The following is a 56,606-nucleotide window of genomic DNA, read 5'->3' on the forward strand; positions in this document are numbered from 1 at the left end:
CAGTTTATCCGGACATTCCACTGTTAAACGAGATTTTGTAATGAAAGACGTGCGGACTCATCGGCAGACAGCCGCTCATGGCCCGGCGCCACAGAGAAACACCTCCATTGGAAGCGTTACCAGACAAGTTGGAACATGCCCAGCTGTTAAACAATTTCTCGGATACTCACTCGACTGAAAACCATCGAAAGCCGCCTGAATTTTACGAATGGTTATCAACACGGAGGTGTTTCTTTGTGGCGCCGGGCCATGAGCGGCTGCCTGCCGACGTGCAAATCCGTCCGCACGTCTTTCATTGCAAAATCTCTTTTAACAGTGGAATGTCCGGATAAACTGCTGATCCCGACCTCTTCTGAAACTTCTCTGTTCTCTCACGATGTCCTGGGTCAACAGAGGCTTAAATTTGGAAGTTTTCAGCTCGAAACAGGCTGACGGCTCGGGGCGCAGCGCGCCCTCCGGCTCCGTAGGCAGTCCTTAAAGCGACAGTAACACTCCATAATCTCTCATCAGCCCTTAAAATTTTCACCGAAAACCAGCTGAATTTCTCGAATGGTGTCCACTCGGATGTGCCTTACAGTTTCTGAAAAAATTTTGATCAAGCAAAGCGGCAGTCTCTGAGCCATTCAATCAATCAATCAATCAATCAATCAATCAATCAATCAATCAATCAATCAATCAGTTTTTTTATATAGCGCCAAATCACAACAAACAGTTGCCCCAAGGCGCTTTATATTGTAAGGCAAGGCCATACAATAATTATGTAAAACCCCAACGGTCAAAACGACCCCCTGTGAGCAAGCACTTGGCTACAGTGGGAAGGAAAAACTCCCTTTTAACAGGAAGAAACCTCCAGCAGAACCAGGCTCAGGGAGGGGCAGTCTTCTGCTGGGACTGGTTGGGGCTGAGGGAGAGAACCAGGAAAAAGACATGCTGTGGAGGGGAGCAGAGATCGATCACTAATGATTAAATGCAGAGTGGTGCATACAGAGCAAAAAGAGAAAGAAACAGTGCATCATGGGAACCCCCCAGCAGTCTACGTCTATAGCAGCATAACTAAGGGATGGTTCAGGGTCACCTGATCCAGCCCTAACTATAATCTTTAGCAAAAAGGAAAGTTTTAAGCCTAATCTTAAAAGTAGAGAGGGTGTCTGTCTCCCTGATCTGAATTGGGAGCTGGTTCCACAGGAGAGGAGCCTGAAAGCTGAAGGCTCTGCCTCCCATTCTACTCTTACAAACCCTAGGAACTACAAGTAAGCCTGCAGTCTGAGAGCGAAGCGCTCTATTGGGGTGATATGGTACTACGAGGTCCCTAAGATAAGATGGGACCTGATTATTCAAAACCTTATAAGTAAGAAGAAGAATTTTAAATTCTATTCTAGAATTAACAGGAAGCCAATGAAGAGAGGCCAATATGGGTGAGATATGCTCTCTCCTTCTAGTCCCCGTCAGTACTCTAGCTGCAGCATTTTGAATTAACTGAAGGCTTTTTAGGGAACTTTTAGGACAACCTGATAATAATGAATTACAATAGTCCAGCCTAGAGGAAATAAATGCATGAATTAGTTTTTCAGCATCACTCTGAGACAAGACCTTTCTGATTTTAGAGATATTGCGTAAATGCAAAAAAGCAGTCCTACATATTTGTTTAATATGCGCTTTGAATGACATATCCTGATCAAAAATGACTCCAAGATTTCTCACAGTATTACTAGAGGTCAGGGTAATGCCATCCAGAGTAAGGATCTGGTTAGACACCATGTTTCTAAGATTTGTGGGGCCAAGTACAATAACTTCAGTTTTATCTGAGTTTAAAAGCAGGAAATTAGAGGTCATCCATGTCTTTATGTCTGTAAGACAATCCTGCAGTTTAGCTAATTGGTGTGTGTCCTCTGGCTTCATGGATAGATAAAGCTGGGTATCATCTGCGTAACAATGAACATTTAAGCAATACCGTCTAATAATACTGCCTAAGGGAAGCATGTATAAAGTGAATAAAATTGGTCCTAGCACAGAACCTTGTGGAACTCCATAATTAACTTTAGTCTGTGAAGAAGATTCCCCATTTACATGAACAAATTGTAATCTATTAGACAAATATGATTCAAACCACCGCAGCGCAGTGCCTTTAATACCTATGGCATGCGCTAATCTCTGTAATAAAATTTTATGGTCAACAGTATCAAAAGCAGCACCTAAACAATAAAAAAATAGACGGGAGGGGTGGACCACTCCTCACTCAAAGCCTGCCCACAGGTGAATGACGCAACCGACAGGCGTAAAAAAATCTCACGCATGCCCACGAGGGTTCAAGCTTGTCTGATGTAATTGCACGTGATTCAAATCTATATAGTTTTTGAAAAAAATAAAAGGTCGGTTTCTTTGCTAATAGACCTTGTATATATGTATATGTGTGTGTGTGTGTGTGTGTGTTTGCTGTCACCTTGTGCCTTCCCTAAAGTTTTGTTCACCTTCTTTACATTGCTGCTATTCTAGCAATATAAAAAGAAATACATTTTCTTCCTACGCTACCTACCAGAGCTGCATGTCAAACAAAGATACTTTATAAGAGGAGAAAAGGCCAATATTTCAATGAAATGGTGCCATTCATTCTGCCATGAACAAAGAAGGATTTTTTTCCCCGTTTTTCCCAACTTGTCCCATGACACGCCGAAACGGAGGTGTTCTTTGTCTCGCTCAAACAGCGAATCAGTCATTACGCACGAAGCCTCCGCACGGCTTTCCATAACAAAATCTCTTGTTAAAAGTGAAATCTGCCGGAAAATGGCTGATGTCCAGCTCTTGGGATAACCAGAGAAAGTGCACACGACGGTCTCGTATCCACAGAGCCATCAGCTTAGAAATGATCTGGCGTTTTCTGCCTCGTCGTCGCAGCTCGGAGCGTGGCGCGCCGAGCGTCCTTAAAGCCATCCTTAAAGCTGTAGTAACAGTCCTTATTCTCTGTGAAGCCCGTAAAATTTTCACCGAAAGCCAGATAAATTTTTCGAATGGTTTCCCGGTGCCAGTCTCTAACAGCTTATGAAAAAATTCTGATGGAAAAAAACCCCAAATCATTCCGCCATTTCCAGACAATGAAAATCCGACGACGGGGCGGGACCACTCCTTCCACAAGGCGTGCTCACAGGCGAATGACGTCACCGATAGGCGTGGAAAAACTCATGCATGCGCACAAGGGTTCAAGCTTGTCTGACGTGAAAACATATGAATCAAATCCATATAGTTAAAAAAAAATAAAAAGGTACGATACTTTATTGACAGACCTCGTATTTGAACACCTACCAACCAGCAAGAATTCTGGCTCACACAGACCTCTTAGTTTTTCTTTAAGAAGCCCTCTTATTCTGCACTCTTTACCTGTATTAATTGCACCTGTTTGAACTTGTTACCTGTATAAAAGACACCTGTTCACACACTCAATCAATCACACTCCAACCTGTCTACCATAGCCAAGACCAAAGAGCTGTCTAAGGACACCAGGGACAAAACTGTAGACCTGCACAAGGCTGGGATAGACTACAGGACAACAGTCAAGCAGCTTGGTAGAAGACAACAACTGTTATGATTATTTATTAGAAAGTGGAAGAAACACAAGATGACTGTCAATCTCCCTCGGTCTGGGATTCCATGCAAGATCTCACTTTGTGGGTTAAGGATGATTCTGAGAAAACTCAGAACTACACAGGAGGACCTGGTCAATGACCTGAAGAGAGCTGGGACCACAGTCACAAAGATTACATTAGTAACACATAATGCTGTCATGGTTTAAAATCCTGCAGGGCAGCAAGGTCCCCCTGCTCAAGCCAGCACATGTCCAGGCCTGTTTGAAGTTCACCAGTGACCATCTGGATGATCCAGAGGAGGCATGGGAGAAGGTCATGTGGTCAGATGAGACCAGCATAGAGCTTTTTGGAATCAACTCCACTTACCATGTTTAGAGGATGAGAACAACCCCAAGCAAACCATCCCAATCATGAAGCATGGGGGTGGAAACATCATACTCTGGGGGTGCTCTTCTGCAAAGGGGACAGGACAACTGCACCGTATTGAAGGGAGGATGGATGGGTTCATGTATTGCGAGATTTTGGCAAACAACCTCCTTCCCTCAGTAAGAGCATTGAAAATGCATTGAAAATGGGTCATGTCTGAGTCTTCCAGCATGACAATGACCCCAAACACACAGCCAGGGCAAGTAAGGAGGGGCTCCGTAAGAAGCATTTCAAGGTCCTGGAGTGACCTGCCCAGTCTCCAGACCTGAAGTCAATAGAAAATCTTTGGAGGGAGCTGAAACTCCAAACGTGAAAGATCTAGAGAAGATCTGTATGGAGGAGTGGACCAAAATCCCTGCTGCAGTGTGTGCAAACCTGGAGAAAAAATACAGGAAACGTTTGACCTCTGTAATTGCAAACAAAGGCTACTGTACCAAACATTAACATTGATTTTCACAGGTGTTCAAATACTTATGTGTAGCAGTAACATACAAATAAATTATTAATTTATTTGTATTTATTGTTGGGGAAAGTGTAGTGACACGGACCCACAACAGGGGGCGCAAATGAACGGTCAATAGATGAGCCAAAAGGTAACAATTTAATGTTGTGAATGTGCACAACGATTATACAGACAATCACAGAATCTGATAGCAGTCAATACACAACGGTAACGTGTGGGCAGGCTCGAGGATAGAAGACGTCTGTCCTGAGAAGAGCCGGAACCACACGATTTCCACCGCCACCGAACCTGGTGAATACTGGAGCCGCCAAGTCCCGAATTCCCAGGTGGTCACCGTCCCCGACTGTCGGATCTGGTACTGCTGGCGAGGAGCACAAACAGTCAATCAATCAATCAATCAATTTTTTTATATAGCGCCAAATCACAACAAACAGTTGCCCCAAGGCGCTTTATATTGTAAGGCAAGGCCATACAATAATTATGTAAAACCCCAACGGTCAAACGACCCCCTGTGAGCAAGCACTTGGCTACAGTGGGAAGGAAAAACTCCCTTTTAACAGGAAGAAACCTCCAGCAGAACCAGGCTCAGGGAGGGGCAGTCTTCTGCTGGGACTGGTTGGGGCTGAGGGAGAGAACCAAGAAAAAGACATGCTGTGGAGGGGAGCAGAGATCGATCACTAATGATTAAATGCAGAGTGGTGCATACAGAGCAAAAAGAGAAAGAAACAGTGCATCATGGGAACCCCCCAGCAGTCTACGTCTATAGCAGCATAACTAAGGGATGGTTCAGGGTCACCTGATCCAGCCCTAACTATAAGCTTTAGCAAAAAGGAAAGTTTTAAGCCTAATCTTAAAAGTAGAGAGGGTGTCTGTCTCCCTGATCTGAATTGGGAGCTGGTTCCACAGGAGAGGAGCCTGAAAGCTGAAGGCTCTGCCTCCCATTCTACTCTTACAAACCCCAGGAACCACAAGTAAGCCTGCAGTCTGAGAGCGAAGCGCTCTATTGGGGTGATATGGTACTATGAGGTCCCTAAGATAAGATGGGACCTGATTATTCAAAACCTTATAAGTAAGAAGAAGAATTTTAAATTCTATTCTAGAATTAACAGGAAGCCAATGAAGAGAGGCCAATATGGGTGAGATATGCTCTCTCCTTCTAGTCCCCGTCAGTACTCTAGCTGCAGCATTTTGAATTAACTGAAGGCTTTTTAGGGAACTTTTAGGACAACCTGATAATAATGAATTACAATAGTCCAGCCTAGAGGAAATAAATGCATGAATTAGTTTTTCAGCATCACTCTGAGACAAGACCTTTCTGATTTTAGAGATATTGCGTAAATGCAAAAAAGCAGTCCTACATATTTGTTTAATATGCGCTTTGAATGACATATCCTGATCAAAAATGACTCCAAGATTTCTCACAGTATTACTAGAGGTCAGGGTAATGCCATCCAGAGTAAGGATCTGGTTAGACACCATGTTTCTAAGATTTGTGGGGCCAAGTACAATAACTTCAGTTTTATCTGAGTTTAAAAGCAGGAAATTAGAGGTCATCCATGTCTTTATGTCTGTAAGACAATCCTGCAGTTTAGCTAATTGGTGTGTGTCCTCTGGCTTCATGGATAGATAAAGCTGGGTATCATCTGCGTAACAATGAAAATTTAAGCAATACCGTCTAATAATACTGCCTAAGGGAAGCATGTATAAAGTAAATAAAATTGGTCCTAGCACAGAACCTTGTGGAACTCCATAATTAACTTTAGTCTGTGAAGAAGATTCCCCATTTACATGAACAAATTGTAATCTATTAGACAAATATGATTCAAACCACCGCAGCGCAGTGCCTTTAATACCTATGGCATGCTCTAATCTCTGTAATAAAATTTTATGGTCAACAGTATCAAAAGCAGCACTGAGGTCTAACAGAACAAGCACAGAGATGAGTCCACTGTCCGAGGCCATAAGAAGATCATTTGTAACCTTCACTAATGCTGTTTCTGTACTATGATGAATTCTAAAACCTGACTGAAACTCTTCAAATAGACCATTCCTCTGCAGATGATCAGTTAGCTGTTTTACAACTACCCTTTCAAGAATTTTTGAGAGAAAAGGAAGGTTGGAGATTGGCCTATAATTAGCTAAGATAGCTGGGTCAAGTGATGGCTTTTTAAGTAATGGTTTAATTACTGCCACCTTAAAAGCCTGTGGTACATAGCCAACTAACAAAGATAGATTGATCATATTTAAGATCGAAGCATTAAATAATGGTAGGGCTTCCTTGAGCAGCCTGGTAGGAATGGGGTCTAATAAACATGTTGATGGTTTGGATGAAGTAACTAATGAGAATAACTCAGACAGAACAATCGGAGAGAAAGAGTCTAACCAAATACCGGCATCACTGAAAGCAGCCAAAGATAACGATACGTCTTTGGGATGGTTATGAGTAATTTTTTCTCTAATAGTTAAAATTTTGTTAGCAAAGAAAGTCATGAAGTCATTACTAGTTAAAGTTAATGGAATACTCAGCTCAATAGAGCTCTGACTCTTTGTCAGCCTGGCTACAGTGCTGAAAAGAAACCTGGGGTTGTTCTTATTTTCTTCAATTAGTGATGAGTAGAAAGATGTCCTAGCTTTATGGAGGGCTTTTTTATAGAGCAACAGACTCTTTTTCCAGGCTAAGTGAAGATCTTCTAAATTAGTGAGACGCCATTTCCTATCCAACTTACGGGTTATCTGCTTTAAGCTACGAGTTTGTGAGTTATACCACGGAGTCAGACACTTCTGATTTAAAGCTCTCTTTTTCAGAGGAGCTACAGCATCCAAAGTTGTCTTCAATGAGGATGTAAAACTATTGACGAGATACTCTATCTCCCTTACAGAGTTTAGGTAGCTACTCTGCACTGTGTTGGTATATGGCATTAGAGAACATAAAGAAGGAATCATATCCTTAAACCTAGTTACAGCGCTTTCTGAAAGACTTCTAGTGTAATGAAACTTATTCCCCACTGCTGGGTAGTCCATCAGAGTAAATGTAAATGTTATTAAGAAATGATCAGACAGAAGGGAGTTTTCAGGGAATACTGTTAAGTCTTCTATTTCCATACCATAAGTCAGAACAAGATCTAAGATATGATTAAAGTGGTGGGTGGACTCATTTACTTTTTGAGCAAAGCCAATAGAGTCTAATAATAGATTAAATGCAGTGTTGAGGCTGTCATTCTCAGCATCTGTGTGGATGTTAAAATCGCCCACTATAATTATCTTATCTGAGCTAAGCACTAAGTCAGACAAAAGGTCTGAAAATTCACAGAGAAACTCACAGTAACGACCAGGTGGACGATAGATAATAACAAATAAAACTGGTTTTTGGGACTTCCAATTTGGATGGACAAGACTAAGAGACAAGCTTTCAAATGAATTAAAGCTCTGTCTGGGTTTTGGATTAATTAATAAGCTGGAATGGAAGATTGCTGCTAATCCTCCACCCCGGCCCGTGCTACGAGCATTCTGACAGTTAGTGTGACTCGGGGGTGTTGACTCATTTAAACTAACATATTCATCCTGCTGTAACCAGGTTTCTGTTAGGCAGAATAAATCAATATGTTGATCAATTATTATATCATTTACCAACAGGGACTTAGAAGAGAGAGACCTAATGTTTAATAGACCACATTTAACTGTTTTAATCTGTGGTGCAGTTGAAGGTGCTATATTATTTTTTCTTTTTGAATTTTTATGCTTAAATAGATTTTGCTGGTTATTGGTAGTCTGGGAGCAGGCACCGTCTCTACGGGGATGGGGTAATGAGGGGATGGCAGGGGGAGAGAAGCTGCAGAGAGGTGTGTAAGACTACAACTCTGCTTCCTGGTCCCAACCCTGGATAGTCACGGTTTGGAGGATTTAAGAAAATTGGCCAGATTTCTAGAAATGAGAGCTGCTCCATCCAAAGTGGGATGGATGCCGTCTCTCCTAACAAGACCAGGTTTTCCCCAGAAGCTTTGCCAATTATCTATGAAGCCCACCTCATTTTTTGGACACCACTCAGACAGCCAGCAATTCAAGGAGAACATGCGGCTAAACATGTCACTCCCGGTCTGATTGGGGAGGGGCCCAGAGAAAACTACAGAGTCCGACATTGTTTTTGCAAAGTTACACACCGATTTAATGTTAATTTTAGTGACCTCCGATTGGCGTAACCGGGTGTCATTACTGCCGACGTGAATTACAATCTTACCAAATTTACGCTTAGCCTTAGCCAGCAGTTTCAAATTTCCTTCAATGTCGCCTGCTCTGGCCCCCGGAAGACAATTGACTATGGTTGCTGGTGTCGCTAACTTCACATTTCTCAAAACAGAGTCGCCAATAACCAGAGTTTGATCCTCGGCGGGTGTGTCGTCGAGTGGGAAAAAACGGTTAGAGATGTGAACGGGTTGGCGGTGTACACGGGGCTTCTGTTTAGGGCTACGCTTCCTCCTCACAGTCACCCAGTCGGCCTGCTTTCCCGGCTGCTCGGGATTTGCCAGGGGGTAACTAACGGCGGCTAAGCTACCTTGGTCCGCACCGACTACAGGGGCCTTGCTAGCTGTAGAATTTTCCACGGTGCGGAGCCGAGTCTCCAATTCGCCCAGCCTGGCCTCCAAAGCTACGAATAAGCTACACTTATTACAAGTACCAGTGAGATGTGGGTGTGTGCACACCCAGTAACAAAAACAGTCAGAAGGTGGAAAGTCACCTCCACCTCTAATCACACACTCGTGCAGCTCCTGTTAAATCTCTTATCTGGCTGGAGTGTGAAGCGAAGCCGTCGCTGATCACACTTTACGCCAATCCCACAGATAAGGAAACGCCACAGGAATACGGCTGCAAAGAAGTTCAGATTATTACTCAATGTTTAAGTCAGCAGAGACAATTACCTTCACAGGTAGATGATATCTCGGCAGGAAGGTGGAGATGACGTCCGGCTTTTATGGAGTGGATTGATGAAGTGGAGATGGGTGACAGCTGTCATGAGTTGATGAGTGACAGCTGTCAACCCCGGCTGTGTCCGTGGCAGCAGCGCCCTCTTGTGCCTGAAGCCCGCACTTCAGGCAGGGCGCCCTCTGGTGGTGGGCCAGCAGTACCTCCTCTTCTGGCCGCCCACACAACAGGACCTCCCCCTCAACGGGCGCCTCCTGGCGCCCGACCAGGCTTGTCCAGGTGACGGTGGTAGAAGTCGGCCAGGAGGGCCGGGTCCAGGATGAAGCTCCTCTTCACCCAGGAGCGTTCCTCTGGTCCATACCCCTCCCAGTCCACCAAATACTGAAACCCCCGGCCCTTACGACGGACGTCCAGGAGCCTGCGCACTGTCCATGCAGGCTCCCCGTCGATGATCCGGGCAGGAGGTGGTGCCGGTCCAGGAGTGCAGAGGGTGGAGGTCTGGTATGGCTTGACACGTGAGACATGAAAGCTACCAGCTTCACTGCGGCCGGACTGAGGACTTTGAGGATCTGGAATGGTCCAATGTAACAGTCCTTCAGCTTAGGGGAGTCCACTTGTAAGGGGATGTCCTTCGTTGATAGCCATACCTCCTGCCCGGGCTGGTAAGCAGGGGCCGGGGAACGTCGGCGGTCTGCATGGGCCTTAGCCCTCGTCCGGGCCTTCAACAAGGCAGAGCAGGCGGTGCACCACACCTGTCGGCATCTTCGCAGGTGGGCCTGGAACGAGGGCACACCGACCTCTCCCTCCACCACGGGGAACAGTGGGGGCTGATACCCCAGACACACTTCGAACGGGGAGAGGCCGGTGGCAGAGGACACCTGGCTGTTATGGGCGTACTCGATCCAGGCCAGATGGTCACTCCAGGCCGACGGGTGCGCGGACATGATGCAGCGGAGGGCCTGTTCAAGTTCTTGGTTGGCCCGCTCTGCCTGTCCGTTCGTCTGAGGATGATACCCGGACGAGAGGCTCACGCTGGCCCCCAGTTCCCTGCAGAAACTCCTCCACACCTGTGAGGAGAACTGAGGACCACGGTCCATGATGTCCGCTGGTATCCCATGCAGACGCACGACGTGGCGGACCCGGAGGTCTGCTGTCTCCTGGGCCGTTGGGAGCTTCGGGAGGGCCACGAAGTGGGCTGCCTTGGAGAATCGGTCCACTATCGTGAAGATGGTCGTCATGCCCTGGGACGGTGGGAGACCCGTGACAAAGTCCAGGCCAATGTGGGACCAGAGGCGACGAGGCACCGGTAGAGGCTGCAGAAGTCCTTGTGTCTTCGTGTGGTCTGCCTTGCCCCTGGCACAGGTGGTACAGGCCTGGACATACTCCCAGACGTCGGCCTCCATAGACGCCCACCAGAAGCGCTGCCGGACAACTGCCACGGTCCTTCGCACCCCCGGATGACAGGAGAGCTTGGAACCGTGACAGAAGTCCAAGACTGCAGCTCTGGCCTCTGGTGGGACGTATAAACGGTTCTTCGGACCGGTTCCTGGGTCCGGGCTCCGTGCCAGGGCCTCCCGGACAGTCTTCTCCACGTCCCAGGTGAGGGTGGCCACGATAGTGGACTCAGGAATGATGGACTCTGGTGGATCCGACAGCTCCGTCTTGACTTCATCTTCGTGTACCCGGGACAAGGCATCCGATCTCTGGTTCTTGGTCCCGGGGCGATAGGTGATCCGGAAGTCAAAACGCCCGAAGAACAGTGACCAGCGGGCTTGCCTGGGGTTCAGCTGCTTGGCGGTCCTGATATACTCCAGGTTCCGATGGTCAGTGAAAACCGTGAACGGCACAGATGCTCCCTCCAACAGGTGTCTCCACTCCTCAAGAGCCTCTTTCACCGCAAGGAGTTCTTGATTGCCGACGTCATAGTTCCGTTCAGCTGGGGTCAACCTGCGAGAAAAGTAGGCACACGGGTGAAGAACCTTATTGGTCTCTCCGCTATGGGATAGCACGGCTCCTATCCCTGAGTCAGAGGCATCCACTTCAACCACAAACTGGCGGCTAGGGTCGGGCTGCACCAGAACTGGTGCAGACGAGAACCGGTGTTTCAACTCCTTGAACGCGGCTTCGCACCGATCCGACCAGGTGAAGGGGACTTTTGGAGAGGTCAGGGCTGTCAGGGGGCTAACTACCTGACTGTAGCCCTTAATGAACCTCCTGTAGAAATTTGCAAAGCCGAGGAACTGTTGCAGCTTCCTACGGCTTGTTGGTTGGGGCCAATCTCTCACCGCCGCAACCTTGGCCGGATCAGGGGCGGCAGAGTTGGAGGAGATGATAAACCCCAGGAAGGACAAAGAGGTGCGGTGAAACTCACACTTCTCGCCCTTCACAAACAGCCGGTTCTCCAACAACCGCTGCAGGACCTGACGTACATGCTGGACACGAGTCCTCAGGGTCCAGGGAAGAGTATGTCATCCAGATATACGAAGACGAATCGGTGCAGGAAGTCCCGCAAGACGTTGTTTACCAAAGCTTGGAACGTCGCGGGGGCGTTAGTGAGGCCAAATGGCATGACCAGGTACTCAAAATGACCTAATGGGGTGTTAAAGGCCGTCTTCCATTCGTCTCCCTTCCGGATCCGAACCAGGTGATACGCATTCCTAAGGTCCAGTTTGGTGAAAATTTGAGCTCCATGCAGGGGCGTGAACACTGAATCCAACAGGGGTAAAGGGTATCGATTACGAACCGTTATGTCGTTCAGCCCCCTGTAATCAATGCATGGACGGAGTCCGCCATCTTTCTTGCCCACCAAAAAGAAACCTGCACCCATCGGGGAGGTGGAATTCCGGATCAGCCCGGCAGCTAATGAGTCCCGGATGTAGGTCTCCATTGATTCGCGTTCAGGTCGTGAGAGATTGTACAGCCTGCTGGACGGGAACTCAACGCCCGGGACCAAATCAATGGCACAATCGTACAGACGGTGCGGGGGAAGGGTGAGCGCCAGATCCTTGCTGAAGACGTCAGCAAGATCGTGGTACTCAACCGGCACCGCCGTCAGAGTGGGAGGGACTTTAACCTCCTCATTAGCTTTTACACCGGGAGGAACCGAGGATCCTAAACAATTCCGGTGGCAGGTTTTGCTCCACTGAGCCACAACCCCAGACGGCCAATCAATCCGGGGATTGTGTTTAATCATCCATGGGAAGCCCAAAATCACACGGGAGGTAGAAGGAGTCACAAAAAACTCAATCTCCTCCCGGTGATTCCCAGACACTACCAGGGTTACAGGTAGTGTCTTGTGTGTGATAAAAGGGAGAAGAGTGCCATCTAGTGCTCGCACCTTCACTGGTGAAGAAAGCCGCCACCAGAGGGAGCCCTACCTCCCTTGCCCATCTGCTGTCCAGCAGATTCCCTTCTGACCCCGTGTCCACCAGTGCTGGGGCTTGAAGGTTAAATCCCTGCTCAGGATTGTAAACTAGGAGTCGTGTTGAAAGATGTGTATGACCCACGTGAATGTTTTGACCCCCCCTCAGCCCAGTCTCTAAGGGCGGGCGTTTGTGTTTTGACCGTTTGAGGCAGTCTCTCTGCTGATGCTCACTCGACCCGCAGACAAAGCACTCCCCACGGACCAGCCTCCTCTGTCTGAATGTGGCCCTGCTCGTGTCCCTAGCATCGTCAGCAGGGGGAGCTGTAGCCCACACGGACCGCTGTTGCTGTGGAGCGTGGGGAAGACGGCTCCCTTTCGGACCCGGGAGGAAGCGGGACGGCTTGTACCTGACCACGCCCTTCGCCTCGCTCCCGTCGGCGTTCTTCTACCCAATTGTCCAATCGTATAACCAAATCGATAAGCTCAGCCAAATCCCGCGGTTCCTCCTTAGCCACCAGGTGCTCCTTCAGGACCGACGACAGTCCGTTCATGAAGGCGGCGCGGAGCGCAGTCATATTCCAGCCGGATCTCGCAGCCGTGATGCGGAAGTCAACTGCATATTCGGCTGCGCTCCGGCGCCCCTGTCTCATTGACAGCAGCATGGTAGACGCAGTTTCGCCTCTGTTAGGGTGATCAAAAACAGTTCTGAGCTCCTTCACAAACCCAGTATAGGAGGCAAGGAGCCGTGAACTTTGCTCCCAAAGCGCTGTAGCCCAAGCGCGTGCCTCACCTCGAAGCAAATTAATCACGTAAGCCACCTTACTGGCGTCAGACGCGTACATCACGGGACGCTGTGCTAAGACGAGCGAACACTGCATAAGAAAGTCCGCGCACGTCTCCACACAACCTCCGTACGGCTCTGGGGGGCTTATGTATGCTTCAGGGTATGGTGGGGGGGGGGGGGGGGGGGGGGTTGTTGAATGACCAGTGGAATGTCTGTATTCGGCACCGGGTCGGCAGGAGGAGGAGCTGCAGCAGTGCCCTGAGCGCGCGCTTCCACCTGCGCGGTGAGAGCCTCCATCCTGCGATTAATGATATCTCAGCAGCGAGGTGGAGATGACGTCCGGCTTTTATGGAGTGGATTGATGAAGTGGAGATGGGTGACAGCTGTCATGAGTTGATGAGTGACAGCTGTCACCCCGGCTGTGTCCGTGGCGGCAGCGCCCTCTCGTGCCTGAAGCCCGCACTTCAGGCAGGGCGCACTCTGGTGGTGGGCCAGCAGTACCTCCTCTTCTGGCGGCCCACACAACATTTATATTTGTATTTGTATTCTAATGAATGAATGAATGAATGAATGACTTAATTAGTTAATTAATTGTTATCATACATTGTGATTTCCGGATTTTTTTTTTTTTTTTTTAGATTGTCTCTCACAGTGGACATGCACCTAAGATGAAAATTTCAGACCCCTCCGTGATTTCTAAGTGGGAGAACTTGCAAAATCGCAGGGTGTTCAAATACTTATTTTCCTCACTGTATGTTCAAGCATCTTCTAGCTGTGTAACAATTCATTTTGTGGTGAGCTATGTGAAAATGATGAAAGACAAGCAAGAGATTTTGTCTTTTTAGCACTCTGCTTAAGAGGCACTCTTATTTTTTCAGATAAAACAACACAAGAACGGCATCAAACATGATACACTTTTCACTTATGGTAACAACATGGTGACACTTAACTCACTAAACCAACTGAAGTACAAAAACACAATAAATCAACAACACTAACAACATTTTTAAACTAACATGAAGCACAATAGCAACATTTAAAACCCCAAAACCCAGAACTCCCACAATGCATTGCAGCACAAGAATTTACAGGTTTAGCAACTGGCCCGGCGATCACTCCGATTTAATTATGTATCATCATCATGACATTAAAATATTTTCACTATTACGCATTTCTTAATGCAGTTGTATGATCAGATGATTTTACTGTTCATTCATATGTAGGAGCGCAGAGTGCATTTAGTTTTTTATTTCCCCTTCCCTTTCCGTGACAACCAATCACAGCTCTTACAGGGCCATGTCATACCTAGCAACGGGGTCAACCCCGCCTCCTCACTAAGATAGGAGTTTCTGTTCCGTCCTTGCTCAGAGTTGCTCTCAGATAACTCCTGGCTCACTCTTGTGCTAAGATTCTTTGCCAGGAAATGTTAGGCTAAGTTAGAAGCTCTTTGAGAGGACTTTGAGATGCTTCGTGCATACAGGCCCTGAAGTATATGGAGCTGGAACCAGAACCAGGTGGGACGCAGAGAGCCGAGGACAAGGAACTAGGAGGACGGAGGAGAACAGAGGTGAGTGATTGCACTTGTAACACTGGAAGCCTTTAACCACAAACAGTTCACTGTAGGCTTTAGGCAGGAACATTCACAGTTCATGAATTGTCCTCACAGTTCAGATGCTGTGTGTTTTATGACACAGTTCCAATTAAGCAGGACTTGGCTTGAGAAACAACTTGGAAAGTTCTTAGTAGTTCAGCAACAGAGTTCAAACAGTTCTTGGAAAACAGTTCTTGGAAATAGTTCTTGGTACTAGTTCTTGGTACCAGTTCTTAGTCATGCACAGTCACAAACAGGAGCAGCGTGAGAACAGGATCTCACAGACATGCAGGAACTTAGCTGAACATTGGCAGAGCTATGCTCTCTGAGGCAAAGAGATGTCATGCAGAGAGTGGCGTGGGAGCCACTCTCTTTTAAACACCAAAAGATAAACGAGCTCTAATATGGGAATTAGAGATGGCCGGGTTACCTGGAGATGAGCTGCAGACAGCTGCACCTCAGACATCAGAGTGCATGGAAGCAGCAGGAATGACAACGTGTTGAATCTGGCATGGTCAAGGTCACGGATTCCTCATGGAAGCCTCACGGAAGAGTCAAATCTGGCCGGTCAGGGTCACGGAAGACTCTGGCAAAGACTGAGCTCAGAGCTGGGGTTTAAGTAGCAGGCTCCTGATCAGGAGCTCATCAGCATCAGCTGCAAGGAGAAGATGAGCTGCAGGTGTTCTTCACCTCTGCAGCATGCCACCTGGAGGGAAAACAGACAAACTACACACACGAGGTTAAACAGGGCAAAGGCAGACCATGACAGTCTAGTCACTTAAGTGGGCTACCTTTGTCCGATTATGTATTGTTGGCCACCAGTTCTGGATTATTATACATTAATAAATTATTATATTTATAAATTATTACATTTCATGAAAATCAGTTTATTTCTTGCATAACTCTTCTTAAAACAGACAGCAAACAGTGTTCAGTGGACTGAATTCACAATGAGCTTTTCCATCTGATGCAGACACTCCTCACATTTATTCTTTGGGAGCAAGTTGGTAGTTAAGTGACTTTCTCAAGGTCACCTCAGTTATTTTCCCGTCTGAGGAAACAAACCTATGACCTGTGGTTAGAAGCCTTCTCTAACCTTTAGGCCAATCACCTAACCTCCTTGATGGACGCAATAACCATAAATGGCTCTTTAGCTCTTGGTTGATATTTTGAAATAGCTTTTTGACAAAGACAACCACCATAAAACATACATTATGTATCAAAGTAGTCAAATACATGCAATAAAGATAAACAATGTTGAGCTGTCTCTCTGTCATATAGTACATCCATGAGTTTCTCAAATACCCAGCGTTCAGCATTTTACAGTGCATGGATGCTGCTGCCACTAATTTTCTTGTAAATTTATAATACTGTGAGGACAAACAGTAGAACCCAGAGTATCCTGGAAAAACATTGCACCTTGAAGAAACAAGAAACCAGACAAGACCTAGAATCATATTGATTTGTGTTTATGACAAATGGGGAAACAGCAGACTTTAAAATCACAGGACATTTTTTATGATACACATCAAACTCATCAAAAATAACCAGAATGGTACTCATTAGAATGCATACCTGTTGCATGTTGGGGGGGGGGGGGGGGGGGTTTGGCTGGACATTTTGGTGTTCTTTTCTTTTTTTTTTGCTCTGCAGGTGGTATGCAAACTGTTTTTTTTGTCTGTGGAGAAGGTGCTGGCAGAAGAGTCCTTCACCCTCATCAGTGTGATATGCAGCACCTGTGGATGATGCTCACGTGCAACCTTAAGGGCTTTCAGCTGGGGCAGATGATGAGATGGCGTTCTGCATTTGAGCCATGTGTGATTGGAGCAGAATTGCCGGGAACTCGACCTTGTGATGTTCGTTTGTGAGACACTGAGGACCGCGCCTGGGTTTCACACATCGTGCCTGTGAAGGAGGACGGGTGAGGGACACATGCTGTCAGCACACATCAGAGGTGATTGATTGTCTGAATAAGTGTTAATAGTAATTTGGTATTTTGTTATGCAGTATATTTGAACATTGATGAGAATTGTGCAGCTCGCTTCTCACTGCCGTGGCGTGCGGACTGATGATCCTCCACCTGTTGTGAGAAGCTGCTCATTTACATAAAGCTTAAATTCAGACCTGAATGTGTTGCTGATAGTGTGTGCCTTTGAAGGATATTAGTTGTAGCTGCTGACTTACCTCACCTTTTCTATCCTTCGCAGAGTCGGTTTGTCGTGTCCACCTGGGGGGTGTTTGGCGGTGAACGTGAGTCCAGAAGCGTCGGGCTTCGATCCCTTTGGCCGCTGGAGAGCGCGCCGTCCTTCACTCCGCCAGATAAACGCACCTTTTGTTGTACACTGAGTATTGCACAAGAAGGGGAAAATAAAATTGTTCTGTTTTTTCTGGAACCGCTTTCTGGTTATTTAGCGCTGGGTTCAGTCAGACGCAGGTCCGCTCCTCAACCCGCGTTGGCATATAACAATACCAAGGCCAGAACATCTGAAGGTGCAATGTTACAGCAAAGTCTTCTAAAATGCCCTGCTTTAGGTGGCTTGTTTTCTATGTGAATACTGAATAATTAATTTTTAAGTAATCAAAATGACAAACTAATAAACAGTCACAGGCAAACCATAGGTAACCTCTTCGGTGGCAGTAATAATGTAGTAATTTAGTAGTACATAACTGAAATAATATAGTGTTTGATGCACAATGTGTGCACAGTTTGTAATATGTTTGTAAAACTCTTAAAGCAATAACAGTGAAATCAATACATGATAAGATGGGAGGCTGGAGAATAATGTGTCTTTGGAGGCCCAGCAGATTGCAAGTTTTTATTTCATCCCATCCTGTTTGAAGCAGTGAAATCAGTTTTTGTTGTTGTTGGCGGCTTATCAGTAGAATAATAACCTGCAGAATGCCACACATTCATTGCATGTGATTGCTAATAATTGCAATGGGGCAAGTTCAACAAATCATTTTAGAATTTCTCATCTCAAAACTCATTAGAAGTTTTTGCTCGGGGCTGTTGATAACATGCTTGTTGTGTCATTTATCAAATGTTTCATGGAGAGGGACTGATTTTACATTGAGCTAATTCCATCAAAGTAAGGTCATCCACCAACCGGCGCCGATTGCATCACAGGTTTGAACGAAAGGTCAAAACAACAGCCTTAAAGGTTAGCATCCTGCAGCAATGGAACAGCAGTGCAAGTCACTTCTGTCTGTCCTCTTTTCTTTTAAATAGTGCTTTACTATTGTGTTTCATGCACGGCCACTTAAACTACCTCTCAACATGAGAGCCTACAGCCAACAGGACAGAAAAAAACATCAAATGTGCCAGAGAGGCTACTGCTGTCCATGGTCCTGAAACAAATGCAAACACACACACACACACACACACACACACACACACACACACACACACAACACACACACACACACACACACACACACACACACACACACACACACACACACACACACACACACACACTCTCTCTCTCTCTCTTATTTATTTAAATCTGCAACCATAGCTCAAGAGATGCAACACAACAGCCACTAATAGCCCCCTAAGCCCCTCCCCTCACTGTCAGTCTCCCTGATGCACACATGCACGCACACACACTGGTTCTTGTCAAAGGAGGAGCGACATAACCATGAGGTTACGTTCTGCTGCTCTCTCTGCTCCAGTGAGTTGACAGAGCTGAGATGGACAAAACAGCTCAATGTATGTCAGCATCAACATCATCAGCCAAGGTAAGATTACATTTTTTTTCTGTCATTTTATTCAAAAACAAAACAACAACAAAACTGCTGCATTCATGTATTTTTTCATGAACTTCAAATCAATAGTCTTGCCTACCTGGCATTAACTGTGAAAGCTTCCAGTTAATGCCAGGTAGACGATGTCATTTTTTTGAAGGGTTTTGATAAGCCACTGGCATGTCCCCACTTTCTCAGAGTCCCATGCTGTACAATTGCACTCATGTTTTAAATTAGATTTGCAGCTGACTACTCCTCCCTGAAAGCAGTAGTCCTACAGGGTAAAATGAAGTTATGTTTCCTAATGTTGTCTCATTAACCCCAGACTCCCTCTGCTTGTGGGAAGACTGCGCTTTTGTTTTTGCTGATTTGTTTTTCATCATTTCACTTTTCTTTCTGTTTATTATCCTCTCAGAACATTCTTTTTCTTCCATGCTGACTCATTTTCTCTTCAGTCCATCACACTGATGTTGTTGGGAAAAGCTCAGGTCATTGTGAAATTTGCTGCTTTTCAGGACATCTCCTAAATCACAACCAAAGTTTGATGTAGTGTAACTAGTCTAATAATATCAGGAACCTGTAATGCAAAAAAAAAAAAAAAAAGAGAGGAAAAAAAAAAACCCTGCTCTGCAACACAGCTCAAATATTGACTTTGCAAATTACACAGCATGCAAACTCAAGCAGTACCTGATGTAAAGTGCAGGTGTATTTACCTCCTATCTACTGTGTATGAACAACTAATGCAGCTGGTACATTTGAAATGCCAAAAACACTGTAAAATCTACACACAAAGGCAAACAGTCAGTTAAATCCATGTAATTTAAAATCGACTGCATGTTGGATTTATATTAGTAAAATATAAAGACAGTTTGATTCTGTTCTAACTATTCATCTTGATGAAATGGTGCTTTCCTTTGTGTTCACCTTGTCATTTCTAATGAATCGCTGCAATGCAGTATTCTGCAACATCCAAAATTATTGTTATTATTAATAGTAGTAGTATTCTTTTTTAAACATGTTTTTACGTTCGCCAAGGACATATTAGGGCCATGGAAGACTCCACTGAATTTTGGAGGTTATCGGATCTGGATGCAGATTCTGGATCAAGGAGGCTTTGAAGGATTACAAAAAGAGGGGCAGAGGTTATGTCATCACCCCTGTTTGCCTGTGCACACAATAATTTAAAATGTAATAGATGCATTTCTGTCTATTGTGAGGAGACAATTGCTGGAGCAGAGAAGAGTTTACTGACTGTTGGTGGAGATCCAGATCATCCCCAGATTGTTTTAACTTTTTCTTCTTTGTACATTTGTGGAAAATGTGTCCTGTGATTTTACAAAGCGCTATAAACACACTTTGAAGGTGTGTCCGGATCCGGATTCTGGCTCAGGATTAAGCTTTAAATATTACGCGACAACTACTTCACAGATTCTCACCAAATTTGCACCACAGATAGATATTAGGGCATGGAAGACTCCACTGAATTTTGGACGCGATCCGGATCCGGATTGGCGGATGTCAGAAATCTCTGATTGTTCTGGTTTAACAAAATTATTGAAGACTAGAACTCTAAATTAAATTTGACATCCTTCCTAAGCAAAATACTTTCTATTATCATGGTGAACAAACAGGGAAGGCTGTTAGTTAATCAGCTAAAACAAACAAAGGGTCAAACAACTTACAACACTCATATAAAAAGCGTCACCTTAGATCCATCAAAATCAATAATACATTTAAGGTTTTCTATTCCAAATAGTTTGGATAGGGGGAGTGTCTTTATTGCTGATGACCTTTTGTTATATTCTCAGATCCAAACAACAGCTCTACCTGCAAGGCATTCTCTCATCTTAGCCAGTTCAGATTGTTCTTGGGATGCAAGGAATTCATGTATAATGCGAACTGTTCCTAATTAAAAATGAATTAATTTAATTAGCTATAATGCGCCAAATCACAACAAAGCTGTCTCAAGGCGCCTTTCATAAAACAATTCAACATAAAATTTAATAAATAATTAAAAATTAATAAAAAAAATTCAAATACATAAATAAAAACAGAAGTAAAAGATAAAACAGATACAAAATAAAAACTATTCATAAGAAAAAGAATAAAATAGGTTTCAGTCTGACTTAAAAATGTCCACTGACTCCGACTGCCTCACGGTCGCAGGAATACTGTTTCCACAGAGTGGGTGCTGATACGAAAAGGCTCTTTGACCTGCTGAGTTCTTCTTCACCCTGGGAACACAGAGAAGTCCTGCATCCTGCGACCGCAAAGCCGGGCACTTGACTTTGTGTATGTTGATGTTGGTTTGAGTTTCCTGACTCACTACCTGTTGTGTCCTTGAACAAGATGCTTCATCTGCATTGTCCCAGTCCACCCAGCTGTAAATGAGTAGCAGCCTTTGATGGGAAAGTAACCTTTGATGGACTGGTGTCCCATCCATGGGAAGTCATAGACTCTCATATGTTTCACAATAAGGATTTTGTGGACCAATGGACCTCAGGTCCTATACAGACTTATTTCTTACTTGTTCTTCTACTTAACCTGAACTATACATACTGTTTCAAATGGAAGGGAAAGAATTTACTTGCTCAAGAGCAGCACTAATACGGAATATCATTTCATGTTGGTGCTAAGTCAGGTTAAGCATTGCTACCACAGTTGTCTCCTCTCATACTGTCCCTCACTGGTCCAATATACTCTACAAGAAAATAAAACAAGACTCTCCTTCAGAAGAGATGAGAGCACAGGCCTCCATGCCATCCATCACCATTACTCTGCCGCCGCTCGCGTTCATTGTTTTACCTTCCGGAACCACTTCCACCTTCAGCTCAGAACAGACAACTCTAAAGTGAAATCATGCCAGGATATTTTGTTTCCAGCCCCGAGAGTGGGGACCTAGTTCAGCAGGATCTTTGATTACAGCGACATCTCTCTTCTGACTCCTATTTCAATGAATCATCTTTTTAACTAGTGTGTACATGACTCGACTTTCAGGACTGGCAGAAAAAAGGCAACAGATGGTTCAAAGACGCATTTGAAGATAACCATTTTATGTTTTTCAAACATTTATCAAAGAGGAATGACATTTCTTTCATTATTTAAAGGTCGGACACTGTGTGGTCCCATAATTAGCAAAAGAACATGATTCTAACCCTGGTATTGAGAGGGGCATTGTCAACTGTTTACAGGAGGAGTGTCTTGCTTTATTACTCTGATCACTGATGTTCTTGTAATGGGAGATGTTGCTGAAAATCTCAATAAAATACTCATACTATCTTCTAGAAACAGAGTACTGGTACAGCTGTTGCAGGGGACGTCTGCAAGATTAATTATGATGTTTTCTGCAGCTGTCAAAGAAATATTGTTTGTCTCTGTGATTCTCTCCAGTAGTCCTCAACAAGGAGGGCAGGTAAAGTCTTATATGAGAGTGAATGAAGCTATGAGGATGGGCTCACGTTCGCTCACTTTAAACAAAGTAATAAAAGTAAAGAATAAAGTTTATTCTTTGTAGGTGTACAGTGCATGAAAACCACAGGCAGTTGCCAGTGATTACTCAATAACACAATGATCGTAAAAAGTTAATTAAGGCAAACCTGATTTTGTTCCACCATAAAGTGTGAGAGACTGTAAACTATGATCTTTTATTACCTAAAAGATATTATGTATTTTCAAAAGTGGAACATTACTTATTAAACATATTGAACATTTGAGATATTTTAGCTATTTAGCAGCTTTGTTATTTTCAAATATTCTGTACATATTAAATGAACTGAAAACATTTGCAAAATGTTGTATATATACCGTTTAGAATAGAATAGAATGCCTTTTATGTCATTATACGATGTACAACGAGATTAAGAGCCAACTCCAAAATCAGTGCAGGCAAGTAAGAAAAAAAAAGCAGCAATATCAAATAATAAGTATCATATATATATATATATATATATATATATATATATATATATAATATATTATATATATATATATATATATACGATGTAAACATTAGAAGGTAAAGTGCACGGTCCTGGATGGCATGTACATTGCAGAATAAGCATATTATTATATACATTGTTAAAAATTATAAATATTGCACATTATGGGATGGAATGATGCAAATTTAAATTTACGTTTAAATCTCATTAAGTTACAAGTCACATATTAAAGAACATGAACACAACAAAAGGGTCTGTGATAAATAAAATCTGACGGGTTGATGTCAACACTTGAGGTTTATATAGCACCACACTTTTCAGAGTTTAAATCAACACTGTCCAAACTTTACCAGAGTTCAAATTTTTTATTCCATACAGTGTATTTTGCAAACACTATAGAGAGCCGTTTAAAACTTATCATGAGTGTACATGACTCTTAAATTTTTACATTCCAGTTTTCCCTGTGTGTGGTTATAGAAACAGCCAAATCCTGAACTCTGAAGCCACAATATGCTCATGACTTTAAGGGTTCATATTATATATCCTGTTAGCATTAATGCAGCTCACTAGGTCTCTATAGACAGTTATTAAAGATTTAAGGCATAAACACCCCAGAGACACTAAAGTGATGAATCAATTAATTTATTATTATTATTATTTCAGTGCCTATTGCTTTTAAATGGAAAGGAGTTTGTGCTTGCCACACCCCCTGTCCAGAGAAGGGGACGGTTTTTCTCTCACTAATAATCTGTATGGGGTGTGACATACAGACTGCAGAATGCAGTCGGCAGGGGGGGAAGTGACTAGGGGAGTGTAGGGGCATGCTCCTCTGGAAAATTTTGAAATTAAGGGTGCATTCTCAGGTAATTCAAGCATGTATTTTGGACATTCGGAACACGTAATTGCTATAATTTTATTAACAGGTTGAGATGGACGATATATTAAAAAAATTAATTTGGTTTCTGACATCAAATGTCACAGTATTGTTTTATACTCTGCATAATAGTGGGGTTCCGCACTAATAACCAGGCAGGCAAGTAGAAAGTTGGAAATAGCACAACCATTATTTGGAGATATTAAGGTGTCTTCATTGTTCAAGATGAATTTATCCTCCTGGTTCTCAAATAACACAGAGGTGCAGAAGAGATGCCTGGGTTCAGCCTGAATGAAGCCTTTGACAGCATCCTCTGTGTTAAGTTCCTTCCCTTTTGTGTATACTGTCTCAAGGTCAATCCTGCCAACTTCTCCTCAGACATGGTTGCTCTCAGATGTGTTTTCACGTGCCTCACTCATGTGCTACCAAACACCACTAAAGACAGACTAAAATGTCCAAACTGCCTCTAGGTGGACAACAGGAGGAGTGACACTCCTCTTGTGGGTCAGGACTGTGTGCACTCTGTTTTGTATTGAACAGGAATTGTTTTTTGAGTGGCACAAATCATTTGTGTGGCATCATATTGTTTTGTAAATAGTTGTACAAGATACACCTGAAGCATTTCCAGCATTTTAATGTAAACAGTTGTATATAACTTTATTGTTTGCTACACTTGTACATATGTTTTTGAAATTTATATTTGCAGTCTAAGTTATAAAAATGGTTTGTTAAACAAGTTTGTGGTTTTCACGTAAAAAAAACCAAACTTTTTCCTGTTCGGATTTTATGTTTTTGTGTGGATTTAGGTTCATTGTGTTAATACAGTATGTCAGAATTAAAGAAAAAACTGTCACACAGGTACGGCAGTGCAAAAAAAAAAAAAAAAAAAAAAAAGACACCAAACAAGGCAAAGTAAACAGTTTTTAAGGTAAATTATGAAGGTAAAACCAAAAGCAGTCAAAAAATGGCAAATTATACCCTGTACCCCAGAGGGTTAAGCTTTTGGTTGGCAAGTTGTAACAGGAGACCTCAAGTATATTAACTGTAAACTACAGATAACCTGTTCTGCATAATGCGGCCCCCTTTAAACCTGCTCATAAGAACCAGAGTTTGATCTTGAGCTGCGTACCAAAACCAGCACACAAACAGCAGCCCTGTGTCGCTGTGACAGAAAAGGGCCTGAACGGGTCTTTGATGAGTAAGTGATAGAGTTACTGATGCTGTAATGAAGTTTGATCTGCTGTAAGAGCAGGAAGGAGACATCTCTCAGGTACAGTATGATTTTATCATGCAGCCTAATGGAATCATATGCTGGGTTTTTGCAGCATGTCACGACTCTCAATGTATTATCTGAGCATCTTCAGATTGATTTTCTGATCAGCGCATAAATGTTAATGCCATTTTCATTTTGTTTATGTTTATGGGTCTATTCCTGAATTTGCTGGTGTTTGATGAATAGATGATGTTGGGTTCTTAAATAGTATTTTGTTTATATGTGGGTGTTTGTCGGTACTACAGGTACTTACACGCATTCCGGGTTGTTTAATGGACATTTTCATTCTATGCAATTTACAACATTATAGCTGTTGGGGTTTTGAATGTGGGTGACTTGTGAAAATTATTCACCAAGTTACAAGTTCCGCTGCCAGTATGCAACTCATCCCTTTCCTCTCATTCAGTCATGGAGCAGATATTTAGTCTCAGAGAACTTGTGCTACACTGTAAAAATAAATAAATTATGTTATTTTACAAATTTTCCCTTTATTTCAAAAGTGCATAAAATATCAACATAATTACAGAAATACACTGAATTTAATTGTGTAATGTAAAAAAGAAAAAAAGAGTAATTTTTATGGCAGCCCAGCTACCAGAACATTACCATTTCTCATTTTAACTTTTTTTTCTTCAGTGTATCTAGATATTGAATCCACAGCTTCCAGTAAGATGTATTTGGCCATCTGGTGCAAAGATCAAACAAACACACAAAGTACACATATGAACATTTCCAAATGAAAATCTAATTGTGATCCCAGGCAGCACGTCAATCACATCACGCAGCAGAGATGTTGCAAGGAAATGACTCTTCTATGCCAACAGACTCAAGATATCAACTTCACATTTTCAATATGGCTCTCACACATAGATACATGGTGCATCTGGAAAGTATTCCACAGCGCTGCACTTTTACCACATTTTTTTATGTTACAGCCTTATTCTAAATAGATGTAATACACTTTTCCTCAAAATTCTACACACTGTCAGGACTCGAGGATCCATGGCACAGATAATGGGAGGGCACAAAATGCAGACTTGAGGACAAGTTGTTGGAGGTAAAAAATAATCTTTATCATTTAACCCCTTAAGCCCTAGAGCTTATTTCACCAAACTCACATACCCATACATTATGATTTATTTCTCAGCTTGTACAAGGTCAAAAATGCAAAAGTTTGGATCAGCTAAAGACAGGTCCTAGGGGATGTTGTGGATGCAAAAAAATGAAAGTACATAATACTTTGTAGGAGTAAATTCGTTTTTTTTCCCCCCAAAAAATGAATTCCGATTTATGTTTCAGCTGTGGTTAGTTGATATGTGATTGAAGGGTGTTGTGTGGGCCGCCCGAAGAGGAGGTACTGCTGGCCAACGCCAGGGGCGCCCTGCCTGTTGTCGGGTTTCAGGCACCAGAGGGCGCAATTACCATGCAGGAGCCAGGACTGACAGCTGTCAGCAACATCATCATCTGCACCATAAAAGCCTGGAGGAGACACCACATCTCTGCCGAGATATCAGCTTTACCTCACAGGTAAACTTCTCAGCCAATTACTGTGCCGTTCGCATATATTCCTGTTTCTAAGTTTGGCAGTGTTTAACCTTGTATACTCGCAGCTTGGAGCTGGGTGGTAGAAGTTGGAAGGAGTTGGCGTTTCCTACTCCTCATTTCTCACTTAAGTATACTACTGGTGCTGCACGTACTTAGCGTTTCCTGTTTCCTGGGTGTGGTGGATTATTCCCTCAGGAAGGACTGGTGACTTTTTTGCTGACTGCTTACTGGGTGTCCACACACCCACCATTAACCTGTTTTTGTTCCCACCAGCAGTACCGGATCTGACAGCTGAAGCTGAGGCCACCTGGGGACTCGGGACTTGGCGGCTTCGGTATACTGCAGGTCTTCGTTGGCGGCGGAACCTTGTGGGTACCGGAACCTTCTCTGGATAGGCGTCTCCTACCCTCGGGCCTGCCCACACGTCACTTATTGTATCTTGTGATTGACTGTCTAAAAGCAGTATTCGACCTGTTGTGCACATTTGCCGCAATAAATTGTATTTATTGGAATATCTATTGACCGTTCATTTACGCCCCCTGTTGTGGGTCCGTGCATTACACTTTCCCCAACAGAAGTGGATACTTTGTAGAGGAGACTTCGCTTGACATTTTGATGAATAATAAGTGTATGATGGTGTCAGCATTGGTTAGTTATGAGTGTTCAGATGTTCCAAAACAGGGCAAGTCCCCAAATTTGGGGACTCTAGGGTTTACGAGGCTAAACAGGCAGGAGTACGGTACATGGTAAGGCAGGCAGCGAAGCAGAGGTACAGATAAGTACTAGGCAAAAACATGGTCAAGAGACAGGCTGAAGCAAAAACAAAGTTCAGTAAACAAAGCAAGGTCCTAACACTATGAGGCAAAACAAGATAAAGGCAAATGGCTGGGACGTGGATACAAAGATTGCAGTGAACTGGCAGGGGAGTGGACAAAGTGAAGGGCTTAAATACACAGGTGATGTAATTAGGGTAACAAGGTGCTCTGTGGAAGAATATTACAGGACGGAGGTGTGGTCAGGTGAATCCAAGAGGAGGGAAGAGATGCAAGAGAGAGAGGGAGTGATCACGATAGACAGAGACAAAGATGAAACAGGCAGGTGCAATAGTGTGAGTGTATGAATGAAGCAGAAGGAGACAAAGATGCGACAGGCAAGTGCAAGAGTGTAAGTGAACATACGGGGAAACAGAGAGAAAGAAGAGACACACAGGTGCAAGAGTGTAAGTGAAAGAAATACCAACAATGACCACAATCAGTGACTAATAAGATAACACCCAAAACACTACACATGGCTAAAAGTCTCAAAGATAATAACATAACAAAGTAACCTATGGATAAACAGCATAACAGAAAACAAAACCCAAGACAACTGTATAATGTGCAGAACAGAAAAGGAATGAAACAACTAAAGGCTGCATTATAAGAAACAGAAAATAAAACCAGAAACAAAAACATAACATGATGGAAAAGCAATAACTGGAAAGAGACTACAACTGAATAAATCACGACTAAGGTATGAAAACAGAAAATACAAAATAACAGAAAACAAACCAGAGACTAGAAAATACTGAACCGAAAATAAATGATGGACTGAGAACAGAATAATAACTAGAATACTGAACCGTGGAAAGGGGAAATAAGAGAACCGACACCACCCCGGGGCTGAAACCCGACACAAAAAATACCCCATAATGACAATGTGAAAAAAGTATTTTTGAGATTTCTCCAAATTTGCTAAACTGAATTGCCCCATCAATAAATAATCAAGCCCCATAAGAAAAAAAAAACCCCTGCTTGGCTGGCATGTTAAATGTGAAAGGTGTGAGGCTAAATAATCCTGAAATTTTATAGCCACATTTCATTTACTGGACATTAATTCTTTTAGGTCACACAAGCTTAAGTTGATTGTAATTTGATAAACAAAACAGTTCAATCAAGCGCTCTACAGTAGAAAATAGAATACAGTACAATAGAATACAATAGAACATTTGTGACATTACAATGTTTAACATCTTTAAGATATTTTATATAATACAATAAAGTTGGTTCACACAGATTTGGCTGCAGTTCACTGTAAGTCTCAGCATGTCTGATATGAACATGTGGGACATTGCTGTATATTTTTAAACTCAGAGTCTGAGCATTTATTTACTCACCTGTCCATCCTTCACACCTGATCCAAGCTGCAGACTAAACACACCTGCCTGCTGTTTGCACACTGACAGTTACAGATTATCGTGCTCAACCACAATATTCTAACAATTCAGACTTTCCATTAGCTACGAGGAAGAAAGCTGCAAAAAGGCTGAGAGTTTGATTATGTTTATTGTTTCCAGGTATTGTACAGATCTAAGTCAGTCCTGAAACGTCTGTGAGGAGGACGTCCAAGACCAGAGAGAGAATGGAGCGTCTGAATTTATCCAGCAGCACCAACACCAGCAGTAATCATAACAGCAGCACTATCCTGGAAAGTCCTTATACGACCGTGGAGATTGCACTCATTGTCATGGTGTCTGGTACTCTGAGCCTCATCACGATCACAGGAAACATCCTGGTCATGCTTTCTATAAAGGTTTATATTTTCTTCTTTTGATTCGACTCGCATCACTAAACTGAGCAAACTTTTTTTTTAAACAGGAACCACACAAGGCAGGAGGAAAAGCATATGAAATACAGTAACAATAAATAAATAAACCCTCTGATGGGATTTATAAATGTGATATTGTTATTTTTCACATATTACAACAAAAATCTGCCGTAAACCAGCCCTCATGAGATACAAGAAAAAATGGGGCTGATAAATCATACATGTGTCCTATCAATTTTACTGCCCTGGAAACTGTGACAATGAAATCAGGGTGATACAAATCTTAAAACAGGGCGATATAAAAAAAAGACATTGAAATACCAGGCTTTATATCTCCCCACTTTTTATCCAATCAGGAGCTTCCATTTCTCAGCCCCCACCAATGACACACCCCTATTTTGTGTTACCATGGTGACAAGTGCAGGATCCTGATACAGGATCCAGATCATTTCATTCAACCAAGATGTCTGATCAAGGTGAGAAGAGTTTTAGCCTCCCTAGCAGGGAGAATTCTACAACTCCAGTCTCACACTGAAGTTGTGAGACACCAAGAAGTTAGTGTAGAGGACACTCATGACTTAATAGAGAGACATAAGAACAAGAACACCACTGGGAAAATGAAGAGTGATGTGAACTTGTTCACCGAATGGCTGAGTGGAATCAAGAAGACAGGGCTCCTTGTTCTTTCTCCGGTGGAACTTGACAAATGGCGTTGATGATAATTATATGGTTCTTGTTCTTTATTTTTGTTGTAATATGTGATAAATATCTTATCACATGTCTGGTTATGTATCCCACCCTGTATCATGCCCCGATGTATCTGTATCAGCCCGAGTCCGGAGGATGATGCAGATACATCTGGTTATGTGATACATAACCAGACGTGATAATATGTATGAGGTCTGTTAGAAAAGTATCCGACCTTTTTATTTTTTCAAAAACCTGATGGACGTGTGCTGGCATGAGCCAACCTTGAACCTTCATGCGCATGCGTGAATTCGGATAAAATGCTGAAACCGACTTCTTCTGAAACTTCTCTGTTCTCTCACGACGTCCTGGATCAATAGAGCCTGAAATGTGGAGGTTTTCAGCTTGAACAGGCTGACGACGGCGGCTGAGAGCGCTGAGCGACATCTCGCACCGTGGGAAGTCCTTAAAGCGACAGTATCACCTCAAAATTTCTCATCAGCCGTTAAAATTTTCACTGAAAACCAGCTTAATTTTTCGAACCGTGTCCACTTTGATGTGTCTCACAGGTTTATAAAAAATTTTGATCAAACAAAGCGCCAGTCTCTCAGCAACTTCTCAGACAAAGGAATTCCGACGAGGGGCTGGACGACTCCTCCCACAAGGAGTGCTCACAGGCGAATGACGTCACCGACAGGCGTGGAAAAACTCACGCATGCGCACGAGGGTTCAAGCATGTCTGACGTAAAAACATATGAATGAAATCCATATAGTTTTTGAAAAAAATAAAAAGGACCGTTACTTTATTGACAGCCCTCGTATATATATATACACAGTGAGGAAAATAAGTATTTGAACACCCTGCGATTTTGCAAGTTCTCCCACTTAGAAATCATGCTCTCTCAGACCTGTTAGGTTTTTCTTGAAGAAGCCCTCCTATTCTGCACTCTTTACCTGTATTAATTGCACCTGTTTGAAATCGTTAACTGTATAAAAGACACCTGTGCACACACGCAATCATTCTCCAACCTATCCACCATGGCAAAGACCAAAGAGCTGTCTAAGGACACCAGAGACAAAACTGTAGACCTGCACAAGGCTGGGATGGACTACAGGACAACAGGCAAGCAGCTTGGTCAGAAGACAACAACTGTTGGTGTAATTATTTAGAAAATGGAAGAAACGCAAGATGATTGTCTTCCTCGGTCTGGAGCTCCATGCAAGATTTCACCTCATGGGGTAAGGATGATTCTGAGAAAGCCCAGAACTACACAGGAGGACCTGGTCAATGACCTGAAGAGAGCTAAGACCACAGTTGCTGCAAAGATTACATTAGTAACACATGATGCTGTCATGGTTTAAAATCCTACAGGGCAGCAAGGTCCCCCTGCTCAAGCCAGCACATGTCCAGGCGCATTTTGAAGTTCACCAGTGACCATCTGAATGATCCAACGGAGGCATGGGAGAAGGTCATGTGGTCAGATGAGACCAAAATAGATCTTTCTGGTATCAGCTCCACTTGCCGTGTTTGAAGGATGAGAACAACCCCAAGAAAACAGTCCCAACTGTGAAGCATGGGGGTGGAAACATCATTTTTGGGGGTGCTTTTCTGCAAAGGGGACAGGATGACTGGACCGTATTGAAGGGAGGATGGATGGGGTCATGTATCGTGAGATTTTGGCAAACAACCTCCTTCCCTCAGTAAGAGCATTGAAGATGGGTCATGGCTGGGTCTTCCAGCATTACTTTTTTTTTTTAGATTCTGTCTCTCACAGTTGAAGTGTACCTACGATAAAAATTATAGACCTCAAATCGACAGTGGATCAAATACTTATTTGCCTCACTGTATATGTTTTTTAAATTAATGCCTTTTAAATTTTTGGTATATTATATCCTCATTTTGTTGAGATTTTTTTTTTAATTGTAAAATAAAAGTTGACAAAGTTGACAGTTATTGGCAGAATTTTGTGATTATGATTTACTGGTAAATTAACCAAAGCAGAATTGACAAATCAGAAAATAATTAGTAGATTTAAAAAAAATCATTAGTTTAAATGATAAATCACTAAAATAATGGGTAGATTAATCAATTACAAAAACATTCATTAATTGCAGCTCTACACCAAAGCAAAGAAGCAACAACAGCAAAATCTTGATTGCTGCTACGGTGGAGCATCTGGTGCTGTCAAAGTTTAAAGTTGCATATCTGACACAATTTTGTTTTTCTAAAGGTGAACAGAAACCTGCAGACGGTCAACAATTACTTCCTGTTCAGCCTGGCCTGTGCTGACCTCATCATTGGCATATGCTCTATGAACCTTTACACCGTATACATTGTGATTGGTTCCTGGCCACTGGGAGCCCTAGTGTGTGACTTGTGGTTGGCTGTTGATTATGTCGTCAGCAATGCCTCAGTGATGAACCTCCTCATCATTAGTTTTGATCGTTACTTCTGCATCATCAAACCAGTCAGTTACCCGGCCCGTCGCAGCACCAAGATGGCAGGCTTGATGATCGCTGCAGCATGGGTCTTGTCTTTTGTCCTGTGGGCGCCAGCTATTTTGTTCTGGCAGTTCATCGTGGGAAGTAGAACCGTGCCACCAAATGAATGCTACATCCAGTTCTTCTCCAATGCTGCTGTAACTTTTGGGACGGCCATCGCGGCCTTTTACCTTCCAGTGGCCATCATGATCCACCTGTATTGGCGGATCTCCAAGGCCAGCCGCAGCCGCATGAGGAAAGACAGCAGGAAAACTTCAGGCACCAGTCTGGGCGAAGGCGCCGTTAACAGCCAGGAAGATGGATGTGAGAGACAGAACAACTGCATCGTGACCAGACAAGATGAGGAGGAGGCTGCAAACAGGAACGAGAAGGAAACGCTGCAGCAGCATAACAGAAACGGTCTCTGCAACAACAAAACAGTCGAGCAGGTTTGCTCCGGGGCAGATGGCATCAACGCTTCATTATCTAAAGGTTCATCAGCAGCTGCGGCCTCACTACAGGACAGGATGAATGATGAGAAAAAGTCAAATCAGAGACCATCACTATCTCTCGAAACTTCAACTGCAGACAGGCAAAGTCTCGTTACGAGGACGATGTTTAAGGTGACTTTCATCATATATGCATGCTTGTACAGCGGCAAGAAAAGTTTGTGAACCCTTGAGCTGATACACGTCTGAATGTTGGAATGACGTCAAATTTAAAGGACATGTCCCATGTTACAAGGGGCCATTGAGAGGTTTTGAGCCTGACCCAGAAAAAGTAGGACACGGTATTTAGCGTGCCGTTCAACAACACAACATCAAAGTATTCATGTTTGTAAGTCTATCTGCGCACATGCGTTCACCATCAGTGGTGCACCGACGTACTTTACTGGTAATTAAAGCAGATGCATTTCTGGAGAAAGTTTTACTCGACGTTTTACTTCTTAGCAGGTGACATCAGTCCAAGCAAAAGCGGAAACAACACAATGGAGAACAGACAAAATGAAACAAACGTTGCAACATCAGATCGTGAAACTATGGATCATTTGTATGAAAGTGATGACTCAGCAATCATTCAGATCAGTGGACCGGTGAGCATACACTTGGAAAAAGACAGGAATACATGATTTTCAGGAGCTTCAGGACTTTTTACCTGCTCATGGATGTGCATGAGCATCGCACGCGCACTGCTTGGTTCAGTGCTTCATAGAAAGAGGACACTTTGCTCTCAACTCAACAATTTTTTGAGAGTCTGTCGGATTTTGGATTCAGATGTGTACAGAGTGTGCTGTCTGTACCAGAGCCGCACGCTGTGTTATTGTGGTTATAACTGACGCTGTGAAACTGTGTCTTGTAAAGACTGTGGTTTTAACCCCAGCCCCTATCCTCACCGTGAAGAACAGTTGCTCTGTTACCGCAACTGCACTGAAGTTAACGCAGTTATCACTTTAAAGATGAGTCATCATGACACGATATCACACAGTGCATCTGGAAAGTATTCACAGTACTTCACTTTTTTCACATTTTATGTTGCAGCCTGTTACAGAATTACAGAACCAGCAACTTATAGAAACCCGAGGGGACAGACTAGGATCTTTATCATAAGACCCTGGCATCCCTCATTGGGGGGGGTAAGACTATTAAAACTGTACAAGCTATAGAAACTGAAGTTTCCAGTGTACAGGAGACTGTGTTGATGGCCTACGAGATGGCTTATCCAAAGAAGACCTGGAAGCCTGGTCAGAAGCCATCATGGTGGACACCAAAGCTAACAGGACTCCGGCAAGAATTCAGGGCAGAATGGCACAGATATAGTGCTCAAATATCTGGACAAAGATGGGACTAATATGTTAAGACTAAAAATAGTTACAAAGCAGCCATTAAGAAAGCCAAAAGACTTTCCTGGGGAACCTTCTGTTCAAACTGTACAGAATCTTGGGAAAGGTTCCAGTCAATCACCTGCAGTTTGTGTGTCCACCACAGGACATGTCGAACATCCAGGTGAATGTCCTAAAGAATCTGCTCCAGGTACAGTACACTTCCTGGAGGCTACCGAGGATTGTCCAATGGATGAGCCTCCTTGTGTCCCCAGTGTGGAAGACTGGAATATAGTGGGTAAGATAGTTAATGCAACTAGAGTAGACTGGGCAATCAATTTGTATGGCCCATTCAAAATTAGTGGCATTGATAGGATTTTCCCTGCTCCTTTGATTTGCTAATCAATACTATAATTAGATGTATCAGGTATGTCTGGCTAATGGCTATGTCCCCAAATCGTGGAGACCTGACAGGATGATTTTTCTACCCAAGCCATGTAAAACTTCTTAGAAAGAAACTAAACCATTTAGACCTATCAGCCTCAGATCATTCCGTTTGAAAGGTTTGGAGAGACTAATTGATAGATGTTGTCCTTCAAAGGTCACCACTCAATGTAAGGCAATATGCATATCAAGCAGGGCTCTCCACAGAGATTGCCCTGCATGACCGTATTATAAGAATTGAGAGAACTCTATCTCTTCAACAGTATGGATTAGGTTGTTTTCTCGATATTCGGGGAGCATTTGATAATGTATCGGTTGCTTCTATCAAAGTAGATCTGCAGTCCAAATATGTGAACAGCAATGTCACCAGATGGATTGTTGCCATGCTTCAATGTAGAAGGGTAATGACTTCACTTGGTGAAATAAAGTGATAATGGCAGTGCTCAATACTTTTTTGATGCAACTTTGGCAGCAATTACAGCCTCAAGTCTTTTTTTTTAATGTGATTTGATAAGCTTGGTGCACCTATCTTTGAGCAGTTTTAACCATTCCTGTTGCAGCCATTTTCAGGTCTCTCCACAGATGTTCAATCAGATTTAGGTCTGGGCTCTGGCTGGGCCACTCAGGGACATTTACAGAGTTGTCCTGAAGCCACTCCTTTGACATCTTTGCTGTGTGTTTAGGGTCATTGTCCTGCTGAAAGATGAACCGTCGCCCCAGTCTGAGGTCAAAAGCTCTCTGGAGCAGGTTTTCATCCAGGATGTCTCTGTACATTGCTGCATTCATCTTTCCCTCAATCCTGACTAGTCTCCCAGTTCTTGCCACTGAAAAATATCCCCACAGCATGATGCTGCCACCACCATGCTTCACTGTAGGGATGGTGCTTGGTTTCCTCCAAACATGATGTCTGGCATTTGTGCCAAAGAGTTCAATATGTGTCTCACCAGACCAGAGAATTTTATTTCTCATGGTTTGAGAGTCCTTCAGGTGTGTTTTGGGAAACTCCAGGTGGGCTGCCATGTGCCTTTTCCTAAGGAGTGGCTTCCATCTGGCCACTTTACCATACAGGCCTGATTGGTGGATTGCTGCAGAGATGGTTGGTCCTTCTGGAAGGGTCTCTTGTCTCCACAGAGGAATACTGGAGCTCTGACAGAGTGACCATCAGGTTCTTGGTCACCTCCCTGACTAAGGCCCTTCTCCCCCGACTGCTTAAATTTAGATGGGTGACCAGCTCCAGGAAGAGTCCTGGTGAATCTGAACGTCTTCCATTAATGGATGATGGAGGCCACTGTGTTCATTGGGACCTTCAAAGCAGCAGAAATGTTTCTGTACCCTTCCCCAGATTTGTGCCTCAATACAATCCTGTCTTGGAGGTCTACAGACAATTCTTTCGATTTCATGCTTGGTTTGTGCTCTGACATGCACTGTCAATTGTGGGACCTCATACTTAGACAGGTGTGTGCTTTTCCAAATCATGTCCAATCAACTGAACTGACCCCAGGTGGACTCCAATTAAGCTGTAGAAACATCTCAAGGATGATCAGTATAAACAGGATGCACCTGAGCTCAATTTTGATGTTCATGGCAAAGGATGTAAGGGTGATTCTTTAACTATGGGCACTATTGGCCTTGTAAATGTAATTTCCACCACACCATTGCCTTACAATATAAAGCGCCTTGGGGCAAGTGTTTGTTGTGATTTGGCGCTATATACATGTGCTCTGATGTCACTGTTTATCTCCATAGAAACTACCCACACAATCTTTCATACAAACTGTTTAAAGGGACATTACAGTGTTGTGGTGGAAATTACGGCAATAGTGTGGGACAACTACATTTTGTTTAAAAAAATCACAACAGTTATATGACACTGAATACCCCAATTATGTTTTGATTATTTTACTGATATTTTATTCAGAGATACTTTAAAACATTAGAAAAAATGTTTCTTTACCATTCATTTTTATCATTGAAGATCAAAAGTCTGGGTGTGGGACAAGCACAAAACGGCAATATTTGCATATAATGATGCTGAAAAAAGGTTGAAAAAGTCATCATAGACTACTAGAACAAATTTCTTAACACACTTTCATTGTAAAGATAACTATAAAAGTGTGAAATTTCCTCTTTTTTCTGTTTTTCATACAATATGATCAAAGGACATAATAAGTGCCCGTAGTCTAAGAATCACCCATAAATACTTATGTACATGTAATTTCTTAGGGGTTTTTAAAATTTTTAATAAAGTTGTAAAAATCTAGAGGAAATTCTTGAGGAAAAAAAATTTCATCCATTTTGGAAAAAGGCTCTAACAAACAAAATGTGGAAAAAGTGACGCGCTGTGAATACCTTTTGCATGTACTGTATTTAAACTTTGTAAATAATCCACAGTTTCATTCTTAATGTTAGCAGTAGTTTGTCTACATTCCATTCAACAGTTACACTGAGATGTTTGCTTAGAGTGAAGTAATGCAGGTATTTCATCACATGACCTCCAATAGAGAAAATCTGGATTGTATAAATTCTGTCAGCATGTCCTTTAAAAACAAACAAAAACAATTCAGGCTTCTGTATACAACCCCTGGCAATAATTATGGAATCACCGGCCTCGGAGGATGTTCATTCAGTTGTTAAATTTTGTAGACAAAAATCAGATCACAGACATGACACAAAACTAAAGTCATTTCAAATGGCAACTTTCTGGCTTTAAGAAACACTATAAGAAATCAGGAAAAATAATTGCGGCAGTCAGTAACGGTTACTTTTTAGACCAAGCAGAGGGAAAAAAAAATATGGAATCACTCAATTCTGAGGAATAAATTGGAATCACCCTGTAAATTTTCATCCCCAAAACTAACACCTGCATCAAATCAGATCTGCTTGTTAGTCTGCATCTAAAAAGGAGTGATCACACCTTGGAGAGCTGTTGCACCAAGTGGACTGACATGAATCATGGCTCCAACACGAGAGATGTCAATTGAAACAAAGGAGAGGATTATCAAACTCTTAAAAGAGGATAAATCATCACGCAATGTTGCAAAAGATGTTGGTTGTTCACAGTCAACTGTGTCTAAACTCTGGACCAAATACAAACAACATGGGAAGGTTGTTAAAGGCAAACATACTGGTAGACCAAGGAAGACATCAAAGTGTCAAGACAGAAAACTTAAAGCAATATGTTTCAAAAATTGAAAATGCACAACAAAACAAATGAGGAACGAATGAGAGGAAACTGGAGTCAACGTCTGTGACCGAACTGTAAGAAACTGCCTAAAGGAAATGGGATTACATACAGAAAAGCTAAACGAAGCCATCATTAACACCTAAACAGAAAAAAACAAGGTTACAATGGGCTAAGGAAAAGCAATCGTGGACTGTGGATGACTGGATGAAAGTCATATTCAGTGATGAATCTCGAATCTGCATTGGGCAAGGTGATGATGCTGGAACTTTTGTTTGGTGCCGTTCCAATGAGATTTATAAGATGACTGCCTGAAGAGAACATGTAAATTTCCACAGTCATTGATGATATGGGGCTGCATGTCAGGTAAAGGCACTGGGGAGATGGCTGTCATTACATCATCAATAAAAGCACAAGTTTACGCTGATATTTTAGACACTTTTCTTATCCCATCAATTGAAAGGATGTTTGGGGATGTTGAAATCATTTTTCAAGATGATAATGCATCTTGCCATACAGCAAAAACTGTGAAAACATTCCTTGCAAAAAGACACATGGGGTCAATGTCATGGCCTGCAAATAGTCCGGATCTTAATCCAATTGAAAATCTTTGGTGGAAGTTGAAGAAAATGTTCCATGACAAGGCTCCAACCTGCAAAGCTGATCTGGCAACAGCAATCAGAGAAAGTTGGAGCCAGATTGATGAAGAGTACTGTTTGTCACTCATCAAGTCCATGCCTTAGAGACTGCAAGCAGTTATAAAAGCCAGAGGTGGTGCAAAAAAAATACTAGTGATGTGTTGGAGCGTTCTTTTTTTTTCATGATTCCATAATTTTTTCCTCAGAATTGAGTGATTCCATATTTTTTTCCCTCTGCTTGGTCTAAAAAAGTAATCGTTACTGACTGCCAGAATTGTTTTTCCTGATTTCTTATAGTGTTTCTTGAAGCCAGAAAGTTGCCATTTGAAATTACTTTAGTTTTGTGTCATGTCTGTGATCTGCTTTTTTTCTACAAAATTAAACAACTGAATGAACATCCTCCGAGGCCGGTGATTCCATACTTTTTGCCAGGGGTTGTATAAACATTTCTAAAATTATGCTCTTTAAACTCACGGTGAAAACTAATCTGCACAACATGACATAAATGAAATAAAAAGATAAAAGTCAAAAATGATTTGCTGTGTAAATGAGTGCACTCTTTAGTGTAATGTCGGTAAGTCATCACTTTTACAGCCAGTTATGTTTAGACAGGTTAAGGGATGGATACATGAACATTTACAAGTCACTGAACTGACTGAAGGTCTTGGACTTTATCAAGAAAGACAAACAGTATGGTGCTGTGTCTTAAATCTTTCTGCAGGAGGCCGTTCTCCAAAACTGAGTGACCGTGCAACAAGGACACTAGTGAGGGAAGCCATCAAGACACTCAGACAACCCTGAAGAAGTTATAGGTGTTTGTGGCTGCGATTGGAGAAATTGTGCACAGTGCACATTTTGCATTACCAGTTATATAGATTCATGGGCAAATGGTATAGAAGAGGATTTTCTTGAAATGAAGGCTTGAAAGTTCAGCTACAGTTTGCAAGAAGGTATATGGTAGATGCAAACTGAGATTTGATCTGGTTTGTTGGATGAAAATCAGTCTCTGTTCCACTGCACTGTGAAGCTGCAAGTGGTGATGCAAGTTTTTTTGCTTTGTTTTTGAATTTGAAGTCATTCCAACATTCACATGTGTAATAGCTGAAGTGTTCACATATGTTTTTGTCTTGCCACTGTATCTCATAAGAAAAATCTACCTCAACTGTGAACATAACTGTTGCTGCCTGCTCTTCATTTCCAGGTGACAAAGAGGGGTTCTGTATTCCTTTCCAGTAAGAAAGCAACTGCTTCCAGGGAGCGAAAGGTGACGCGCACCATCATGGCCATCCTGGTCGCTTTCGTTGTAACTTGGACGCCGTACAATGTAATGGTCCTGATCAACACCTTCTGTTCCATCTGCATCCCAAACTCACTTTGGACCATTGGGTACTGGCTCTGCTACATCAACAGCACTGTCAACCCGGCCTGCTACGCCCTGTGCAACCCCACCTTCAAAAACACCTTCAAGCACCTGATTCTGTGCCAATACAAGAACATCCGCACCACAAGATAAGGCAGGAAACCATCACTAAGGGCCCCTTCACACATAGTACGAATAAGTACAAATCAGGGCGAATCACGGCGGAACAGATCATATGAGTGAACCACAAAAACAAGCGGACAGGCATGAACGATCCCCCTGTGATGGTTTCATGCACGTGACGGTGTTGTGCATGCTCATGCACAACACCATCGCACGGGAACACAGTGGCAGCAGCTGGAACATGTGTAACCACATCTCAAAAAGAAAAATACATGGCACCCACAGGATTTGAACCTGCAATTTTCAAAACCTCTGATTACCAGACAGAAACTTTACCACTGCACTACAATCACTGTCTTATAACAGGAGCATGAAATGGCTAAAATCAACAAGAGATAAATGTATTTTTTTTAAAAAGAGAAAAAGCATAGTGATAACTGACCAAATGGCATTTGTTATGACGTATTTCTGCTGCTACATGACTGAAAGTGGTGTATTTGTCGCACTGTTGGCTTGTCATACAGTCCTGCGGTGTGCCGCTCACAGGACACGCGTGTCCTGTCAGACAGACATGACATTCGGATCGCCTGCTGCGTGTCCACATGAACTGACGGTCCTTTTCAGTGAGGACAGTCTGTCAATGTGTGCGCTGTGCGCTCTCTCCAGGCTGTCGCAAAAACGATATATATTTTTATGTATTTCCACGTGAAGACAGCAAGCACACACACACATGCATGTCTGTCAAAACACGGTATGTGTTCTGCAGCTGTGACATCCAGGACTAGAGATGTCAAAAGCTGCTACTGTTGACAGCCAGCCACACCCCTGTCCGGTCAGCGCACAGGCCAAGATGTCACTCTGTGATCAGATGAGAGGCGTCTCGCCTGCGGGGGAGGGGGGAGCACACGAACCACACATACAGCATGTGTTTGGGGAAGCATGTGAAACACACGCACGTGTTGTTGGGGGAAGCCGACACTCTGGCACACCACATGTGTACTTAGCAACTTCACACTAGTGGGGGCACTTAGACAAATTTCACTGCCAGCTCAAAAGTGATCGTCTGCTGACTGTTTTCATGCTAATAGCGCGAATGGCCACACATTTTCTAAGTGTCAGCAGTGGTAGATGTTTGTGTGTGTCATCTGGTATTTGGCTGACACCTGCCGCGAGAGGGTTCAAATGGGCTCTCACAGCACACACTCTGTCTTTCAGCTACTGGTGTGCGCAAATAGTTGTAGCAACAAGTGTACGAGGTGTTGGAGGCAGCTACGATTTTACACATATTGCATACGATTTCTGCTTCATGCGCAATTTAGCCACATTTGTACTATGTATAAAGGGACCCTAATGTTTACACTTGGGTCAGTGTAATGATATCTCTTTTGCAAAATAATAATGAGTCAAAATTATGAAATGTCTTTAAGATCTATAACTGAAACATAAACACAAGGTCAACAATAAAAACAATAAAAAGTGGTATTTTGCTGGCTGTAGAATATACTAGACTGACAGCGTGTGCAGGTTTTTTGTCTGAAAAATGATGTATGACTGTGTTTGACTTTGACATGTGTCCCTTTTGTTCCTCCCATGTGAATGTATATATGTCATTTATTACCATGCAAACTGTTTGTGTGCAAACTGTAAAATTGTCGTTGTTTCACAGTTTGGTGACAAAATGTTTCAAAAGAAACTTTTTTGGAAAGAAACACTGATAAATGTGATCAAAGGCAGAAAAAAAATAAGCAGCTATAGACTAATGTGGATGTACATGAAAATGGGTGCCTGCATCCCCATTGGGCTTTCTGGTTTTAATGTGACATCTCAAGTAAATGTGATTGTAAAATATATCTAAATATTATATTTGTTGATATGCTTTCTCTCTTTCAACATGTATTCATTTGTGTTTCAGTTAATAAAAAAAAAAAAAAAAAAACACAAAATGGTTAATGGACTGTATTTCTCTAATACTTTCCCATCTGATGCAGACGCTGAATGCACTTTACAATGATGCCTGAAGCAGACCTCCCACTGGTTTTTGGGCCTGATTGCCTTCCTCATTGCAAAAGTGAGGAACAACAGCAGTCTAAAGTTGTGTATTATATCAGCCCAGTCTCACGTTTTTTTTTTTGTTTGTTTTTTTTTTGTTTTGTTTTTTTGTGCGCCCGTCACGAAATGAGTCAAATTTTCGTGGCAGGGTTTTTTTTTTTTTAACTCACTAACCCTACTCCTACCCCCAACCCTAACCTTAACCATATACTAATCCCACTCCTTCCCCCAACCCTAACCATAACCACCACAACCCACAGCTTTACTTTTAATTTCATGCAGCCATCACGGAATGATTTAGAATGAATTTGTGCTGCCGTGACGAAAATGAGGCACTTTTCGTCACAATATTACAAACCAATAGATTATTGTATATTTCAGACTGCTGAATCATGACTTGCTGTTAGTGTTGTATGGCTGGGGGGCCTGGCTGCCTTTTTGTTTCTGTCTTTTGTTTTTCCTTCCAGGTGGCTTGCATTTGGGACTGAGTGGCTGTGTTGCTGAGGTTATCAGGACCTCACCCTGATCACCTGCGGCTCGTCAGGACTCACAGCTGTGGTGCATCTATATGGATTGGAACATGGTGGCATTTAAGACTGGAGTATACAGTGTGTATTTGCCAGAGACTCAACCTTGTGACCAGACGGGTGAGATCGTCGTCTCGGGAGCCATCTCATCATCAGTGGATGCAGAGAACGTCCAGGGTTTGATGCACGGTCTGTGAAAGAGGAGGGGGTGAGGTCTCACGCTCGTCAGCACACTTCCTGAGGTACGTTAGATTTTGTGACTAACATTTATACAGTCAGTAAATGTGGTGTCCCTCACACCTTTTTATATTGAGCTGTATGTTAGTCATGTATCGGCTTCCACTGCAGTGGAGTTTTGTGAACTGGATGTTCCATGCCTGCAGGTTGGGAAGCTGATTAGTAATTAAGCCAGGAAGTGTTTGCTGTTTATGTACACCTTTGAGTGGTCTCTCTGTGTGTAGAGTGTGGACTCACATAATGGTTCCTTCTTTCACAGACTCGGTTTGTTGCGGCCACCTGGGGGGTGTCGGCGGGGTCCTTGGGTCCGAACAGCTTCTGGCTCCGGACCGTTAGCGCTGCTGGGAGCGCACCACGCCAGACCGCACTTCTTATTGTTATTTTTTGTATCACTGTTATGTATTAAATTCAGTTAGCCTTTGTACCGTGCTCTGCTTATTCATACTGGGTCCTTCAAACGCTGGTCGGATTCTCCGAGCTGCGTCCGGACAATAACAGTACGTCTCTGGCCAAATCACTACGGGACCCAGTGGTAGCAGAGACGGTTAACGCGCTAGCGGAAGGCGGCAGCAGACGTTTTCAGGAAGGTATCCGGACTCCGTTGCGGGGTGCTCTCTGCCCGGATGGTGCGTGTTTTGAGAACCCATTATGAATACTGATTCGTGCTCTCTTGCAGCCGTGTTCTCTGTGTTTGTGCCTTATACGTGGTGTCGTGGGGAGTTGTGACTGGTCGGACGGCCTTGCATCGCACTTCGAGCCCGAATACGATGGTCTTGAACGGGAGCCTGCAGGAGTGAGTTAGTCTGTAATGGGCGTGATCCAACGCGCCCGGCGGAGCTCTGTGGCACGGGTCGCGGTTGCTTCCTGTGTTACAGTCGTCGCCCCGTTTCCCAGGGTAATGATAGGCTACTGCGTCTGTTGTCAGCTCCGGTGTTATTTATTGAGCACGTTTTGGTTGTGTGTTGCACACAGCTGCGCACGGAGATGCAGCTCGTTTGTTTTCTGTCACCAAAGGGGGTTTTTTCATTTTTAGCACTTTGGCTCCCTCTTTTGGTGACTTAGTCACATTACCGTTAAGCTCTTAAGTTAGAACAGGTGTGTTCGATTTGTTTGAGCTTAACGGTATACGTCACTTATTTGTTTTGTGTTAGTTCATTTTGTGTGGGTGTTTTTTGAGTTGGTTTTTGTGTGGGATTTTGTTTTACACTATTTAGTGTCTGGGGGCGTGACCTTGCAGTTCTGCCAAAAAAAAACAAAAAACAAAAAAAGGACCCGAGCAACCTTATGTCAGTCTGTTAGTGTTATATGGCTGGGGGGGCCTGGCTGCCGGTTTGTTTGTCTTTTTGTTTTCCTCCCAGGTGGCGTGCATTTGGGACTGAGTGGCTGTGTTGCTGAGGCTGTCAGGACCTCACCCTGATCACCTGCGACTCGTCAGGACTCACAGCTGAGGTGCATCTGGCTGGATTGGAGCATGTTGGCATTTAAGACTGGAGTGCACAGTGTGTATTTGCCAGAGATTCGACCTTGTGACCAGACGGGTGAGATCGTCGTCTTGGGAGCCATCTCATCAGCAGCGGATGCTGAGAAACGTCCAGGTTTGATGCACGGTCTGTGAAAGAGGAGGGGGTGAGGTCTCACGCTCGTCAGCACACTTCCTGAGGTACGTTGGATTTTGTGACTAACATTTATACAGTCAGTAAATGTGGTGTCCCTCACACCTTATTGTATTGAGCTGTTTGTTAGTCATGTATCAGCTTCCACTGCGGTGGAGTTTTGTGAACGGGATGTTCCATGCCTGCAGGTTGGAAGCTGATCAGTAATCAAGCCAGGAAGTGTTTGCTGTTTGTACACCTTTAAGTGTTCTGTGTGTAGAGTGTGGACTCACATAATGGTTCCTTCTTTCACAGACTCGGTTGTTGCGGCCACCTGGGGGGTGTCGGCGGGGTCCTTGGGTCCGAAACAGCTTCTGGCTCCGGACCGTTAGCGCTGCTGGGAGCGCACCACGCCAGGCCGCATCTTTTTGTATTATCACTGTTATGTATTAAATTCGTTAGCCTTTGTACCGTGCTCTGCTTATTTCATACTGGGTCCTTCAAACGCTGGTCGGTTCTCCGAGCTGCGTCCGACACATAACAGTTAGTCTTTCTTTTCTTTTTTTTTTTCAGTTTCACCTCCAGGGTTTGATGGGACGGTCCCCTGGGGGGTCATGGGGGGGGGGGGGGGGGGGGGGTATTTGGGTTGTTGTTTTTTCTTTCTTTTTTTTTGTTTTGTTTTTTGTTATGCCCTCTCTTCTCCTCTGACTCCAGCCGTGTGAGCCGTAGTGTCGGCGTTGCTGGAGTGGTGCAGTTAGGTTGTGCTGGCCGTTTCCCAGGTAACCTCTGCACCGGGAGGGGAGGGGGGGTTTGGGGTATTTTCTTTTTGTTCCCCCTCTTGTCCTCTGGCTCCAGCCGTGTGAGCCGTAGTGTCGGCGTTGCTGGAGTGGTGCAGTGTGGTTATGCTGGGCGTTTCCCAGGTAACCTCTGCACCTGGGGGGCGGGGGGGGGGTTGTTTTCCCCCCAGTTTCCGCCCTCAGGGTTTGACTGTGGTGTCCTCTGGGGGGGAAAGGGCTGTGGGTCCATCTAGCCATAGACGGCCGGGGCTGGGTCCGTTGGTTGTGAGGGGAGGCGTCTCCTGGGGTTGACGAGTGGTCCTCTGGGAGGCGCTGGGAGTCCCCGTGGGTGACGTTGGATCCCAGAGGGACCTCGGCTGTGGTTATTACTCCTGGAGCTGGCGGGAAGTCCTCTGGGGGGTGTGGTCCCTACATGTCGTTTGGGGGGGGGGGGGGGGGGGGGTTTAGCGCTTTTATTTGTAAGCTTAAGTTTGGGGTTTTTCTTTTCTCCTCATCCCGGGGTTTGATAGGACGGTCCCCTGGGGAGGGGGGGGGGGGTGGTTTGGTTGTTTGTGTTTGTCTTTTTTGTTTTATGACTAATGACCGCACATGGTTGGATAAAGGCTGACCGCACAGGTTTAAGAACTCCTGGCCACACCTGTGTTAAGTGACTGACTGAAACAAAGGCAAGGATGCAGCCAGAGGAGAGGACATCAACCATTCTGTTGGAAGACGAATGCAGATGCGGTTTCCAGCCATGGTCCCTGGAGGGGGTGTTTCTCCTGGCCAGGTTTGAGTGGTCGCCGGGAGGCTTCCCGTGAGGGTGGGGTACTGTTGTATGGCTGGGGGGCCTGGCTGCCTTTTTGTTTCTGTCTTTTGTTTTTCCTTCCAGGTGGCTTGCATTTGGGACTGAGTGGCTGTGTTGCTGAGGTTATCAGGACCTCACCCTGATCACCTGCGGCTCGTCAGGACTCACAGCTGAGGTGCATCTATATGGATTGGAACATGGTGGCATTTAAGACTGGAGTATACAGTGTGTATTTGCCAGAGACTCAACCTTGTGACCAGACGGGTGAGATCGTCGTCTTGGGACCCATCTCATCATCAGTGGATGCAGAGAACATCCAGGGTTTGATGCACGGTCTGTGAAAGAGGAGGGGGTGAGGTCTCACGCTCGTCAGCACACTTCCTGAGGTATGTTAGATTTTGAGACTAACATTTATACAGTCAGTAAGTGTGGTGTCCCTCACACCTTTTTATATTGAGCTGTATGTTAGTCATGTATCGGCTTCCACTGCAGTGGAGTTTTGTGAACTGGATGTTCCATGCCTGCAGGTTGGGAAGCTGATTAGTAATTAAGCCAGGAAGTGTTTGCTGTTTATGTACACCTTTGAGTGGTCTCTCTGTGTGTAGAGTGTGGACTCACATAATGGTTCCTTCTTTCACAGACTCGGTTTGTTGCGGCCACCTGGGGGGTGTCGGCGGGGTCCTTGGGTCCGAACAGCTTCTGGCTCCGGACCGTTAGCGCTGCTGGGAGCACACCACACCAGACCGCACTTTTTTTTGTTATTTTTTGTATCACTGTTATGTATTAAATTCAGTTAGCCTTTGTACCGTGCTCTGCTTATTTCATACTGGGTCCTTCAAACGCTGGTCGGTTCTCCGAGTTGCGTCCGACACATAACAGTTAGACCAGGTTGATCATATACAGCAGGTTACTGCAGACTATAAACCAGTGGTGTCTGAACTATTCCAGAAAGGGCAGCCTGCACCCTCATCGAGTTCATGGGATGAACTCATCTCATCTGCTCAAAGGGATGTTAATCAGTGAAATCACCTGCTGGACTCAGTGGCTGCAAAGAAAACCTGCACCCTCTCAGCCCTTTCTGGAATAGGTCAGACACCACTGCTATAAACAAACATAGCACATGAGTTTTCCCCACTAAAATATATGTGTTGATATTTCACAACTGTCTTCTGTTGAAGAGCATGACATGCTGTTCATGGTATTTAAGTTGTAGAGCCCTGCGATAGACTGCCGTTTTGACCAGGGTGTACCCCGCCTGTCTCCCTATGACTACTGGAATAGACTCCAGCTCCTTAATTAGAGTAAGCGAGTATAGAAAATTAAATTATGTTGCAGAAGAGAATTAGGAGGCTTTCACTCAGAGAACGGCAGGTCCCTGTCACTGCGTGTTATACCTGCTTGTCCACCATTATCTACTTTTACCACTTGCCAGAAAGATGAGTAGGCCCGTGCACCTCACAGAGCTGTGCTGTCCCCACACAGCCACTGCAGACTGAGCCCACATGATCGCTGCCCAAAACAGAAAACAATCTGTCTTGTATTTTACTTTTATGTAGCTTACAGTAAACTGTAGCCAGTTTGCTGGTTGAGTGTGAGTATTGACTTATGATCATTTAGGCGTAAAAACACACAAGATACACAAGTTCTTGTGCTAAATATACTCCTGAAGTTTTTGTTACCCATGAAAAACCACTGTCATCGCAGGTCTGGGAACTACTTTTTGTGCAGGAATTCATCAAGCACGTCGGCCATGGGCGCGTACTAACACAGAATACCCAGAAAATGGTTAGTTGTTCAGCCAAATGAGAGCATCCACTTTTAACTTGCCATAAGCTAAGCTAGTGGCGCTCGTGAGAGTATGATAATTTATTTCATGATGCATTAATAAAATAACAAACAAAGCCACCTGTAACATTATAGTAAAAGACACCCCGCTGTTTGCACAAATTACAACTCATTATTCACACGTTGTCAAACACATGACAGTTTTACAAGAGATTACACTCATTTTCGTGTATATAATTGTTTCCTAGCCAAAGTAAGTCATACACAACAAGGTGTCAAATACAGGCAATGGGAGACCACATTCACGCACTGACACACACTGATGTCAGGGTGCTGTCCTGCGAGGCATTCAACTGCACACCACGAGCAATCTGGGGATTAGAACTTTGCTCCACTGTGCATGAGTGAGCTTTTTCTCTGACAGGGAATTGAACCGAGGATGTTTTGGGCTCCATCTTCTGCCTGGCCAAAAACAGTACATAATGCAACCCAAGTATTATTGCTACTGTCCATCCGATAGAGTTTAACTTTTTATATCCAGTGACCACATCCGCTAAATCAGAAGCCCACTTGTGGTGGGCTTTGTGTGTTTTAGTGCTCGTATGTGGTGTGATTTGTGTGTGTTAGTAGTATGTGGCATGATTTCTGCATATTAATGTGAGTTGCCACAGATCTGGCAACTTGCTTCTGTTGGATTGTTTGTTGCTGTGACGCCACTCTGAACTTCTCATGCGGTGCTGTAATTAAATACAGCTACTGAGGATTGTTTTTCACCGGCGTGGCTCCACCTGAAGCCCGAGGCGTCAGCGCAGTTCCACCGGCGCGGCTTTACCGAGGCCCGAGGTGCCAGCGCGGCGTTATCTGACCATGGGTCTGAAGAAGGCACTGACGGCGGAAGAGGGAGACGATATCAAAAAGTCCCTGGACTTTTTGTCTGAGGAAATCTCTGTTGTTAAAATGCAGCAGAAATCCATTATGGAGCTGGTGGAAGAAGTGAAGGTTCTCCGGATCCAGAATGCCGAGAAAGACCGGCGTCTAGTGTACCTGGAGAACCATGTTGCGGAGTTGGAACAGTACACAAGGATGAACGACGTTATTATTACAGGAATTCATATTAGAGGATGGAGACAAGCGAGCAGTTATAATGAGGTTTGTCAACAGAAAACATAAAATGGCATTGTTAAAACAGGGACAGAAACTCAAAGGAACAAACGTATTCATCAATGAACATCTGACCAAAAGAAACGCAGACATCGCCAGGAAAGCTCGTTTCTTAAAAAAGCAGGGAAAAATTCAACAGACATGGACATCCAACTGCAAAACATTTATCAAATTGAATGGAACACCAGAACAAGCGAAGGTTATGGTAATCAGGAACATCGAGGATCTGGACAAATACGACCAATAAGGTATGAGGACACAAACACATCACAACACCATGACACAGACCAGAGGAACCTATTCATCTACTACATCATCTACATCTGGAGACAAGAAGGATATAACTCAAAGGATTGCTGATCATGGAAAATTAGAACTGAGAACATTTAAATACACAGACCACAATGTACTGGACTTGGAGCACGATATAGACCCGGACAATAATTTCTTCTAAAATATCAATGACAGTTGTTGCTATTATACAGATGAACAGTTTAATCGGATCATTAAAACGGATAACAAATTATCAATAATCCATTTCAACAGCAGAAGTCTATATGCAAACTTTAACAACATTAAAGAATATTTAAGTCAATTTAAAAAAATATTTAACATAATTGCTATATCAGAAACATGCATCAATGAAGATAAAGGAATGGATTTTGAACTGGATGGATATGAATTTAATTGTGTAAACAGAAAGAATAAGAGTGGAGAAGGAGTGGCTGTGTATGTGGATAAGAACATGGATTATAAAATAGTAGACAGTATGACAACTGTGATTGATAACTTATTAGAATGCATAACTATTGAAATATGTGAAGAAAAAAGCAAAAATGTATTAGTCAGCTGTATATATAGAGCACCAGGATCTAGTATTGAAACATTCACTGACTGTATGGGAAAAATGTTCTCAAAAACTAATCAAAAAACTGTGTTCATTTGTGGTGACTTAAATATTGATCTGCTCAATCCAAATAAGCATAAAATAACAGATGAATTTATCAGTATAATGTACAGTATGAGTTTATATACAAAAATCACCAGGCCAAGCAGAATTACATCCCATAGTGCTACCTTAATTGATAATATATTCAGCAATGATATTGAGAATAACACTGTGAGTGGATTATTAATCAATGACATTAGTGATCATCTACCAGTTTTCATCATTTATAATAGAAACCATTGGCGGAATCAGCCAGAGGAGAAAATAAAATACAGGCGAGTGCAGACAGAGGAAAACATGAACACACTAAAGAAGGATTTACAGGAGCAAACTGGGAAAAGGTATACAGTGAAAGTGATGTTGATAGTGCATATGAAACTTTTTTACAAATATTTACATCATTATATGATAAAAATTGTCCAATTAAACAAGACTACAGAAAACAAAAAATCCAAGATCGACCATGGATGACGAAAGGGTTACGAAATGCATGTAATAAGAAAAATACACTGTATAGAGAATTAATAAAACTAAAGACTAAAGAGGCAGAAAATAGATATAAGAAATACAAAAATAGATTAATATTATATGGGTATGTAGGAAGGAATATTATAGTAACATATTATATAATAACAAAAACAATATTAAAGGAATATGGGATATATTAAATAGCATTATCAAAAATGGTAATAAAAAACAGAGTTACCCTCAGTATTTCATTGATAATAATGTCAAGAAGGAAAATAAGGATGAGGTAGTCAACGGTTTTAATAATTTCTTTGTAAATATTGGACCAAGCTTGGCAGAAAAAATTCCCAATTCCCAACCTGAGGATTGGGATAATAATCTCATAGAAAGAAATCCCTGTTCAATGTTCCTCACAGCAGTGGATGGAAAAGAAATTATAGACATTGTGAATAATTGTAAATATAAAACATCTACCGATTTAAATGAAATTGATATGGTGGTGGTAAAACAGGTCATTGAATGGATTGTAGAACCATTAACATACATCTGTAACTTATCATTTCAAACCGGTAAATTTCCCAATCAAATGAAAATAGCTAAGGTTGTGCCGCTGTATAAGACTGGGGATAGACACCACTTCACAAATTATAGACCTGTTTCTTTGCTTCCACAATTTTCCAAATTATTAGAAAAGTTATTCAATAATAGATTAGACAAATTCATAAATAAACATAAATTACTTACTGATAGTCAATATGGATTCAGAGCACATAGTTCAACATCACTTGCATTAATAGAATCAGTTGAGGAGATTACAAACGCCATAGACCACAAATTACATTCAGTTGGAATATTATAGACCTTAAAAGGCTTTTGATACAATCAATCATGACATATTAATCAGTAAACTTGAACAGTATGGGATTAGGGGGTTGGTGTTGCACTGGGTGAGAAGCTACTTAAGTAACAGAAAACAGTTTGTGAAGTTGGGGGAATATACATCATCATGCTTGGACAATGCTTGTGGCGTCCCACAGGGGTCAGTATTGGGTCCAAAACTGTTTCTAATTTATATAAATGATATTGTCAATGTTTCTAAAATATTAAAATTAGTATTATTTGCAGATGACACAAGCATTTTTTGTTCAGGGGGGGATTTGCAGGAGTTACTGAGGAGGATCAGTATAGAAATGGGAAAATTGAAAATATGGTTTGACAGAAACAAATTATCATTAAACTTAAGTAAAACAAAATACATGTTACTTGGCTATTGTAATACAGACATACAGGTTCAGTTACAAGTCGAGGGGGTAGATATTGAAAGGGTACATGAAAATAAGTTTCTGGAGGTGATAATAGATGATAAGATAAACTGGAAGACTCATATAAAACATATACAAAGTAAACTGTCAAGAAGCATTTCAGTTCTAAACAAGCGAAACATATTCTGGACCACAACTCACTCCACATTCTTTACTGCTCACTGGTTTTACCATATTTACAGTACTGTGCAGAGGTATGGGGTAATACTTATAAAGGTACAACACAATCACTATCAGTAATGCAGAAAAGAGCTATAAGAATTATTCATAATACTGGCTATAGAGATCATACAAATCCACTATTTTTACATCCAAATTCTTAAATTCACAGACTTGGTTCATTTTCAAACAGTACAAATCGTGTATAAAGCAATAAACAAGTTACTTCCAGCAAATATTAAAATATGTTTTTTAACAGATCAGGGGATTGCAGTCTGAGGGAGAAATTTAATTTAAAGCATCAGTGGACACGAACAACATTAAAAGGTTTCTGTATTTCTGTCTGTGGGGTGAGGATGTGGAACAGATTGGGAGTGGGGCTCAAGCAATGTCCAAGCATGAACCAGTTCAAACAGCGGTACAAAAATATGTTTTTTTTCTAGGTATAGGAAGGAGGAAGGGTAATGAGGGTTAGGGTGCTTTTGTTTTTTGCTTCGGCTTGTAAATATATAGTATTTTGTATGTAAGTAGGTATGTGTAGGTGTATATTTATGTTTGTGTATATATGTGTGTATATGTGTATATATATATGTGTATGTATATATATGTATATGTGTGTGTATATATATGTGTATGTATATATATATATATTGATATCGGTTTAGGTGTGTAGGAATCTATGTGTATATGTGGCAAAGGGTATTACTGGTTGTGGGGAAGAAGAGAAGGGGTAGGGATAAATAAGCTGATGCTTCACCCTACCCCTTTTCGGACATGTTGGGTACACAGTAGGAACTTTTTTGTTGTTGTCTTTACTGATCTATCTTGTAATTGTTGTTGTATCAAATGTTCGAAATAAATAGTTTCATTCATTCATTCATTCACTTTCCCTGATCATCTTCTTTTTTCGGCTGCTCCCGTGAGGGGGTTGCCACAGCAGATCAATTGTTTCCATCTCACTTTGTCCTCTGTATCTTCCTCTCTCACACCAGCCACCTGCATGTCCTCCCTCAGCACATCTATAAACCTCCTCTTTGGCCTCCCTCTTCTCCTCCTGCCTGGTGGCTCCATGCTCAGCATCCTTCTCCCTACATACCCTGGGTCCAACTTCATGTCTAAGCCATCTCAATGTCACCTCTCTAACTTTGTCTCCAAACCGTCCCACCTGAGCTGTTCCTCTGATATGTTCATTTTTAATCCTGTCCATTCTCATCACTCTCAAAGAGAATCACAACATCTTAAACCCCCTAATTCCCACTACCTCCCTTGAACTGCATCAAAAATTAAATGGCCATGTTGTTACAACAGCAAAAAACTTAACCCTCCGGAGGTTTTCAGTCTAGCAACTGGGAAGTCATGCTTTGTCAAGATCTCTGAGACATGAATGACATCATCAATGAGGGATACTTGTTCTTCCACAACTCTCCCAAGAGGACAACACTTTCTTGAGCTTGTCCTGATGTGTGTGCCCCTGATAGCCAGGTCTCCAAACTCAAGGGTCTCTGCAAGACCAGATGGACAGAAAGACATGCCTGTCTCGGAAACTCCATTCTTTGTATGAGTACATCGTCACCACATTACATACTATGCTTGAGTCACATGAGTATCTACAGATGGAGGAGGCAGAAGAGGGCCAAAACAGCTGGTCCTGGGATGCGTCCTCTCTGACCAAAGCACAAGGGTTGAAAGAGACACTGAAAACTGGTCCTAATATCATCGCTGTGGTCAGTCTCCTGAATGGTCTTGATTGACTGAACGGGTTTAATGCCAAGCTTCAGAAACGTGATGCTGATATGGTAGATGCATACAAGCACACTGACACAGCTATCAGTGAAATCCATACTCAAAGGCCAACTTTTACTCTGTCTTGAATGATTGGTTCCGTGATGTTGAGACCATTGCTACAAACATTGGTTCAGAGATACAGCTCCCAAGAAGATCCAAGCATCAGGTCAGCAACACTCCTGCTGACCTGGACAAGTAATATTTGTTTTCATATTTCAATCTTAGCATTATTGGTCTGTATTTGGACATGTCCATCTGACTCTCCATGAACAATTGTAGAATATAAAATTATTTTGATAGTATATTACATAGATACCTACCATGGCTCCTATGTCTCCCATGGGAGAAATCTATTTCAATACTGAAAACTAGGTCACAGGATGAATAGCTAATTTGACATAGTAGAATTACAGACTCACTGTAATAGATTGTGGATCATTATAATGATACAATTAAAATAACTGCTCCATTCCCCTTAAGTCTACCCTGTCTTCCTTCCCTTCCTTGCCCTATCCTGCCCTGCCCCACCATACATTTAGCCTACACCATGCCACCGTACATACCCTACCGATTGTTATACCCTGCACCCAACCCAGTTCCTGCTGTACACCTTAACATAGCACAAACCATTTTTTACTGTTGGGCTTGTTATTTTCCAGTGACAATTACAGACAGTTGGAAAATCCTTCCAAGACAATCTGCTGCAAGAGCTGAATACCAGGTTTTCAAAGACAGGAAGGTGCAGTCTATCATGTCTCTTGTGCCATTTGGGGATTATGAACTTGCCTGATCTTGACTTGGACTCACTGACAGATGAACTACATTTCTGGGACAAAGATTTGTCATCATTAGATTCTCTCAAGGTGAGTCCCAGTCTGTGACTTTTGGCAGCTAAAGTAAAGGTAATGGACAACACCTTACGTTTTGGTTACTAAATAGTATGCCTAATTATTTTGTCCTTGATTATGGCAACATGAAATAAGGAATTGTAAACACTGCTTTTACTTCAGAGAGAGAGCTCCAATACTGGAAAAGCTTCTGGTTGGCACACAAACATTAGCTGACAAAGGAACAGCAAGTACCACAGAACTTGTTGGAGATATTACCACATGCTGATGGGGAGATCTTCCCAATACCCGGGTGTTGGTGCTGGTGGGATGTGTATCTCTTGTAGGGTCCTGTGAAGCAGAAAGGTCTTTCTCTGTCCTCCGATGTGTGAAAACATATCTGCGAGCAACCATGGCTGAGGAGAGGTTGGCAGGATTGACCATGATGCAGTACTCAGCCCAGTCTCACCGATTTTTTTTTCATGCTCCGTGATGAAATGAGTCAAATTTTCATGACAGAGCTTTTTTTTAACTCACTATTCCTAACCCTACTCCCACCCCCAACCCTAACCTTAACCTAATCTTACTCCTTCCCCCTACCCTAACCATACCAACCCCCAACCCCCCCCCCCCCCCCCCCAACTTCACTTTTAATTTCGTGCAGCCATCAAGGAATGAAATGAGAATGAATTTGTGCTGCCATGACGAAAATGAGGCGCTTTTTGTCACAGTATCACAAACCAATAGATTAATGTATATTTCGTGCTGCTGAAGCACGACTTGCCTTGTGTTGGGTTTGCACCCTGTTTTTAAAGAAATGAGAGGCACAAACACTGTAAAGAAACCAGTTAGAGAGAGACAAATATATATATTTTATACTCTGCGCAGAGGAGGAGAACAAGAAGCAGCTTGTAAGTGCTCAGCTCCAAAGCTCTCCTAAAATCCCCTCCTCTGGCCCAGCTTTTTATTAGTTCATCAACATGAGAAAAACAATCAAGGACAGTCAGGGAGAGGTTACACCTGAGTCATGTCTGCAAGAGGGAGATATCAAGGCAAGGTGAAGGCTGGAACCTTCCATTCCTGCGACATGAGCCTTGTGGCTCGTCCAAAGCAGGATGAGGCACTATGCAAAATGAAAAATAGTTTGCTCAATCATGAAGAATGCAGACAACAAGTCTTCTTTTTAAAACCTCCTCTTCTCACAAAAAGGAAAAGTACACGTAGTCATAAAAAGGAAATAAATGATAATATAAGCATGAACTATATAAAATAAATTATAATATAAGCATGAACTATATAAAATCCTTGACACTGTGAGACCAGGTTGCAGTAACACTACGCAAAGGTGAAGAAACTTAACACTGAGGATGCTGTCAAACACTTCATTCAGCTGACCTCAGGCGCCTCTTCTGCACCTCCCACCTTTCTAAGCAACCTAGATCCACCCCTGTGTTGAAAGATAAACCATCCACCAATCTGACGTCAAGCGCACTCTGGAGCAGGTTTTCATCCAGGATGTTTCTGTACATTGCTACATTCATGTTTACCTCAATCCTGACTAGGCTCTCCAGTCCTGCCGCTGAAAAACATCCCCACAGCGTGATGCTACCACCATATGCTCCACTGTAGGGATGGTGCCTGGTTTCTTCGAAACATGACACCTGGCCGTCACACAAAGAGTTCACTGTTTGTCTCATCAGACCAGAGAATTTTTGTTTCTCATGGTCTGAGAGGTCCTTTTTTCAAACTTCAGGTTTGAAAAAATGTGTCTTCACTAAGGAGTGGCTTCTGTCTGGCCACTCTACCATACAGGCCTGATTGGTGCATTGCTGCAGAGATGGTTGTCCTTCTGGAAGGTTCTCCTCTCTCCACAGAGGAATGCTACAGCTCTGATGGAGTGACCACTGGGTTCTTGGTCACCTCCCTGACTAAGGCCCTTCTCTCCTGATCATTAGGTTTAGACAGGCAGCTTTTCTAGGAAGAGTCCTGGTGGATCCGATCTCTGTCTCAGAGGTCTACAGACAATTCCTTAGACTTCATGCTTGGTTTGTTTTCTGACATGCACTGTCAACTGTGGGACCTTATATGTAGACAGGTTTATGCCTTTCCAAATCGTGTCAAGGATGATCAGTGGAAACAGGATGCACCTTATTTTGAGTAAATTTGCAAAAGTCTAAATAAACTCAAAACCCAGCTTTTTTCACATTGTCATTATGGGGTATTGCGTGTACAATTTTGAGGAAGAAAATGAATTTCATCCATTTTGGAAAAGGGCTGTGAATACTTTCCGGATGCATATATATATATATATACATATATATATATACATATATATATATACA

The 56,606-nt window shown here is 43.0% G+C and overlaps 1 protein-coding gene across 1 annotated transcript; it reads left to right on the forward strand.

The window, feature by feature from the left end:
- The first annotated feature begins 28,811 nt into the window (after positions 1-28,811).
- LOC117515941 (muscarinic acetylcholine receptor M2-like) lies at positions 28,812-41,274 on the forward strand. The gene is made up of 4 exons (XM_034176736.1): positions 28,812-29,071; positions 32,005-32,877; positions 39,538-39,864; positions 41,167-41,274. Exons 1-3 carry the CDS (start codon positions 28,901-28,903, stop codon positions 39,847-39,849), a joined length of 1,356 nt encoding a protein of 451 aa, XP_034032627.1. The 5' UTR covers positions 28,812-28,900; the 3' UTR covers positions 39,850-39,864; positions 41,167-41,274.
- The last annotated feature ends 15,332 nt before the right edge of the window (positions 41,275-56,606 follow it).

Source organism: Thalassophryne amazonica, chromosome 8 (assembly GCF_902500255.1).
Source record: "Thalassophryne amazonica chromosome 8, fThaAma1.1, whole genome shotgun sequence".
Lineage (NCBI taxonomy): Eukaryota > Metazoa > Chordata > Actinopteri > Batrachoidiformes > Batrachoididae > Thalassophryne > Thalassophryne amazonica.

Coding starts and splice junctions, on each gene's coding strand:
- LOC117515941 (XM_034176736.1), top strand. CDS start 28,901: ATGGAGCGTCTGAATTTATCCAGCAGCACCAACACCAGCAGTAATCAT. Junction 29,072..32,004: donor TGGTCATGCTTTCTATAAAG/GTTTATATTTTC, acceptor GTTTTTCTAAAG/GTGAACAGAAACCTGCAGAC. Junction 32,878..39,537: donor TTACGAGGACGATGTTTAAG/GTGACTTTCATC, acceptor CTTCATTTCCAG/GTGACAAAGAGGGGTTCTGT.